This window comes from Miscanthus floridulus, chromosome 13 (genome assembly GCF_019320115.1).
Source record: "Miscanthus floridulus cultivar M001 chromosome 13, ASM1932011v1, whole genome shotgun sequence".
NCBI classification, from domain to species: Eukaryota; Viridiplantae; Streptophyta; class Magnoliopsida; order Poales; family Poaceae; genus Miscanthus; species Miscanthus floridulus.
Genome location: NC_089592.1, coordinates 9,973,082 through 10,042,518, shown reverse-complemented (window position 1 = coordinate 10,042,518; position 69,437 = coordinate 9,973,082). Strand labels below are relative to the sequence as shown.

The 69,437-nt window shown below is 46.9% G+C and overlaps 7 protein-coding genes across 11 annotated transcripts in view; 3 read left to right on the top strand and 4 right to left on the bottom strand.

Moving 5' to 3' along the window:
- The window catches only part of LOC136500543 (lysine histidine transporter-like 1), a 2,520-nt gene extending 78 nt beyond the window's left edge, over positions 1-2,442 (top strand). Inside the window, exons 1-6 of one of the 4 annotated variants that reach the window (XR_010770057.1) lie at positions 1-185; positions 948-1,171; positions 1,277-1,457; positions 1,569-1,660; positions 1,799-1,867; positions 1,986-2,442. The exon at positions 1-185 is cut by the window's left edge and continues 78 nt beyond it. Coding sequence is in view for 2 of the 4 variants with exons in the window: in XM_066495918.1 (XP_066352015.1) it covers positions 1,202-1,457; positions 1,569-1,660; positions 1,799-1,867; positions 1,986-2,108 (540 nt within the window). In the remaining 2 variants the exon portion in view is untranslated. Of the gene's footprint in view, positions 1,458-1,568; positions 1,661-1,798; positions 1,868-1,985 lie in introns of all 4 variants that reach the window. The other 3 variants (XR_010770058.1, XM_066495919.1, XM_066495918.1) reach the window with 3 other exon arrangements.
- A 748-nt stretch (positions 2,443-3,190) lies between these two features.
- On the bottom strand, positions 3,191-9,501 carry LOC136500541 (transcription factor GTE9-like). Its single transcript, XM_066495915.1, has 10 exons — positions 7,575-9,501; positions 7,420-7,498; positions 7,188-7,343; positions 5,556-5,626; positions 5,364-5,403; positions 4,666-4,734; positions 4,451-4,572; positions 4,293-4,359; positions 4,089-4,231; positions 3,191-4,003 (listed from the first exon to the last, which is right to left on the bottom strand). The coding sequence occupies exons 1-10, from the start codon at positions 8,952-8,954 to the stop codon at positions 3,767-3,769; spliced, it is 2,364 nt and encodes a 787-aa protein (XP_066352012.1). The 5' UTR covers positions 8,955-9,501; the 3' UTR covers positions 3,191-3,766.
- Positions 9,502-12,226: 2,725 nt separating this feature from the next.
- On the top strand, positions 12,227-14,969 carry LOC136500519 (uncharacterized). The gene is made up of 5 exons (XM_066495887.1): positions 12,227-12,501; positions 12,615-12,771; positions 13,886-13,936; positions 14,295-14,387; positions 14,621-14,969. Exons 1-5 carry the CDS (start codon positions 12,362-12,364, stop codon positions 14,690-14,692), a joined length of 513 nt encoding a protein of 170 aa, XP_066351984.1. The 5' UTR covers positions 12,227-12,361; the 3' UTR covers positions 14,693-14,969.
- A 215-nt stretch (positions 14,970-15,184) lies between these two features.
- On the bottom strand, positions 15,185-34,736 carry LOC136499431 (uncharacterized). Its single transcript, XM_066495088.1, has 4 exons — positions 34,731-34,736; positions 34,010-34,452; positions 33,708-33,893; positions 15,185-17,442 (listed from the first exon to the last, which is right to left on the bottom strand). Exons 1-4 carry the CDS (start codon positions 34,734-34,736, stop codon positions 17,412-17,414), a joined length of 666 nt encoding a protein of 221 aa, XP_066351185.1. The 3' UTR covers positions 15,185-17,411.
- Positions 34,737-43,047: 8,311 nt separating this feature from the next.
- LOC136500829 (protein CHLOROPLAST J-LIKE DOMAIN 1, chloroplastic-like) lies at positions 43,048-47,272 on the bottom strand. 2 transcript variants are annotated; one of them, XM_066496284.1, is made up of 10 exons: positions 47,030-47,272; positions 46,815-46,926; positions 46,627-46,731; positions 46,453-46,530; positions 45,908-45,963; positions 45,444-45,501; positions 44,717-44,842; positions 44,171-44,310; positions 44,018-44,089; positions 43,048-43,523 (listed from the first exon to the last, which is right to left on the bottom strand). In XM_066496284.1, the coding sequence occupies exons 1-9, from the start codon at positions 47,170-47,172 to the stop codon at positions 44,065-44,067; spliced, it is 843 nt and encodes a 280-aa protein (XP_066352381.1). In that variant the 5' UTR covers positions 47,173-47,272; the 3' UTR covers positions 43,048-43,523; positions 44,018-44,064. The 2 variants fall into 2 exon arrangements, with proteins under 2 accessions (XP_066352381.1, XP_066352380.1); XM_066496283.1 differs by having other exon boundaries at positions 44,215-44,310.
- A 149-nt stretch (positions 47,273-47,421) lies between these two features.
- LOC136500895 (pre-mRNA-splicing factor SLU7-like) lies at positions 47,422-51,525 on the top strand. The gene is made up of 9 exons (XM_066496363.1): positions 47,422-47,576; positions 47,861-48,024; positions 48,129-48,241; positions 48,446-48,856; positions 48,980-49,115; positions 49,228-49,527; positions 50,300-50,516; positions 50,979-51,082; positions 51,161-51,525. The coding sequence occupies exons 1-9, from the start codon at positions 47,561-47,563 to the stop codon at positions 51,314-51,316; spliced, it is 1,617 nt and encodes a 538-aa protein (XP_066352460.1). The 5' UTR covers positions 47,422-47,560; the 3' UTR covers positions 51,317-51,525.
- A 131-nt stretch (positions 51,526-51,656) lies between these two features.
- Positions 51,657-53,004, bottom strand: LOC136500896 (uncharacterized). Its single transcript, XM_066496365.1, has one exon. The coding sequence runs from the start codon at positions 52,791-52,793 to the stop codon at positions 52,116-52,118; it is 678 nt and encodes a 225-aa protein (XP_066352462.1). The 5' UTR covers positions 52,794-53,004; the 3' UTR covers positions 51,657-52,115.
- Between the last annotated feature and the right edge of the window lie 16,433 nt (positions 53,005-69,437).

Sequence of the window (69,437 nt, the reverse complement as noted above, 5' to 3'; positions counted from 1 at the left end):
GAAGAAGAGACGAGCTTGTCCCTGCCGCCGCCTCCGCTACCTCCCTCTCCATTATCGCTCAAGACTCTGCTGGCCTCCTCTGGCTCTCTCTCTCTCTCTCTCTCTCTGCCATGGCATCCACCGGTGAGGCACTCTCGCCGCCGGCCATGGAGATGCAACCATTGGACAGCTATTCTCCGGCCAAGGCACGCCCACCACACCATACACCATCTTCTTCACTCCAATTTCTTCATCATGTTTGCCGGCCGGCCATATCAGCTTCTTCTTCCTTTCTCCTCCTTGCAATAATCAGTGTCCCATTTTTATTGTTATTATTATTTTACTACTTTCTTCCATTCTTTCATTTTGGCAATATATATATCTAGCTTTCGAAACCGTTTCAAACATGAAATTATTAAAATTTCAGATCCTTAAAAGAAAGGATTAAAGCTTAGAGAATACTTATTACTGTCGTTTTACAACGGAATGATTGGATTTTAATGTCAGATTTGTGCCAAGATTTCTGATTTGGACGTAGTGAATACGAGAGGTAAGAAAAATTCAAGCGTTTTATAGCCTCCTAAAACCTGAAGTTTTGTTTATGCCTTTATTACATTTAGTTTGTACTGAAACTTCAGATACTTTACATATGAATTACAATCACATACCGGGTGTAATTTTTGGCAATGAAGGGGGGTAACAACATTTTGGGTGCTATAGTACGAAGTTAAATCAGTTTCGTCAAAATAGTACAAAATCAAATCAAACCCTTTTTGCAAATACAAAAGTTATTAAACCCAATCTGAACCCAAATTTGATGTCTGAAAAATCAAATCTTGGGAGCTTCTTGGACAGTCGGGTGTTGTTTAGACGCAAGAATTTTGGAACAAAGGAAGATCATTCAAGCTTGAGATTTGCTTGTGTCTCTGGCTCTCGTCTGCTGATCCACCAAACTTCAAACTCTGCAGCTTGCCACGGTTGCTCTTGCACCCAAAGGGAGGCGTACGGCGTCAGACGCGCCGCAGGAAGGGGAAGGCCGGTGGAGCGCGCAGGAGAAGCCGACGACCGATGACTGGCTTCCCGTCAACGCGAGGAGGAACGCCAAGTGGTGGTACGCCGCCTTCCGCAATGTCACCGCCATGGTCGGCGCCGGCGTGCTCACCCTCCCCTACGCCATGTCCGAGCTTGGCTGGTCCGTCTCGTCATCAATCATTCCATCCATATGGGCTGTCATGTCATGGATACAGCTTTGATAGCTCGTCTTCCTTTGTTCTGGCCGATCGATCACCACTCGCAGGGACGTCGGCGTCACGGTGCTGGTCTTGTCGTGGATCATCACGGTGTACACGCTGTGGCAGATGGTGGAGATGGTGGAGACGCCATGCCGGTGTTCGACATGATCGAGACCGTGCTGGTGAAGAAGTACTGGTTCAGGCCAGAATTCAGGCTCCGTCTCGTTGCCCGGACTGTCTATGTTGGTAATGCAATGCCTGAAACTCTGAACTGAAAAATCTGATAAACTGACTGCACAGTGCACACATGCACCAGACTGACATGAGATGCAATGCAACAACCTGACACCTGTGCAGCGCTCACAATGTTCGTAGCCATCACCTTCCCCTTCTTCAGCGAACTGCTCAGTTTCTTCGGTGGATTCGCCTACGCGCCGACAAGCTACTTCGTAAGCTCCCAATCCTAATCACCCATTTACCATTTTGTTTTTTCTGCTACTGTAGTTTCATTTCATCAGGATGTACAATGAGTCAGGTTCAGAGTTCTTGCATCAGAGAGCTGACAAAATCTCCCTTGTTTGTGCCAGCTTCCCTGCATCATGTGGCTCATCATCTACAAGCCCAGAAGGTTCAGCCTCTCATGGTTCACCAACTGGGTAAGGATAAGAAGGATGCAATGCAACTGACAATCCAAGAGTATTTTTCTCTCTTCAGCATCAGAATGTGTCTGCTTGACATCTACTTTCTTTCCCCTGTGTTGAACATGTTCTTCAGATATGCATTGTTATTGGGGTGCTGTTGATGGTGCTGTCACCGATTGGAGGACTCCGGCAGATAATTCTGAAAATAAAGACATACAAATTCTACCAAGATTACCCTGGTTTAAGCCATAATTAACAGGCGCCATCGTCAGCCAAAACAAGTTTCTGAATCTGAAGCCATGAAATTCCATTTTTCTCGGAGAAAGATACATGTACAGTCATGAGTCATGATGATCCGTGACCTGCTGTGGTTCTGTTAATTTTGTCTTGAACTACGAGATGGTTTTTTATTATCATATCCATATATGTATGTTGTATTTGTCAATATTCTAGGGGAAATGTTTGTCTGTGTTCACTTTGGGCTTTGATAGAGTAGCTTCTAGTTGGGACCTTGAGAAAGATGCCTGGGCCTTGCATGCTCTAGGCTCTTTATGTTGGCCTTCTCATTTCCACCACGAGTAAAATTTCCATTCTTTCTTGATAACACTACGTATTCTAATGTCCTTCGAATGATCCTTCGTAACATATTACTCCCTCTATCTAAATAAAATTATAGTTCACTTTAGCTCTATCCCAAGTCAAACTTCTATAACTTCATTTTAGTCAAGTTTCTTAAAAGAACATCAAATAAACACATTACCAAAACATATTTTATGGAGAAGTTAAAGAAACTAATTTGATGGATATGGTCGATCAAAGTTGGAAGTCTACTTAATTGGAAGAGGGAACATATAAGGGGACTAGGAGAAAAAAAATAGTTTAACTTTCACACCAATTCACTAGCTAATACTAGGAGAACGATTATCAAATTCTAGTCGGACAATTGGACAAATGGATTCAAGGCCACATGGAAGAAAGTCAACTACCCTCCTCGCTACAACATTTATCTACGCGCCTTATCCACTCTACAGCCTTACATAATTCTACACTAATGCCAGCAGAAACATTGGCGTCAACCGTCAAAGACCCATGCATGTGACCTACGATAATACTATTATAAACAGGTTGGTAACCATCACTACTGAAAGATCGTGTACATACATGACAAGCTACATATCAGAACTTCTGTGTCAAAGTAATAAGCAACAGGATCCCAAAGCCGTCCTGTTCTGCAACACTACTACTGTCCTTGCAACGAACGAACAGCGTTTTCCCCTCACACATTTTAACATAAGCATCAGCATAAACCAAAATTTCAGCAAAAAGAACAGGGCCGCAATATGAAAGAGCAGCATCTCATGAAAACTTTACTCCGGAAAAAAGTGAAGTGGTCGGTGAAGAACAGGCACTGCATAAATTAAAGGCAATGTTTTCCATCTATCAGGCTAACTTTTGTACAGTTTCCGATATTCCGATATTACATTCACAACACGGAAATGGCTCTAAAACTACCCCTCAAAAACGGCTCGCACCTGCTCAAGAGCCAAGAACCATCACCATCCCCCAACCCCCTCTCTCCTTTTCATCCCCTTTAATGGCCTCATCATATATGCAATAAACTCGCCATTCCATTTTATGGATATGGAAAGTCCAGAGAGATTCTCGATCCAAACGATAGGCATGCTCCATGCACTCGCATGCAGCACCACGAACTTCCAACAAGTTTGAGGCTCGCTACATCATTTGCCAACTTGGCTCCAAAACTTGGGCAGTTACAAAAATGAATACCAGACCTTCAAGTTCGATGCGACACGATCTTTCGTCAGGTCACTTTGTATACCAAAGAAAAGCTATGCAGATCAGTCACGCCAACAGGTCCTCCTGTAACGTATCAAAAATGGTCCAGAAACATAGTTAATCTATTTCTCCCTCTTCAACGTCTGCCACTGGTTCATCTGTGAAATCACCATCCTCATCATCTTCATCATTTTTCATGTACAACCCGAGCTTTTCTAGGGTGTTGCTTCCCATTTGAAACCCAGGACTTGTTTCACCAACCAAGTTTGGTATCTGTTCACCTGTGACACTTCCGAGCATTTCAAGATCTTTCAAAAAATGACTCCCTTCATTGATGTCAACAGTTTTCTCCATCTGCGAGCCAACATTGCTTACACTTCAAGTATGGTAACAGCAGAACATATGATGTTGCACGTGGGGAGAATACAGTAGATATTACCTCTTGCAAAGCTTTGCGAGCTGCTTCTCTCTCAAGTTCTCTTTGCCGTTTAGCTTCTGCAGCAGCCTCAGCAGCAGCTGCTGCTTCAGCCCTCTTGCGAACATCCTCTGCAGCTTTAGCCTCAGCTTGCAATCGAGCTCTCTCTGTAACAGAAGTTCTGTCACGCAACTGTTGTCAGCTAAAAATGATTCTATTGCATCTCACCTTCTCTTTGTACCCTCTCAAGTTCCTCCCTTTCACGTCGAAGCTTCTCAGGATCCTTTTTTGTAGTCTGATATTATTACCAATCAGGTGAGCTTACAGTGAATAACACAAAACGCCCAGACAATAATGCTCTCAAGGAATCATTTTCACATACACACCTGATCAAGGGCCTTTTCACGAGCCTTAAGAATCGTATCGGCAAAGCGGCTTCTCAGAAGGGCAGCTCGGATTTGCTTGTCAGGGTTGTCAGGGGAGACCTGCTTCTCAGATACATTTCCCCCTAAAATTTTCATACATACACCTGTAAGAGAACCCATTTTCTCTACCACAGAAGATTGGGTATTCACCGGCCATCATGAAAATTCATGCTTACCCTCACCATCAGCAGAAACAGATATAGGGTTTGTACTTTGCTCTGGTAAATTTAATGTGTTCAGTGAATCTGCAAATTAAATCAAGAGTGTGTAAGAATGAAGTGGTTTTATATTCCTGGGTTGCAAAGCCCAGGAAATGTTATCTGCAAACATTTAGAGGTGTAGTGTCAACTGTCCTTTCTTTTCAGTAAAACAAGTTATGTATAGGAATTGTATAGAAAGAAAAGGTCCAGTTCAAAGGCAATAAGGGAATGATCCTACTCAAAATACATGCCCAATTATCAACCTCTGAATATCACACCCAATAATTGACTCATGAAAACGAACTCTGGACCTGCCACTGCTAATAGATTGCTATTCATCAGATTAAAACAAATAAAATTTGGATGGGCAGTTCAACCAATTGGTTCAGTAAATCTCAGGCCAAGTGTAACCTGAATCACTGTCTAGGATATAAAAATCAAATCCATCAGCTCACACAACACAAGACAATAATTGCACTAATTATCTCATCTAGAAAAAAAAGTGTTAAATACTTTTTTTTTAAAAGGTATGGGCTTTGGACATGTATGTATCATTGCATCATTATTCTCGTTGAGTTTTGTGTTGGGTTCCATAAGGTTATGTTAGTAGGCGGAAAACAGGAGGGTTTGATTGAGATTCCAAAATATTGATACACCTATGAAGCAAAACTTACCCTTTTCCTTATCCAAGCCATCCACAGGTAGAATTTTTTCCTGCATGTAGACAAGAGAAGAGAGAGAGAGAGAGACAATAACCATTGAGATAGTGTCTTAAAATATCCTTCGCATCAACAGAAAGAGATAAATTTGATTGAAACTTCTGCTACTCTGAAAAGGATTCAGATTAAAAAGAGATATATAAGAACCTTTGACCCGCTGTTTTGTTGAGGAGCTTTGGCATCTGTATCACTTCCAGAAGAGCTACTTGAATCTGAGTCTTCGGAGGTAAAAACAGAAATATCATCAGTGCATTCGACATGACAACTCAGGCAAGTTAAGGGCACAACAAAGAGAAACAGTATGCAGCAGATGCACATGTTGTCTCCATTCTTGTTCTATAACCCTTTACATTAAGCAAGACTAAAAGGAAGTATATAACCACGAATATATATTATTTGCATTTTGATTTTTTTTATGGCTTGGCTTGGTTGGCTACATAGAATCCAATTTTTAGATTTGTACTTGAAACTAAATCATCAAATTATAATACAGCCCATCAAGATAAAGCCATACAGATAAAATGTCACTTTTCAAATATGAACAGTAAGGGTCCTGATAATTAATTGAATGGATCCAAAGAGAACCTTCTAAAAGAACACTGGTTTTTTTTTCCATCAGTGGTATAATTCACTCCAAACTAAAGACAAATGTTTCATCTTTCTGAATCATAACCAAAGAATTCCCACAATTGTTGTAGTAGAATGCATAGAACAGTCCAGAAATACAGAAGAATAATCACAACAACAACAACATAGCCTTTCAGTCCCAAGCAAGTTGGGGTAGGCTAGAGTTGAAACCCACCAAGAGCCCCAAGTCACGGTTTAGGCACTAAGGATAATCAAATGTGTTGATTTATCAACTGACCTTGCTAATAAACAAATGATTCATGAACCCATATCAATAGCAGAAGCTAGATCCTATTATTCAGTGAAATACTTGGGAAAAAACGTTTCTTTATGGACTTCATAACAGTTGGCAGCATTAATAGTTAAAGTTTCTGTAACTGGTTACAACTATTGCATTCTCTAATAAATTTGAGCTACTGTGCAAGGATAAAGATATGCAGGTGAGAAGGAAGGTAGGCCATCATCACAAAGAAGCATTTCAGTTTCTATTCCCTTATAATTCATGGATTTATGAAATTATTTTAACCCCAATGTAGCTCAGAATCACAATAAGTAATATCATGAGGGGCCATAACTAAATGTTGCATTGTCCCATATAATGTTGTGCCATCATGATCTGGTGTTGCCCGCTATTAAAAAGTGCACAATATAAAAAGGTGCAGGCCAAAGAATAAACCAAACCATGCTCCTGTAAGCCTATAGCTTTTGTTTCCATTGAACTGGTTGGTGTAAATTTCTTATGGAACAGTACAATATGTCCTACCCTGAGCTCAACTTCTACACAAGCATGTTGGCTGGCTCCTTTCATAAGCATGTCAATGAAGTCCAGAATCTAACATGGGATTACTTCCAATAACATGTAGCATTTATTGGATAACTATTTTATGGAACTAGAAAAGAATAGTCAGCTGAGAAAAAAATGAGAGGAGTAATACTGCCGGTCTCAATTCAATATGTCAAAAGTAAATCTATCATTTTCTCAACTATGACTGCTTAATTAACGAGCCTTATGGATGACATAGTCAATAAGATTGCTAATTTGCATCATGCAGCAGAAAGCTAGCAGCATATTGTGCCCAAAGTACATTGATGGGTCCAGTACCATAGTGGTCCCAATAGGAAATTTGGGGTGAAACTTGTGAAATTACGTACCACTAGAGGATGATTCTGAGCCACTACTAGAACTGCTAGATGTACTATGCTTGCTGCTTCTGTCTGCCGTTTCATCCTCAAGTACCACAGGAGGAAGAGTCGAAACTGGAGGGTCATTCTCCCCAATATCAACATCCTCGTCAATGAGCTCATTGCCTGAAAAACATGCATATAATATTTTAGTTTACATGAAAAATTAGTATCATAAATGAGCAATGGATGAGAAACAGACCTTCATCGTTACACATTGATGGATTGATGAGTTCAACGTTACACACTGATGGATTGATGAGTTCATATTGACTCCGAGACTGTTGAGCAGAGCATAAAACAGTTATTTACGAAATGAAACAATGAAATAGCAATCTCTAATACAGCAGCACCCACCTCAACCTCATGAGGCTCCTCTTCTGTAAGGTTTCTTGACGGATTAACCCTGTCATAGTCATCAAGTAGCTTCTGTAATTCAAAAAGTGTATCATCTCCAAGAGCATCCATATCAAGCTCTAATTCCTCTTCGTCAGCATCACAATCATCAGCGTGACTCCTTATGAACTCAACTACATGATCTGGAATGAATGCACCATATGATTGTAATCTTGCACTTAAATCGTATTTCTGCTCACTCGTCATCACTCTCTTTCCGGCTGGAACAATATCCTCTACCAAAGGAGCATCTTGTACCAAAGGAGAGGTTTTCCTCTTCTTTGGTAGCAAAACTGGATTGTCCGCTGAATCTTCTTCCCGAAAGATGTCTTGCTTAGGTACACTTTTCTTTGAGGGTTTTTTCTTGGTGGGGTCTTCTTTCTCAATGGCAACTCTCTTAGTTGAATTCTTTTTTGTGGGCTCCCTCACAGGAGGCTTCTCAACTGGCTGAGGAGGCCTCTCATCTGGTTGAGGAGGTTTCTCATCTCGTGGAGGCTTCTCATCTGGTTTAGGGAGCTTCTTCTCAATAAGCCTCCATCGAGTTTCAAAGTTCTTGCTCAAAGTTTTGGCCATTAAATGAACATCATTATTGACTGGGTTATAATTCATAGCGTTGCTGAAAGTGAGCCTCACATCTGCAGCGAATTCCCGAGGTGTAGAGTACATGCCTGCCTTCATCTTTTTCTGGATCGTACCCAAATCCATGGGCTGCTTGACTATTTGAAAATAGTCAGGGATGTTCAACTTCACAATGTCAACCGGGACAAGAAACGGGCCTGCCCATCCATGGCTCGTAAGGGACTTGAGAAGGTTGGCACATTGTTTAAACGATGATGTGTAGTTAACAGAGCTGGCAACAGGTGCAGCGACGGCCGCAGCCACCGGTGGCGGCGCTGCCCTGTCCGTTTGCACCGAATCGCTCCGCTTGAGCTTCTCAACCTTTTTCTTGGGCTGCACATCGCCTGCGGGCGCCGACGCAGCCGCCGCACCATTCATGCTCACCGCAGGCCCTCTCGAAAACAGCCTACTCTGGAGGTCCCTCACCTGCGCGAGCTCGTGGCGGAGCCTCATCTCCAGGTCCTTCTTGTCCAGAGCCGTCATCCTGGGCAGCGAGAACACCTCCCGGGGCACGCTGAACCCCGAGGCTCCTTCCCCCTCCTCGGAATTCACGCTGACGCACTTCCTCTTGGGCGGAAGAGCGCAGGAGCTCCCCGAGTCGATCCTCGCGGGGCTAGCCCCGAGCCCCTTGGACTCCCCGACTGTCTCCGCCACCCCGTGCCGGTAGTCGGGCACGAAGCCGAGCGGGTGGCCCTTGGAGAACCTATGCGTCTTCCCCATCATTGTTGGCTGCAGGGGGGGGGCGGAGACGCGCTGCGCCGGTAGCAATGCGCCGCCTTGGCCGCGGAATTCTGCCCGCAATTCCGGGGAAAGACCTAACCCTAACCCCCCCGAGGCGAGAGGCGAGGAGAGGGGGGGCTAGCTTATTCCGCGGTCGCCGGGGGAGCAGGAGGCGACCCCCCTACCAGAACCCTTGATTCGAGGGGCGAGGCAGCTCGGGTGCACGCTCCCGCGCCGAGGGGATCGAGCGGACTCACCGAGCACCACCAGCACCGCCCGCCGCCGGCTCGCCCGCCGCCGCACCCCGACACACCAGCCGGCGGCGCCGCCGCGAGATCTCGTGGCCTTCCGCAGGCACCAGCACCGGCGCCGCCGTCCGTGGCGCGAACCCCTTCCTCCCTCCTCCCGCTGCGCGGAGGCGGAGGCGGAGGCGGAGGCGGACGCGGACGCGGCGAGAGGGGAGGGCAGGCGAGGCGGCTGGAGCCTGGAGACTAGGGGTTTCTCTCTCCTCCGCCCCTCTCTCTCTCTCCCTCGCTGGTGTGCCGCTCCGCGAGCCTTTGGGACTTTGTCTCGCGGGGCCCGGCTGTAAGCGGCCGGGGTGCAGGGGAGCCGCGCCCGTGACTGCTCGGTGGGGCCGCTCGTGCCGCGGGGCCCCGGAGCAGGGACGGAGACGCGGCGGGCGTGGCGCATCGGGGCCGTTGGGTTTTTGGAACGGACGGCGATGGCGGCGGTTGCGTGTCCGCGCGCCTCCGCTGGGGGGCCTAGGGCTTCGCTTCGCTTGTTAGAAGCACGTGCGGATTCTAACACGCCAGCTGCTGCGCTCTGCGTCCCCCATGTGGAAAAATGGCGTCATGCATGTGTACGAAAGGAGACGGTAAAGATCATGCAGGTATGGTGTAGGAGTAACGTTTATGGCAAATCTGATGTCTAAATGTCTGTCGCAAATGCCAAAAGACCGTGTGATTTTATTGATGGATGAAAGAGAGAGGAAGGCAAAGCTTTGGCTTTTACTCTGTTACTACTCTAACCTGGGTGTTGTTTAGTTCCCTTCCATTTTGCAAAATTTTTCAAGATTTCCCATCACATCAAATTTTTGAATGCATTAAATATAAATAAAAAATAAAATTAATTACACAGTTTAGACGAAATTCACGATACGAATCTTTTAAACCTAATTAGACTATAATTAAACACTAATTGTCAAATAACAACGAAAATGCCACAGTACCATTTCTCAAAAATTTTCGTGAACTAAACAGGGCCCTGGTGCAATGATGAGCATCATTCCAGTTGTGGTCATACAGATGGGACATAAAAAGAGCAAATGAATCGTATAGATAGATTAGTATCATACGTTGAAAAGTGCCAAAGTAGAAAAGGTCAGCGCAATGACATCTGCTATTGGGAGCTTGCTATCACGGAGAGCACTTGGCTGTGTCTACTACAGGGCATGCATGCAAGATTTTCGGGTGTTTTTAATCTTAAATTACATACAGAACACACCCTACCTCGACGAACGTATCTGAGAGATCTTTTAACTGTATGTCATGTTTGCTTTTCTTATAATTCATACTTTTCAGCTTGTTTTCAGCCGTAACAGTGTTTTTCTCTCACAACAAATCAGCCGAAACAGTGTTTCAGCTTATTTTTTCAGCGAAGTGAACGGGGCCGTACAATATAAATTTGGACAATAATATTTGCACATACACACACTCTAAATAAATAGTAAAGCTAGCGGATCTCAAGCCCACATACACACGCCTGAGCAAAAGGGGCACGTCGCCTACCACTAAAAGTGAAGAGTAGCGCCATAAATTTCTAAAATACATCTAAAAAGGCACATCGCCGATCACTAAAAGTGAAGAATAGTGTTGTTAATTAAATCCTAAAATACATCTAAAGAAGCATGTCGCTTACTATTGAAATAATAGCGTCATTAAATTAAAGCCTGTGAAATAAATCTAAAAAATGTGAGTATTTGCGCCAAGTCGATGACTTAACTTGGATGGATAGATCCACCACAAAAAACTAATCAGCTGGACTACACTCAGTTACAAGATTTTGAGTTTGTTCAATAAAATAAAACGGTACAAACATGTGTTTAATTCAAAACAACAAAATCTATCATGTTCTATTTTAAGACATCAACATTTTAAGAATCATTGGTCAGCTTCAAAATTCTAGCAGACAAGATATAGTGAGTCTAAAAATTAATGGGGCGAAAATAATTCTGGGCGTGGGCCAAAGGAGCATCTACCTCTAGGCCCTTGAAAGGAATGGGCTCTCCCAAGCACAAAATATGTAGTACTACCACTGTATAGCCTAAAGGTCTAAAAACTCAAGAAGGCAATAGTCTGCCACCGATAATTGACGTCGTGTAAGTCACGACGCCTCGTCTTACTGGGACTTTAGCGATGCTGTGACTCGCTGATTGTCCCGATCCGCCGACAACCGTCATCTGAGACATGACTCCGTGCAAGGGAGTGAGTTAACGATAACATTGTGCTGGGCCACACAAGGCTAAAGTAAGCACCATATGTTCCATTTTTCTCACTTAATTTGTAAATTCGTAATTGAGAACCCACTTGTTAGGCAACATACCGGATACTGAATAGCCATATATGAGCTGATCTAGTTGTAATTATGTAGATTGTCTAATAGATCATTTATTGGCCTAAAGACTATTCCTCGGTCATTTATTTTACACTTAGTCTCATCAGCCACAACAAGTCGTGATTGTTATTAGTGTTTATTATTATACTAAGGGCTTCTTCGTTTTATTTTGGTTCTAACCTCAAAAAACTCGGTGCCGGGGCTGAGCATAACCTTTTAGCTAGCACATGTAAACTTCTACTCTATGGGGATAGGTGTTCTTCTGTACCTTAAACTTATTAGCACCAACTTTAACGAATGGCTTAAGACATGTTTTCTTGAACTTATGAATTGAATTTCTCTTTTATATGGGAACATCCAAGGTTAAATCCTGTCAAATGAGCACCCCCAAGAGCGTTTTCTGAGAGACTAAAACCAAAAACAAACTAAAAACAGTGAATGGAGTCTTATAATTTGATGAAACCGAGTGAGTAGCAAGAGTATTTGCATCCTTTGTTCGGGCTCTGAGGTCGGATGAGGGAGGGGTTCTGGGTATCCATAGCAGTTCACACAGTCGCACCGCACCCCGCCTTGCGTGAGTCCGCTGCCACGAAACCACAAGCCCACCACGGTACAAGTGGCCAACACCACCAAACGGCAAACGGCAACGGGGCAGTTGGAGTTGGGAGCCGACGCGGTCGGTGTGATCCAGTCGTCCTCGCCCCCCGGCGAGCGCGCCCCTGCCGAGCCTTCCCCTTCCCGGGAGGAACGGGAACCTTCCACTCCCAGAGCCGGGCGTGACCCACCGTGAGCGAGCCATGGCGGAGCCCATCGTCTCCGCCGCCCCGCCGCCGGGCGCGCCCTCGTTCTCCTACCTGGCCGTGTTCTCCAACTGCCCGCTCGTCGCCGCCGTGCTCGCCTTCGCCATCGCGCAGTCCATCAAGGTCCTCACCACCTGGTACGCCCCGCCCTCCCCTCCACGCGGGCTCGGCCGCTGCCCGGATCTGAGCTCTCTCCCTGACGGGATCTGCATCTGCCGCCCGCCCGCGCCCGCGCGCGTGTGCCGTGCAGGTACAAGGAGAACCGGTGGGACGCGAAGCAGTTGGTGGGCTCCGGCGGGATGCCGTCGTCGCACTCGGCCACCGTCACCGCGCTCGCCGTCGCCGTCGGCCTGCACGAGGGCTTCGCCAGCTCGCTCTTCGCCACCGCCGCCGTCTTCGCCTCCGTGGTTGGTTCCCCTCCCCGCCCCCTCTTCTCTCTTTCGACACCCAAAACGCGTTGACCATCTTCGGTGGGCGGTGGATCTGATAGGTAGCCTTATGATCTTGGGACGCGTTGTGGTGAACTAGTGATCAGGGGGAGTAAATGAGTGTCCTTTGCACTTAAAAACTTCGGCTTGGTTGCTTTACTAGCTCGCTTCACTTCAAGCCTGGGGCTCAGTTGTTGAAGGTACATTTTGTGGTGTAGATTGTGGACAGAAGTACAAGTACAGTACATACGAGGAAAAGACTTTAGGAAATTGATGGGAGTTTGTGCCTGTTTAGTTCCTAAAATTTTGCAAATTTTTTTAAGATTCCTCGTCACATCGAATCTTTGGACGCATGCATGAAGTATTAAATAAAAAAAACTAATTACACAGTTTAGATGAAATTCACGAGACGAATCTTTTAAGCCTAATTAGACTATGATTGGACAATAATTGCCAAATAACAACGAAAGTGCTACAGTACCATTTCCCAAAAAAATTCGCCACCTAAACGAGGCCTTCGTAAGGATACTAAAGATGAGGAAGAGACTGTAGGACATTTAGTGTCAAGTTGTTGTTCAAGTTTCAGACTTTCAGTTGATACCTACATCTACAGAACAATAAATTCGGTTGGGCTTATTGTGGAAATCTCACAGCTAAGATGTACTGTCAGATCAATATTCAGAGATGCTGTACTTTGTTTTGTGCGCTTAGTTCATAGTACCTTCAAAGCTCACCTAGTACCTGACTTTGTTTGCAAATTTAATGAAACCTGCAGAACGAAGGATAACAGCTAACCTGTGGAAAATTTTCCATAATTGTACATATATGTGTGTCCAAAACCAGCCATGCAAAAAATGCAAAATGATGGCATACAGTACCATAACACCTACTCCTAGGCATGTGTCATGTGCTTTAACTCCCACAATCCGTCCCCACTTGTCTCATCTTTTCATTTTGGCATCTCGAAATACTGATTAGTTCTTGTGACTTTTTTCTTCATCGTTTTCTGAAATGCAACATCCTGCACTCTGAGTTTACTATATGCATCACTGCTCATTTTACCAACTCGATTAATTCTTTCAATACTTTGCAGGTGATGTATGATGCTTTTGGTGTTAGGCTACATGCAGGGAAGCAAGCAGAGGTATTACCACCTTTCTATGTTATATAACCCCTGACAAGAAAAATAATTTATGAAGGCAAAAAAGTTGTGACCCAATGAAAAAGGAGTTCCCTTTTGAAATCATGTGAACTACTTTCTAAGTGGTAAATAGTGACCAACCACTAAAACTGGGCTCTCTTATTCAGGCAGAATGGTTAACACCTAGCTTGTACGAGTAGTGTTGCTCAATCATTATATGAAACCTCATTGATTGTGTGAACGAAAATTAAAAAAAATCTAGACTAGACCTGAGAAGTAAAATACTAAAATGGTCTTTCAATTGATAAGCATTATGTTGCTCACCTGCTGCAGTTCAGATCTAACTATTATAAAATGCCAGGTCTTGAATCAAATTGTGTATGAGCTTCCATCAGAACATCCACTGGCTGAAACAAGACCACTGCGAGAGCTGCTAGGGCACACACCTCAACAGGTTTGGTCTTTTGCTCCTAGATTGTGATGTTGGGGAGTTCATATGATGTACTAAACCTCAGCTGAAGTAAATTTTGTTAACCAACCGATTGCTCCTCGAATCATATTTGCATCATACTAAAATCAAGTGCACCGTCCAGATCATTTCACTAGAAAATCAGTCATACATGCGGATATTTGGTATTCTTACTCTCACATGCCACACATATTATTAATTCCAAGTTTTGTCACCAGGTATTTGCTGGCGGAGTGCTTGGATTTGCAGTAGCCACATTTACAGCGATGATAGCTGGGCTTGGGAGTTGACTCCGCATTTAAAGAAATGATCCATATTTGCATTGAAGTTCTGGAATCCAAATTGGACACATGTTTCCAGCCAGCTTATGATAGATAATGCATTGTGTCTCACCTGCGTGTTCAGAGTAAAAAAAAAAGATAATGCATTGTGTATAGGTGTATTTAATATGCAAAACCACTGTCAATTTGTTGAAGAAAACCTCGTGCCATTCTTTTGTAGCTAATCGATGAGTGAACTATATGTTGTATTCATTTTTTGTCCAAAGTATTTGGAGTGATTGAAGTATGTCGTGATAAAGCATCTGAGGACATTTCTGCTCAAAACTCTAGTGATTGATTTCAATTTTTAGTAGACAACAACGAAAATCCTTTTGTAGCTGTGCTCTTCAGCCAAAACCGACCGAGAAGGCCCTGTTCGCTTCTCTTATAATCCGTTTTTTTCAGTTTGTTTTTTTAGCTGAAAGAGTGTTTTTTTCTCATAATAAATCAACTATGAACAATGTTTCGGTTTGTTTTTTTAGCCAAGCGAATGGGGCCGAAGTATCGATGTGCCACTGATCTTGTTTTTGGTTGATTGTGTTGAAATTTCGTATTTGATTGCCAAACCTTATATAGTTATATTCTACTATACTAGTACAAAACAGCTGCCAATTGCTACGAACGTGCCCAGCCAGGCAGCCACCGCTCTGCCTCCCTCTCCTACACGCGCTGGCCACCGTCTCCACTCCTACCGCTGCCTGCACCGGCCACCTTTCTCCTTGGCAAAGATCGCATGATGCACCATCCTTCTACTGCAAGGGATTTCCCTGCATCAGCTTTTCCGTCGGTCGTGTGTCCGTCTGCGCACAGGACGGATGGACGATGCCGTCAGCGCCCAGGCCAACGAACCCTGCTCCTCCTGCCCACCACCTGTTCAGTCAAAAGCCTCAGCCCAGAGCCCATTCTGTATTGCAACGCAACTGAAGCTCGTCTCTGGCGTCTACAATGGTACAACCGTGCCAAGGTGAGCAACGCAACTGAAGCTCAGTGCTATCATATATATGCATATAGCCTATTCGATAAATGTCTGAATGGTGTGGAGACTTTTCTTTTTGTCAAAAGATCCTCTGTAAATTGGGTTCAAAATCTAGCCTTGCCGAAGTCAATATGCCTAATTTTGTTCAACTGTACAATCGGCAAGCAACAAATGTAATGTCAATTTCGTTCCCAACTTCTCGCAACTATTATTCACTAGATTTTACCATGTAGCATAGTTGGGCTGAGAGTCCTTAATCTATTTGTTATTGCCTCTTGCACAGGACGTCTTCAAGGATTCCTCTTTTAATATGGTGTGTCTTGGTCAGAAAATATCATTTGACTTTATAAGTGAAAGAGAGTGAGGTAAGCTCTGCATTCCTTGAAGCCAAATGTCAATACGTGATCCACTTATAGTTGCTTCTTTTATCTCTTTGCTGGGTTTTGCAGATCCAAATTGGTAGGCATGCCTAGAATACACAGTAACTAACTATGTTGGGCTTCATCTGGCTGAGAAATCAAGCTGGAGAACCATTTTCTCTGAAATAAATTTGCAGATCGTTGTGTTTACTTTATCCCATCATTCAGGTTCTTCTTATTCTATCACTTTCATTTCCCTGCTGTGTTTCACTTCCATCATTCAGATCTCCTATCTGAATGCACTTCCAGTGGCTGTGGCTTGTGCAGTTCACAACATACTGATCCACCATGTTTGCACTTTTTGCTTATTGGATTGGAAAGCATTACTCTAGCTTCACTCTTGCCCTACACTTCAAATGACTAATGTGATATATGTTGTCTATAGATGCCATTGTTTTCTCTAATAGATAATGTGGGCCACCCATGTCCATAGTCGTGTTAATAGGCCAATTTCATGGATTATAACCCGGCCAAGGAAAGAAACTGCATCTATCCAAAAGCCATTCAAGCAGTAACGAATTTGAACTACCTGTTAACTACACAAGATTCCATAGTATGGCCTAGATTTCCTCATACAATTACCCTAACCAAACACCTACAATCTTATCCTATCAAAAGGATTAATAAATGGCCCCAACTTCACCCTTAGACTCTTTCCATGGACTATGTACTATGGCTCTATCAAAAGACCATGGAACACAAAAGTAGAAATTCAAGTCTTTGGTATCCCAGGCCATTTATGCAGCAATGCCACTGTAACATCACTGTTATCAAAACTCTTCACTACAGAGAAAATCGTATTCACAGTTTTACACCTAGTGAATACCCATAATGTGTCCACGCATGCACTCCAATGTTGCTGCTATTCCAAAAACTGCCACTTTGGGAATGAAAAGGACCACAATTAGAAGAAACGGCTGTTCATAGCTAGACAATTTGGTACAAGACAAGAGAAATCACTGAACCTGAACAAACAAATGGAAGTCCAGACCTTCCAAACAATCTGTCTTGAGAAAGCAATGAAGCTATGGATGAAGAGCAATTCACACCTGATGGTATTTAGCACTTCCACTAATTTAATTACTTGATATTATATATAAAACATAGTTCGTGCTCATACTATTATTATTAAATAAAAAGAGGAGTCCACCTAGGAGAGTGAAATGCTACCAGATTATATTATGGAAAATTCTATAGAGCTAGGTAGAATCAACCTATGCCTTCACTTTACATCCAACTCAATCCTCATACTTGATGTCCATAACTATTCCGTGCTTACATATTTCATTTCCAATCAGATGAAGTCGGCATGGTTGGAATCCATCCTTCATGTACAACATTTTAAATTCACTAACAACTCCAAAAATCAAATAAACTTATAGTTTTAGTTACCTCCTACATAATTCAATAACCATATTCTTTCCATGCATATTACTATCATAACTATACAACAATGTTTGTCCACACAAAGATATTTCACAGGTTGTAGCCACCACACAGAGTCCATGTGTCGCTATGAGATCTCTGGTAAATTCCTATTTCAACACAAACATTACAAGCTATTTTCCCATCCCATTTACAAAGATCTAATATCATATACTAAATTTAGAGAGCCATCCACCACGCAGAGCTTCACATCCATCAGCAGTGGTCTTTTCTGGTCATGAGCAATAGTCCTAGAAACAAAGGATTCTGCGAGCTTTGCCTGTAAAGCTCTGTTCTACCCATGTGTAATTAGCTCTGAAAACTCGATGTGCATGAGTCTCCATTTTTGTATGATACAACATCCCAGGCTCCATCCTATGTATGTACATTCAGCTAACAATATTTACTACCTGCTGTGCCTACTCTTGTATAATATTTCATGTAAGACATAGTAAGTAGTTGTGTCATTTTTATTATAACTACATATTGCTTTGTTTCATGATCCGCCGCACGCGCCAGGCCGCCAGCTATTAGTCCTAACTAGTAGTGTGCCCGTGCTAACGCTACGGCAATATTTCAAGCATGCACATGAAAACAAGAAAAAGAAGATATATGTTTCCATAGTCAAGAATAAAATGGGATATTTAAGTTTCACACAAAATAAATGACACGGAGTTGCTATTACAGCAGAAACATCATATTCCAAGGGGATTTCACATTTGTGACAGGCCATTTTCAAGAACTGCTACTGCCTGATATGCCTCTCATCTCTGTGATGGCTTCCAACTCAGGTATGTAAAAGCCCAGCAGGTCCCAAGGCTCACCAGGCTCTTGAGTGGCAGCGGCGCCGGCATGCCGAGAAGCAGGACACTTGCTCGGTGGCTATCAAGGAGCTTGTCGGGGACCAATACTAGGATACCCGAAGAGGAGGAGCTAATAACCATCAACATTGATTCATCCGAGCAGTCAAGAGCGCGACTACAGCACCAACCGACCAGGTGCGCGGACTTCGCCTCGTCCGCCCTCTGGGGGAAGGCTCCGCCTCGCCCGACCTCCAGGGGTCGCGCGCTCCGCGTCGCCCGACCCCTGGGACGGTCTCCGTCTCGCCCAACCCCGAGGCCGCGGTCTCCTCTCCCCGAACCCTAGGGCGGGCTCCACCTAGCTCGGCCCTGAGGCCGCGGGCTCCGCCTCGCCCGACCTCAAGGCCGCAGGCTCCGCCTCGCTCGACCCTTAGGGAGAGCTCCGTCTCGCCCGGCCTCCAGGTGCGCGGGCTCTGCCTCGCCCGACCTCTGGGTGCAGGCTCTACCTCGCCTAGCCTCTAGGTGAGCGGGCTCCGCCTCGCCCGGCCTCCAGGCGTGTGGGCTCCATCTCGCCTGACCTCTGGGTGTAGGCTCCGCGTCGCCCGACCTCTAGGTGCGCGGGCTCCGCCTCGCCCGACCTCTGGGTGCAGGCTCCGTTTCGCCCGACCCCTCGGGCGCAGCTCCTGATGGAAGCTCATGCCGCTGCCAACCACTACAGGCCAAAAAGTACAATCCAAGGGCAAACTTTTGGCATTGTGCAGGGAGCGGGCACATCTCAATACGACCCGTGCCCGCAACATATCATTCCAGAGAACTCACATCACCAACAGTGACGGACGCATGGTCACTATGCTGCCTACTCCCTATACGGCCGCTGACCAGCATGCTGGTTCGTCGCGTCGCCCGCCGGGGCGAAATGGGACATCACGACCTACTAACAACGCCAAGGCGTGGCATCAGTGGCGGACAGACGCTCGGCGTGGAGCCATCCCTATCACCATGTGCAGTGTCGGTGGGACCCACACAAAGGAAAATGAAGGCCCATCGGTCCTAGAAGCCTTCCTCTCCTAGCCTCTTCTCCCTCTTTCTATCTGTGTAACCTTCTCCTCCCCTTCGTCTATAAAAGGGGAAGCAGGATGTCTCAGGAAAGGCAGTTCACCACTCTACATAGCTACAGACATCAAAACACGCACCCTAACACGCCTTTGGAGCACACGCACATCAGAGACTTGGGACGTGTCCCTCTCTCGCTCATTTGTAACCCCTACTACAAATTTTCAGTGCTAGTAACATGATCAGCAACAACGAACTGGGCGTAGGGACATTCTGCCCGAACCAGTATAAACCTCGTGTCCTCTAAGCACACCATCCGAGCCAGACACACAATATTAGAAATTTACTAGTCGGTGGCAACTCGAAACACCGACAATTGGCGCATCAGGTAAGGGCCTTTTTGCGCGTCTCGACATCCACACCAGGCTTCGGATTGCTAGTCACAACGTCAGCTAGGTCCTGAGCGCACACGTGCGCTTTGGGGACCTGGACTTCATCATCACGATAGAGGGAGAGCTGGCGTAGGCTCTCGCCATCGCCCAACCTCTCTGCTCCATTGGCCTTGATGCGATCGCTGAGGCGCTTGAGGAGCTGCAGTTGCACGCACCAGAGGCCCACGCCCATAGGGGCGACAAGCTCCTCGGCTTCGACTACGGGAGGTTAGAGCGTCAGCTCGGCGCCTTTCTAGGACCCCGACCATCCCAGGAGGACCTGTGCCACCTCACCTTCTCGTTCGCCAACATCATGGCGCAGCTTGCCGGAGGAGAGCCGCACTCTCCGGAATACCTCATCCGCAGCGTCCTAACAGCGCTCCCATTCGGTCTGCGCAACGCAGCAGAGACCGTTGGCCACTTTATGTCGCAACACACTCCTCGGTCCCCTACGAACGACAAGTTCATGGGGATGATCGAATATGTCAAGGAATCTTTCCATGACCTCCTCATAGGAGAGTCGGAGTCGCCCTCCAGCTCTGACCCCGGCAGGGGGAGCCACCACCCCTCTCGTGAATGTTTCATGGTAGGTACCCTCGAGGGACATGTCGAAAGTGTCCACGAGGAAGAGGCTACCCCAACGAACGACCTCCATGATGAAGTCGAGGGGATGCGGGGGGCCCACCCCACCTGTGGGTGGAGCAGATGAAGGTTCAGCACCAAGAGCTCGAGGACGCACGACTCCAGCTCAAGCAGGAACGCGTGGAGCTCGAGCGAGAGATCGAGCGCCATGGAGACGGTGGGCGTGCACATGCCATGGCCCGCGATGTGAACCGGAGGATCATCAAGGATGATGAAGCCCTCCCACACTTCACCTGGGCGAGCTAGAACAATGTTGTTGTGGCAGCCTTACTCTGAGGACTTCTGGGGCCTACGACGCCCGAAGACCGTTGGGCACATTGCGAGATTCGCACGCTGCTCGAGCATGCGGCAGCGTAGCAGGTCGAGAGCTCATTGTCTCAGCAATATGAGCTCAACGCCAGCCAGCGCACGCCCTCAGAGCGACCCAACAAGGACACGTCAGTCCACCAGGCACCGTAAGGCAGCAGGCCACGCATGGCGCGTTCTAGTGCATGAGCGTCTCGGTCGCAACCAAGACGCGCGCGACACCCTCGACGCCTGTAGGCGTACCCATGGCGATGTGGGGGAGGGGGCTAGCCACAGCTACCACCCTCGTCGTGGTGAACGCTACGACAGCAGCGAGGACCGAAGCCCGAGCCCCGGCCTGCCGAGACCTCAGGCCTTCTACCGACACATCCTCAACGCCGCCTTCCCACCACGGTATCGACCACCCACCAACATCCCGAAATACTCTAACAATTTCATTATCCGCAACCTTCCATTGTTCCTAGTCGATTCGGTGCGAACATGGTTGGAACACCTTCCGTCCAACACAATCCAAAGTCGGGCGGATCTAAAAGAGATCTTCGTGAGGAACTTTCAGGGCACATACAAGCGTCCTGGGAACCCATGGGATCTCAAGAACTACTGACAGAAGGTCTGAGAAACCCTTTGTGGGTACATCCGGCGCTTCTCCCGGCAATGCAACGAGCTACCCAACGTCGTCGATGCCAACGTCATAGGAGCTTTCCTGTTTAGGACCACCTGCGAGTCCCTAGTTCATAAGCTGGGACATAAGGGCCCGCGAACCACTAAGGAGCTTCTCGACATCGCCACCATCCACGCCTCCAGCGAGGAGGCAGTCGGAGCGATCTTCGACCGTCTCAAAGGTAAGGCAAAGCGGGATGAGGATGCTGGTGAAGGCGCCTCCAACTGTCCTAGTAAGAAGAAGAACATGCAGCAGCGTGAGAGCTCGCTCTTGGCCACCACCGACCATAGAAGGGATCGAAAGCTCGCCGTGGGTAACCCGGACCACTTTGAGAAGCTGCTCGAAGGGCTATGCCCGAACCACGCTTTCCCCATCAAGCATCTATACAAGGACTACGGACTCATGAAGCGGTTCTTGTCCAAAGGCTTCAACAGGGGGAGCATGGGAAGAACGCCAATCCGACTACGGACGACGCCGAGGGGACCGACGATAGCTTTCTGACGCTGGATGGTTGCCTCATGATCTTCGGATGGTCAGCGGCTTATGACTCCAAGCGCCGCTAGAAGCTCGTGCGCCGTGAGGTCTATATGGCCGAGCCAGCCGCGCCTACCTTTCTCCAATGGTCGGAGTCCGCCATAACCTTTGATTAGACCGACCATCCGGAGAGCATCCCACAACCAGGGAGATATCTGCTCGTGGTCGACCGGATCATCGACACGAAGCAGCTCACCAAGGTACTGATGGATGGAGGCAGCGGCCTCAACATCATGTATGCCGAAACTCTCGATGCCATGGGCATCGACTGATCGCGCATCTGACCAACTAAAGCGCCTTTCCATGGCATCATGCCTGGAAAGCAGGCCGTGCCACTTGGGCAGAACAATCTGCCCGTCACCTTTAGGGATCTGACCAATTACAGTATGGAGACCTTTACCTTCGAGGTGGTCGGGTTCCACGGAACCTACCATGCCATCCTGGGACGTCCATGCTACGCAAAGTTCATGGCCATCCCTAAAGCTGAAGATGCCGAGACCATGCGGGGTCATCACCATCGGCACCTCCTTCCAATGCGCCTACGAGTATGAGGTCGAGTGCTGTGAACACGCCGCAGCAATCGTCACCTCCAAGGAGCTTGCTGCCATCAGGAAGGAGGTCGCCGAGGAAGCACCCAACCCCAAGCGGTCGGCCGGGTCTTTCGAGGCGATGGAGGGCGCTAAGGAGGTCCTCATAGACCCCAGCGGCTCCAAGAGCAAAGTGGTGCGCATTGGCACCACGCTTTCCTCCGAATAGGAAAGCGCACTCGTCGACTTCCTCTACACTAATATAGGCATCTTTGCGTGGAAACCCTCGGACATGATAGGCATTCTGAGAGAAGTCACCGAGCATGCCTTGAAGATCAGGCTAGGCTCCAAGCCAGTGAAGCAGCGCCTACGTCGCTTCGACGAGGGGAAACACAGGGCCATCGACGAGGAGATCGTGAAGCTTTTGGTGGTCGGGTTCATCAAGGAAGTGTACCACCCTGAGTGGTTAGCCAATCCCATTCTTGTATGAAAGAAGAGTGGGAAATAGAGAATGTGTGTTGACTACACGGGTCTCAACAAAGCGTGTCCAAAGGATCTTTTTTCTTTACCATGCATAGACCAAGTAGTCGACTCTACCTCAGGGTGCGAAACCCTTTGCTTCCTTGATGCGTACTTCGGGTACCATCAAATCACGATGAAATAGTCCGACCAGCTCGTGACATCTTTTATCACCCCGTTTGGATCGTTCTGCTATGTCACAATGTTGTTTGGTCTGAAGAACACAGGGGCTACATACCAGCGTTGTATGCTCAAGTGTTTCAGGGACCACATCGGGCAAACCATTGAGGCCTACGTGGATGACATCATGGTCAAGTCCAAACGGGCTGACCAGGTCATAGCCGACCTTGAGCAGACCTTCGCAAGACTCTGAGCAAATGGCATTAAGCTCAACCTTGAAAAGTGCATTTTTGGGGTCCCGAGGTAGAGTCGATGCCCATGGCATCGAGAGTTTCGTCGTCTTGCGGTTTCATCGATGCCACGCTCGGTTTCATCGTCTCCGAGCGTGGCATCGAAGCCAACCCGGAGAAGATCTCGGCCATCACAAGGATGGGCCCGATATAGAACATGAAGGGGGTATAGCGAGTTACAGGGTGCCTTACCACGCTCAGTCGCTTCATCTCGTGCCTCGGCGAATGAGGTCTCCCCCTCTATCGGCTTCTGAAGAAGGCTGACCGTTTCAAATGGACACCCGAGGCCTAGGAGGCGCTTGACATGGTCAAGCAGCTTTTGATGAAGGCCCCGATCCTGGTTCCTTTGACCGACAAAGAACCGCTTCCGCTATACATTGCGGCCACCACGCAAGTGGTCAGCGCTGCCCTAGTGGTGGAGCGAGAAGAAGAGGGGCATACCCTCAAAGTACAGCACCCTGTGTACTTCATTAGAGAGGTTTTGTCTGACTCTAAGACCCGCTACCCCCAAATCCAGAAGCTCCTATATGCCATCCTCATCGCTAAGAGGAAGCTGTGCCACTACTTCGAGTCACATCCGGTGATGGTCGTGACATCCTTCCCCCTCGGCGAGGTCATCCAAAACCAGGATGCCACAGGAAGAATCACGAAGTGGGCACTCGAGCTAATGGGTCAAGGCATTTCGTATGCCTCCTAGACGACCATCAAGTCCCAAGTGCTGGCTGATTTCGTTGCAGAGTGGACCGAGGTCCAAATGCCGCCAGCAGTCATCGACCAGGAGTACTGGACGATGTACTTCGATGGATCACTGATGAAGAAAGCCACCGGCGTGGGGCTAGTCTTTGTTTCACCCCTTGGGGTGTGCATGAGGTACATGGTTCGCATCTATTTCCCTTCCTCCAACAACATGGCCAAATATGAGGCGCTTATCAACGGTCTATGCATCGCCATCGAGTTGGGTATCCGACGCCTTGACGTTCGGGGCGAATCCTAGCTGGTCATCGATCAAGTCATGAAGGAGTCAAGCTACCACAACGCCAAGATGGCTGCATACTGCCAAGAAGTCCACCAGCTAGAGGACAAGTTCAACGGCCTTGAGCTCAATCACATCCCAAGGCGTCTCAACGAGGCGACCGACGCACTGGCGAAAGCGTTGTCCGACCGAGAGCCGGTCCCAATGGGTGTCTTCGCTAGTGATCAGCACAAGCCCTCAGTTCGCTACGAGGAGCTAGAACAAGCTGGTGGCGGGCCACCCGCCCTAGGCTCTACAGCAAACTAGTCGTCGGCTCTGTCTGACCCTGAGGTCATGGAGCATGATGAGGATCTAGCGACAGAGCCTGACCCTCTGGTCGACTGGAGGATGCCTTACCTCGACTACCTCCTCCTTGAGGCGCTGTAGGTGGACAAGACGGAGGCTCAATGGATCGCACGTCGTGCCAAGTCCTTTGTCCTTGTTGAGGGCGAACTCTACAAGCGAAGCCACACCAGGATCCTATAGTGCTGCATCCCCACTAAACAGGGGAAGCGGTTGCTGAGCGATATCCACGGTGGGTTCTGTGGTCACCACGCCGCGCCTAGAACCCTCGTCGAAAACACATTCTGACAAGGCTTCTACTGGCCGACCGCAGTCGCCGACACCGAACAGATCGTGCGCACCTACGAAGGCTACCAATACTACGCTCGACAGACCCACCTGCCGGCACAAGCGCTCCAAACAATCCCCATCATGTGGTCGTTCGTGGTTTGGGGGCTGAATCTGGTCGGACCTCTCAAAAGGACGCCTGGGGGCTATACACACTTGCTTGTCACCATAGACAAGTTTACAAAGTGGATAGAGGCTCGACCGATCTTCGTAATCAAGTCTGAGCAAGCCGTGTTGTTCTTCCTTGACATCGTCCATCGTTTTGGGTCTCGAACTCCATCATCATGGACAACGGCATGCAGTTCACCAGAAAGAAGTTCCTCCAATTCTACGATGAATACCACATCCGGGTCGATTGGGCCGCCGTGGTGCACTCTCACATGAACGGTCAAGTCGAGCGTGCGAACGACATGGTCCTACAAGGCCTCAAGCCTTGGATCTTCAACCGGTTGATCAAGTTTGGCAGACGATGGGTCACGGAGCTTCCCGTGGTGCTCTAGAGCCTAAGGACAACCCCCAGCCGGGCCATCGGCTACACATCATTTTTCATGGTCTATGGTTCCGAAGCTATCCTCCCGACTGACCTCGACTATGGAGCGCCTAGGGTCAGGGCGTACGACAAACAAGGAGCCAAGGCATCCCTTGAGGATGCCATGGACCAACTGGATGAAGCACATGACGTCGCCCTCCTCCGCTCGGCCAAGTACCAGCAAACGTTGCGCTGGTACCATAGTTGTTGAGTGCGGGGTCGAACCTTCAACGTCGAAGCTCTGGCACTCCGCCTCATCCAGAGCAGCAAGGACCGCCACAAGCTCTCTCTGCTATGGGAGGGACCGTACGTCATCATGGAGGTGCTTCGACCAGGCGCCTATAAACTCAAGACCGTCAATGGCGAAGTCTTCGTTAATGCCTGGAACATCGAGCAGCTATGTCGCTTTTACCCTTAATAAACGCACACTTTCTCTAATATGTTTCGCTATTAAACTCCCCAACCTTTAGTGACACCCAACCCCAGCAACGACGGGGGGTCAGGCCTCACCCGGGGGCTAATAAGAGCGTACCTATCCGCTAAACATTATCTACACCCGACCCTCTCTCACGTTAAGGCCCAGAAGCGAGGTTTGCGGAAACAAACGCTAAGTAGAACTGGTCGGACTATGAGAGACCTACGCCTCGGTGGCTACGGCGCCTTAGCTCACCAGCGTGATAAGAGTTTTTCCGTACCCGGGGCTTTTTGGCCTTAGTCGCGGAAAGTGTCGGTGCGCGTCTAAGAGTTTATCCACCTAGCCAACTTTCTCTATGCCCGACCCCCTCTCACATTAAGACCTAGGAGCTAGGGTTGCGGAAACAAACTCTGAGTATAACTGGTCGGACTGCGAGAAACCTACGCCCCAGCAGCTACGGCACCTTCTCTCACCAGTGTGATCAGAATTTGCTCACCCGCACCCCGAGCTTTATGGCCTTAGTGACGGAAAGGGTCAGAACGCATTAACCTTTTTATATGGAAAAGGGAGAAGGGCTCAAAATCTATTAGGCTATAACAAAATTTAAGAGCTTGTCCATTTATTACAAGTTCATCGCCTGGCTTATCTGCCTAACTAAATTCTGGCGCATGATGTTCTCATCCTCTATCTCCGCAGGTAAGTCCTATCCCAGCGGGTCGTATAAGTCGATCGAACGGCCTGGCCACTGTCGAGGGACGGGTAGGGAGCAGCAGGATGCCCCATGTAGGTTATGCCAACCCCGTCATGAACGACGGACCTAGATTCCGCTCAAACATATCCAGTAAGAGCTCCTCGAACCCATCACTCGCGCCATTGAGGTAAGTCATGTGCCCAAGTCGATCGAATGATTCGGGTCGCTGCCGAGGGACGGGTCACCCTTACTTTACGCACGTTTTCTCGTATTAATCTCGTTATTGATCCCCCGACCCTAGCAACGGCAGGGGGTCGGGCCTCACTCAGGGGCTGGCAGGAGTGTCTGTTCGGTAGATATTCTGTATGCTCGACCCCTTTCTCATGCTAAAACCTAGAGGCAAGGTGTGCGGAAATAAACTCTGAGTAAAACTGGTCGGACTACAAGAAACCTATGCCCTAGCGGCTACGGCATTTTTGCTCACTAGCGTGATCAGAGTTTCTGTTCCCGCATCTCGAGCTTTAGCCTCTGCCTTCCTAGGAAGGGTTTGGAGAGGCCCACCTATGGAATCTCCATCGAGGAGAGGCCGGTAGGTCGCCCAAAGTCGATTGGATAGCTCCGACCGCTGTCGAGAGACGGGTAGGGAGCAGCGGGATATCCCATGCAGGTTACGCTGGAGCTGTCACGAATGATGGACCCAGACCCCACACGAACATATCTGGTAAGAGCTTTCCAAACCCGTCACTCGAGCCATCGAGGTAACTTTACCAACCCTCACTTTTCTTTTCCATTGCCTGATCATTCATTCATCCATTCTCATGCATGCATTCATACATTCATTCATGGGCTTTCGCCCGACTCGCTTAGAAGCGGACAGGGTCATCTCAACCTTTTGTTCGAACCTAACCTCGAGCCAAGCCCACAGAATCTCCATCGAGGAGAGGCCAGCGGGCCACCTGAGTCGCTCTCCGAAGCGACATGGGCATCTACTGGGAGGTGGGTTAAGAAGCAGTGGAATACCACATGAGGGCTATGCCGACCCCGTCAGCAAATGATGGACCTGGATTCCACTCGAACATGCCCGTTAGCGAGCTCGCCGAGCGCAACACTCAAGCCTTCAAGTCAAGTGTCGTTACCTCAGCCCCTCTGGTTGCGGAAACCACGGACGGGATGACACATAAAACTCGACCGACCCCTACCGAGACCAATGAGGCTCGAGGGCTCGAGCCGCTCGACCCTAACTTGTTAACCCAACTGACCAGGGTTCGAAGGCCGACCTGCGAAAGGCTCGAGGCCGCCTCGCGTCGACCAGAGCCAGGGGAGAAAACATAGATGAGCCCTAGCAGCCTTCGCCCGACCCGCTTAGAAGCGGACAGGGTCATCTCAACCTTCTCGTTCAATCCTAACCTCGAGCTAAGCCCACAGAATCTCAATCGAGAAGAGGCCAGCGGCCCACCTGAGTCACTCTTTGAAGTGACACGGGCATCTACCGAGAGGTGGGTTAAGAAGCAGTGGAATGCCACATAAGGGCTATGCCGACCCCGTCAGCAAACGCCGAACTCGGATTCCACTCGAACAAGCCCGTTAGTGAGCTCTCCGAGCGCGACACTCGAGCCTTCGAGTCAAGTGTCGTTACCTCAGCCCCTCCGACTGCGGAAACCACATATGGGATGACACATAAAACTCGGCCGACCCCTACCGAGCCCAACGAGGCTCGAGGGCTCGAGCCGCCCGACCCTAACTCGGGAATCCAACTGACTAGGGTTCAAAGGTCGACCCACGAAGGGCTCGAGGCCACCTCGCGTTGACCAGAGCTAGGGGAGAAAACATAGATGAGCCCCAGCGGCATTCGCCTAGCCCGCTTAGAAGCGGACAGGGTCATCTCAACCTTCTCGTTCGATCCTGGCCTCGAGCCAAGCCCACAGAATCTCCATCAAGGAGAGGCCAGCGGGCCACCTGAGTCGGTCTCCGGAACGACCCGAGCATCTAATGGGAGGCAGGTTAAGGAGCAGTGGAATGCCACATGAGGGCTATGCCAACCCTGTCATGAACAACGGACCTAGATTTCACTCGAACATGCCCGTTAGCGAGCTCACTGAGCGCGTCACTCGAGCCATCGAGGCAAGTGACGTTAGCTCAACTCCTCCGATTACGGAAACCTTGGACGAGGCGACAATCACAAAGACGAGCCAACCCTCGACCGGACCCCTGTTATGCGCGGGGGCTCGAGGAAAGTTGGACTCACAAGCAGACCGAACGCGCGGTCATAGACCGATGGCTCGGATCCTAGGGAGGGGGTACGCATGAAAACAAGAGACGCTTTCTCCTACTAGTTTCGCTACCATCTCCTCGATCTTTAGTGACACCTGACCCTAGCAACGACAAGGGGCCGGGTCTTACTCGGGGGTGATAAGGGTATATATACACCCTTTCCAAAACAGTCACCGCGCCTGACCTCTTCCTCACGTTAAACCTAATGGCAAGGTCTGCGGAAATGAACGACTAAGTAAGGCTGGTCAGACTGCAAGAAACCTGTGCCTCGACGGCTACGATGTTTTTTGCTCACCAGCCTGATTAGAGTTTCCCTCCTATAGCTTGAGCTCTACGGTCTTAACAAACAGAAGGGTCGAAACGCATTAACCCCTTTTTCACACAAAAAGGGAGAAAAAATAGATTCGATCAAATGACACAAAATGATAAGTTTGTTCAGATAGTACAGAGGGGTCGGGGCTCGTCCGCTTGTTACAAAAATGATCGCCCGACCTATCTAGCTAACTAACCCCTCTAGGGGAGAACTATGCCTCCGATCTTGTCCGCTAGGTCCTACGAAAGGGGAGCCACCGCCGCTTCCATCTCTTCTAGCTCGTGGATTTCATAGCCAGGTGCGAAGCCATGACTCATCGTCTCTAGATTGATGCTATCCCCATAGTGAGAACGAGCAATCACAAAGGATTGATTGACCCTGGCTCGAAGGGCATTCCTCTCGAGCTGGCGCACACGAGCCATGATCTCGATGGCACGGGCCGTGAGCGAGCTGGTCCCCTCCGACTGCACCACCTCAAGGTCGTCGTAGACCACTCCAAGGGTGGCACTCAGGATACCGAGCTCATCGCTCTCCGCCTGAAGATTCCTCCTCGCCTCAGCAAGGTCCACTGCCAGCCAATAGAAACGCTATCGGCCTCCAACTTCTGGATCACCGCGCTTTTGAGCTAGGCCTGGAGGGAGCCGACCTTCTGTTGTGTGTCGTCGCGCTCTTGGCAGGCCTGGTCACGCTCTCGAAAAGTCTGGTCATGCTCTCGTAAAGTCTGGAGCGAGACATAGATTATTTTCACAAACATTTTATCTTGTTTTCTATACTGTTCGTGTACTATTCTAATGATAGGAATGTTTGCTTTGCATGAATGCTTTTGGAATGTTGTATGTTGTCGTGTTGGTCGCTTTTAGACGGTGAGGAGAATGTTGGAGATCAAGAATTCTTCGACGACCAGCAGGACCAGCAAGAATTTGTGAACCAAGGCAAGTATAGCATGGGCCTACCTTGATGTCCTATTTCACTTTAATCAATTACTCATTTGCATGTGTCTAATTTGATACCCGTAAGGACATCCTAGTGATTGTTTATCCTGTTCCTTGTCTCCTATGGGTTAATTGCATATGGGTAGATTGCTAGTGCTCTAAACTGAACTTGATCTACATGTTGAAGAATGATTCTATGAAACTAAGAGTTTAACATGATTTATAACAACTGTTCCATAGGGTGAAGGTGCAAACAACCTTTGATCATGTTGCTCCCAGCCCTCCATAAGGACTTATCTGTCGGCAAAAGCTAGGACTGACAGTGCAACCGGGAGAGTCATATGACTCTGACTTTAGCTCAATAATAGGACCTTTTCTAGCTAGTTAGAGGTTACCTTTTTGGCGCAAATGGGGCTTGCCACGTTGGGTATAGGGCTGCCTCTGTTCCTATGAGTATAGCCACGATGGATATGTGCCATAGGAAAGGGGGGTTCCTACATCTGCCTACCAAGGAAACCTAGCGGCCCTAACTTGTTAGAGAAACCTATGAAATGGCTTCATAGTGTACCCTGCCCGCTCACCTTGGCAGTGACATGGGAGTAATTAACCCGGACATATGGGGATCACGACTCACGGTGAATGTGCACCACCTCTACAGAGGGTAACAAACTGTTATAACAGCCGTGCTCACGGTTACGAGCGGTCCAGAAAACTCACAGAATAACTGATTACTTCTTGTTGATCATTTAATTTGTTCTATGATGATATATGATACACTTGACCCTGATATCTGTTCATATGGGGTTAAATGGGAGCTTAAGCATAATTTGATAATACCTGAGAATAAAAGCTTGACCTACTAAAAATGCTAACTGTAGTAAACCAGTGTCAACCTTTTTGAGCTTCATAACCCCATGTGAACTTGTTAAGTACGGGATGTACTTACGCTTGTTTGTTTTCTTTATTTGGATAAAAATCCCGGATGGATAACAGATGACAACGGGTATGAAGATTTTCCTGAGGATTTTTAGGCTTGTGGTCAACCAGTTGACCTTCCCTGTGATGAAGCCTCTCGAGAGAGTTACCTTTTATTTTCCGCTGTGATGTATAAGACTAAGTTATGTTATAACTCTGATGTATGAGACGATGATACTTTATGTAATTTGTCAGCTTGTGTGTGTGATTAATTTCTGGGCACACACGAGTTTTGTGCATTTAATTTTATCCTTAAAATTGGGTGTGACAAGCGGTGGACAGGCGCCTGGCGTGGAGCCGTCCCTGTCACCATCTGCAGTGTCGACGGGACCCGCACAAAGGAAAAGGAAGGCTCGGCGGTCCTAGAAGCCTTCCTCTCCTGGCCTCTTCTCCCTCTTTCTCTTTGTGTAACCTTCTCCTCCCTTTCGCCTATAAAAGGGGAAGCAGGGCGTCTTAGGAAGGGCAGTTCACCACTCTACACGGCTACAGACATTAAAACACACGTCCTAACACGCCTTAGGAGCACACGCACATCAGAAACTTGGGACATATCTCTCTCGCTCGTTTGTAACCCCTACTACAAATTTTCAGTGCTAGTAACACGAGTAGCAGCAACGAACTGGACGTAGGGACATTATGCCCAAACCAGTATAAATCTTGTGTCCTCTAAGCACACTATCCAAGCCGGACGCGCAATATTAGAAATTTACTAGTCGATGACAACTCGAAACACTGACAGAGCTGGTAAAAGCTGATCTTTGAACTAACTATACGGTAATCACAGCTAAGTGATATCGATGAGCAAAATGTTCAGAACCATAAATGGCATCGATAAGATATATTATGAGTAAAACGGCCAATTACAAGAAGCTTCAAAAGTGTAATAGTAGCATAACCCAAACTGATGTCATGTAAAAACTGAAAAAGAAGAAAAAAAAAACATAGAGATGAAAAGTTCAAGTTAGCCGTCTTCATATTAAAATCGTACAGCTCCACACATAATCCAATCATTAGAATAACATCAAATTCCATTTTCATTGACATAAATAGAAGTCAAAATGCAAATCATGATCTTGCTGTTTCTCTATTGTAGCAACTTGCCTATTTGCAGATGGGTAATAGTGATTGGCTGTACCAGCGGTGGAAGCAGTCCTCGGCGGCGCGGCGCGGCACGGAGAAGCCAGCGTGCGTGCTGGTGTCGGAGGACGTGAGCGTCTTGCAGAACATGTGTGGCGTCCGTGCGAGCGGCTTCATGGCGGCCCCATCCTCGCTGTCGCAACCCACGTCCTCGTCTTCCCGAACCCGCCCCGCGCCCGCCTCTCCGCGTCGCCGCCGATGTGCTCGAGGTGGCCCTACGGTAGGTACAAGACGGCGCTGCCCTTGCGCGGCAGCGGCGCGATGGGTCCCACGCACGCGCGCCACAGCTCCAAGCACACGACGCCACCGGCCCTGGTGGCCACAGGTGGCGCCTCGGCCTCTGCCTCATCCTCCTCCACGGTGTTGAGGTCAATGTCCGCCATGGCTCCAGTCGGCCGCAGCAGCTGGCTCCACGGAAGGAGCAGACGATGGCAGCAAAGCGCCGGTGCCGCGAGGGATGGAGCTGAGAAAGCGAGGGAGGAGTATCCGAGTAGGGTAGAAGGGTCACAAGAGGGCTAAATATACATGTATTTTGATTAACAAAGTGAAGAAATATGCCAAATGTCATCTAAAATAAGAAGCCAATGTTTCAAGGGTCATTTTAACGAAGTCAACGATTGAAGTCCTATAATTACGAAGCGCATTGTTTGGTGTCTTATAATTGCAATTTTCTCTGAGCAACCAAGGACAAAACTATTTTTTATATTCTAGCTATTTATTAGGTGCCTATTTGGATGAGCTAATTTGGGCTAGCTAATTACTCCATCTATCAAGGAAAACATGCAACTATGGGTTACGTCTAGAAAAAAGTAGTTCATATTTAATCAAGTTTTTAGTTAATAGTATTTATATTTATGGCTCAAAATTAATTTATTATGAAAATATATTTCGTAATTAATCTAATGATATTTATTTAATATCATAAATATTGATACTTTTAAATATAATTCGTCAAATTTAAGATACTAGAACGTGACACGCTACTAGAATTACGTGTTGAAGGGAGTATTAGCCATCTATTTATTAGCTTTACTTTTAGCTGATTTAAAATTAGCAGTCCGTTTATTTGGTCGTATTCGATTTATAAGTCATGGCTTATCAGCCAACGGACAATATTTTTTTCTCACACCAAATCAAGCAATAGTATTTTCAATTGTGACTTTATAAGCCAAACAAATGAAACGAATCGGGCTCTCGTCAATCTTAACAGGCCTTATGTCTAGACTAGATCGGCGGCTAGAGCGACGAGAGCCCAGAGGCCAGAGGATGCTCATCAACCTGTCGTATGATAGAGTAACAAGAATAAGGGACGTATGGACAAGGGAAACTAAAGATGTATATCCGATCAAACCTTGTCGTAGTCCATCTCGTATTTACCTTGGTCTTCTTGTTGAGGGTCGACATTCTCTCTGCTCGCAAACACCGCCGTGGTATCCTCCGGCGGCAGCGGTGAGCGGCTGCCTCCCGGTTCCGGCAGCGGTGCGCTGGCCCATTCCAGGACGCTGCGCGTCCGCCGGGTCGTTGTTCTCCTTGTGGTGGTGCAGCAGCATCCCCGGGCGCACCCTAATTCGACATGGGTGGAGGTGGTCAAGTCAGGTGGAGACGTGGAGTGGAGTGGAGAGGCCTCTCGAAGCTCAGATCGATTTGGATGTATATTTAGGTACCGGCGGGTTCCTCACCTCGCTGCGAAGGTCATCGTGCAGGTCTCGCCGTCGGGGACGCGGCAGGCGAGGAGATCGACGGCGGCTGCTGCTCGTCGGGATGTATGGCGGCGAGGGCTGGGGTTAGAGGAAGCGGGCGGCGCTAGGGTTTCGAAGGCGGCTCGGCACAATGGGGACCTCCATTTATAGGCGCGGGTGAACCTCGTTGCGCGTGCGAGCCCGGAGAAACGAGTGGCAGCAGCGGCGGCGGCGTCCGCTTCGTGCGGACGGAGGTTGGGGACGACGTCCACCTTCGCTGACGCGTGGGCCCCTGTGGTCTGTGGCTCAGGGCGCGGGTGGGCAGCGTGGCTGACGGGCGCTGCTGCCGCTGGTAGCCGGGCCGCGCTGCTGGGCTTGGCCCAAGGGCTGGAACAGGCCGGGGCGGGCTGCGGGAGGTGGAAGCGGCTCTGGGCCTTAGCAGGCTGGAAAGAGGGAGCGGGCTAGAAGCAAGGGAGAAAAAAGGGGCTGGAAAAAGGCTTTTCTTTTTATGAAAAAGATTCAAAGCACTTTTCAAACCATTTTGAATCTATTTTTGAATTGGTTTTGAAACATAATTTTTGAAGACTTATTTTCCAAAAACAAAATAGTTCTTAATCATGGTCGGATCAAGTTTTAGAAATTCATTTTTCACACAATAAAATCAATGCAAAGGCATAAATGCAACCAACACACTTCCATTAATTTGTAAAAGCTTTACAACCCTCATTTTCTCACTTTAAATTGTTAATAAACTAGTGAAAGGCGCGCGCCATTGCGGGCATTCGTAGGGATAGGTAAGTTCACAGTCGAAAATATATATTGAAACATTCGATGTACAACCGAGTAAACAGTCAAGTAGACAGGTATGTAGTTGGTAACATTACACAGCCAAATATAGATTAAGAACAGCTGTAGATAGAGTAAATAGTTTGTGAACCTATCTGAAATTTTAACAACTGATAAAACTCAATGTAAGGAAACTGGAGATACACAACCAATTTTCTGAACCAAACTGTTATTTCGCAATCCAAGCCCTGATGCTAACATGCAAGTATTTGATATGGAGAAAAAAAATTGGTTAATCTGCACTTTCATTTGATCCTCCTGGTCTCAGTTGGGAAACAATGAATCATACGATCCGATCCTTTGATGGACTCCTTTCGGGAAGTATGCACATGGAACACATCCTCTGTCCTGCCAGATTATCTTTCTCAGAACCTAGTTAAGGCTATTGGAACCCATGTACCTAATGATCTGCTATTAAAATCGAGTGCACTCAAATCAAGACATCTCAAAAATAACCTTCCGATCAATTGTGTGCATGTATGCTTGCAAGAGAAGGTTGAGCGAAATTGGAATTTGGATAGAAATAAACGGAGGGAGGCAAATTAAGGGGTACCTGTTACTCATAATGTTCAGGAATGATGGTTGCCTTGTCCAGGAGGGATTTACGTATGATTCATGAACTGCACTTGACCCCAGCCAGATCTGAACACCTAGCAATGGGAGAAGCCCGTAGTGACTCCTTCAGTAAAAACCTGGATTGTCAGTGGCAACACAGAAAGGAAAATGGACGCCAACCTCTTAGAGAATCTACTGGTAAGGGAACTTTCACTCTTCTCACACTTTTCATGATCAGACACCGCTGGTTCAATGGCACGATTCTTGTCCGCGGATAAAGATGTTGAACTTGGTTGGCTTGGGTACATTTTATCCAACGATATAGGATTCTTTCTTTGCAGCATGCCCTTGGCTTTTGCGTTTATTCAAAAATAACTGCATTCATAATTCCCTCATAATAGTTTGAAGAGAAAGATGCGTACAGATTAAGAAGTCACAAAAAAGGGGAGAATGGAAGAAAAAAAGCGTCATACCTGGCCATAATTATCACTGGACATAGCTTGGAACAGTATGTGGGCAATTATTACGGGAAGCAACTGGAATGCAATCTGTTGTCCACGTATTCTGCCAGCTCATCTTCCAGACCTAGAAACAAATGACACATAACAAATGAATCACAGTTTGTATCAGTGGAAAATAGTTACAGATTCTATGACTGTTTTATTCTAATTAATATTCGACACGAATAGCACGCATTTCCCAATATAAATCCACTAACCCATGACATTTGCCTAAAGTCTTCCAATGCACCTTTTGGCACTGTCAAACATGCAAGGTTAAGAACGGTAATGATAGCAAGAGTGGAAAAAGAAACCTAGAACATGGTATGTCATGATTTTCTTTGGTCTCTAAATGAACATCAATGACATGGAGAACAATATAGTGATTGACCCACATCTGGTGACAACTAAAATCGATTTTTTAGAGTTGGGCTATGTTACGACATCCACATTTCATGTAACATATGAGGGGCATGAAGGCACTGTACCTTGGAAACTACCACACTATGCCTAAGCTCTGTGCAAATTTGGTGGGGCATGCGTGTGGGCTGCTGTTTCCAATTCAAAACATGAGCAAAGAAGTAACATTAGCTGAACGCATATGAATAAGATAAATATCGATGACATGAATATAGCAGGATCTATCTGGTCCAAAAAAGCATGGATGGCTATAGCAGTACGTACCTGGTCCGAAAAAGCAAGGGACAAAAGCAAAGAAGGTGACATTAGCTGAAGACATCTGAGGGGAGTAAAAATTTCACAGCACTGATCTCAGCAAACAGCAGGCGTAAATAGATGGGAAAATAGAAAAGGTCGACATAAATGAGAGGAAGCCTAAATGACCTACAAGGTAGCAACAGGCGACATGCATATGAAGGAATCCAACATGGAGTGGAGACACAAATACTGTTAATAATGCAAGTACGCAACAAAATGAAGAAATACCAACCTGTGCAGGAAGGAAGCAAAAAATATTCAGAAAAAAATATAAGCAGTATGAGTACAAATTAACCATAGATTGGAGACACTAAAAATAGAGCATGATCAGCAGGCTAAATCATTTTGTGAAACCTGGTTGGTGGTTGACTGAAAGAATTCAAAGGAGAATACGTAGCATATTTTTTTAGTCTGATAGCTTGCATGGAAGTCTCTAAATAACCAATTTCAGATTTGAGCCACGATCTAAAATAAAGGAAACTAATTAAAAAAATAGATGTGAAGCATGTATTTTACCTTCGTAGGCTTACACCTTGAGGCCAAGTGATCGAAGCGATCCAGGCAATGATGATTCACTTCTTTAGCATTTGAATGGAATTAGAGTTTTCGTAGTCTTTGACAGGGAAAATGAAAGTACGTTCTCAAGTGATATATTGTGCACTCACAGATTGCATAAATCTGTTAGTTTGTGATAGAGCGCAGGTCTAAGCATTGGGGTAATAATCATGTTAGACTCCAACAGGTGATAATATTTTTTATCATAACCTGCTGATGCAATGCAACTTATACGCAACAATCTTATGTGATGACCATAAAGGAAATTACCTATCAGCTGGAAAAATTGTCTGAACAGAGATCCTTTTCAAGCATTACATATAGCTTCTTCTGAGTTTCTGTACATAATAGAAACAAATATGCAGAGGATAATAATCATATTAGAGTACAGTAACTTTTAGTTGGTAAAAGTCTTCGTATGGATTAATTGCTGAAATTACATTCTCACTAATACCAACATTTAAGAATAAGAAAAATAACAGAGAACTTGCAAATGTCTCTTAACAATCAGATGCCACCAATAATGAAAATTAACTATTGACAAAAATACACCATGAATAATTCCTGTTCATATGAACTGATCGAGTTTTATTCTCTGCATCAAATTCTGACTCCCCTAGAAAAGAGGACTGGAGATAATGAGACTGTACCACCAGGAGAAGCTAGAATAGCTCGTTGCAAAAATATGCTGCGTGCCCATTAGATATGTTAAAAATGTAACTATTTTTAGCAAACAATAGACATGGTTATGGTAAATAACATAATGAGAGTGAAGGAAAATAAATAGAGGGAAAATATAAAAGTGCACAAAAATGTCAGCTATTTGTTCTTTTCAAGGCATTATAACATTGAGTATTCTAAATTGGTGCTTTGGATGTATGGAAGTGAGGTTTGACATTATAGATCATGTTGGATGTATGCGGTAATTTTTGGCCAGAGCTAATTTGGAAGAACACTAAAATTGGATGTTTGGAACTATTTATTGGCCCTGGGTTCATTTTTATGTGCTACATTGTTGTATTTGTAAGCTTTCTTTCTACAAATACTGAAACAAATAGGGAAAAAGTTCATCAAAATCCATATATCTCTTCTCTAGGGATACTCTTCACCAACTTCAAGTAATCAAAACGAAATTTGAGTAAACAACTTGCAGAAAACACTGCATTTCTTTGAATTTTGAACCTTTTCAAACACCAAAAACAATCAGAAGGGGAAGGTACCAATGTTAATTGGCAGATCCTAAACTAAAGTACATATTTTTCTGTTAAAAGTGTCAAGCAGAGTATATTACCAAATGCTAATTGGTAGATCCTAAACTATCTTACCTTTCAAATTAGCACACGATATCCTAAGCACCGGTGAATCTTAGAAAAACATAGCACTCAGTATAGGGAAAAAATAATTTTCAAAGAATATTATAGATCAATATAATCAAATCAAGTTTAGAATGATCTACCTCCAGCTGCCTCCAGATAGACATCTCTCTAGCACCATGAAGCACTGCATTATGGAATTTGGCCTTGAGATCTACCAGGCATGCTGTAAAAACCTGAGCTCTGTACAGTAAGCATCTTAGATGGTGGGCACCTGGAGTGTGTCAATAGGAAACCAAGGATTTGAATCATTCTAAGGAAAAAGGAGACAAGCATAAACAAAATGGACGCTAAAATAGAGGTAATTTTCATAAGGCTTGCAGTGTTTTTAGTTAGAACCAGAGTCCTATATAAACAATTATGCATCAGTGGCTAAACTGCTAAAGTGATATAGTATAGACCATGTATTGCAACAAAACTAATCTCTATTTATGTCCTGGTGTGCCATGTAAGACGGGATACAATTTTTACGACCACTGAAAGGTACACGTAACAAATCAGATTTAGTAGGACATATTTTCTATATTAAAAAAGCAGTGGATATATTTTCTGGTGTATGAACGTAAAATGGAACTTTGGATGCAGACTGAGATGTAAAAAAACAAAGAAATGTAGAATTAGTATCCTGGAGTTGTCAGCGACCATGGTATTTCATAGTAAATAAATTACCATTATTATTGATAGTCTGACTCTAATAAACTATCACAAATGATGATTTCTCTTAATCGTAATTTACACACTTTGCAAATCTACACATCTTTAGCCATCGTCTACAGCTATGCTGTACAACAATCAAGGGAGAACCTTGCTTGACCTACAGACAACTGCTGAATATGCAAACAAAAAACACAAGGAGATGATATACAATCAAAATTTCCGTAGAATTACCGAAGACAAATTCGGTCTTACCTCCAACCTGACCAATAAGCACTTGCCTCTCTAATCTGGCACTGAACGCCAATGTTGCTGGTCCCTTTTCAAACCGATTAATTAATTTCTTCAAAAATGTATACCTGGAGGAAATACATGTTTGTGACAATGGGTAGCGGGAAAAAATGAAGGAGAAAAAGTTTTCAGGTGCAGCAGAGGTTGTGCAATGCACATGGAAGCAAGCGACCAGACTAAAACTTGGCAACCTTGGCTAGTTGACTGTACAGGTATAAAACAATGAAAGTAAGAGTAAGATATTGAGCATTATGTGTCTTAGATCTCTTTTCATTCGGGAAAATAATTGTCTCCGCCCCTAAGTCTGCAAGTTAAGTTGTTAGCTGATAAAAGAAGTAGGAAATAATTATTTAGTGCAGTTATCGTATAAGATCGTACAGTTGTTGGCAAAAAAAAAATTTGAGGTCAACTGCAGTTATCATAGATCCATCAGCTATGATCTTACAGACCATATAATAACCAAATAATATAAAGGCAGCTGCACTATAACAGTTCAAAACAAAAGGAGCACCTAACAGGCATGTAAAAACGGGTACTAACCTGAGAAGAAGCATAGCGTGTGCACCAGGTGATGCAAGGTATTTCTAAAAAAGGTGATCAGTAAATCTAGCTGCGAAAAAATAGAAGAAAATAACAGGCATTAGCAAATCTTTCTAGCAGAAAAGGAAATGGCAGAATTCAGTAAACGAAAGCACGGATCTAAAGAGCAGGCATTAGGACCTGGTTGCCGTCGCTACTGTCGTCGGCGACATGTAGCACATGCAGCTAGGGTTTCCTGTAGCACATGAAGAGGCCGGAGCAGAGGAAGGAGGCAGCTCAGGGACAGCCAAGGCGGCGGCCACCGGCTGGGCCGGTCGCGTCGCGCCGTGGCCAGAGACGACCACCACAGGGGCGCACGCGCGGCACCGCGGTGCAGCCCGGGAGCGCCTCGCACCCCCAGTGCCTTGTCCCGTGAGCCTGCGGCGCTGGGGCACCTGGCACGCCACGATGCGAGGGGAGAGGAGGAGGAGGACTGCAGCCGCCGCGTCCGCACCGGTGGTCGCCGCGTCCGGATCGAGAGGGAGAGGGAGAGAGCGCTGGGGAGAGAGAGGGCGACGGGGAGAGAGAGGAGAGCGACGGGAAGAGAGGAGATTTTTCCAGATGGGTTGAGAAGGAGAAGCTGAAGCTGGAGTATATATTTGATTGAGTAGATTTGGATGGGAAGCCGGAGCAGGTAAAGAGAAGCTAAGTAAAAGCCAGCTAAGGTAAGGAGAAGCAGGAGGAGCAGCTTTGCACGAAAGCAGATTCAACGAATTTAGGCCACAAGATGGGAAATCGAACGGCCACAAAATTTCAGGACGACGTGGACGGTGGTTCCTTTGGAGGAGCAGGCCAGGCTTGTTTAGGTAATAATAATAATAATAAATAAATAAATCTTAGAAAACTTTAGAAAAATTATTAAATCCTATAGTTTATTTAGTGCCACTTCTGAGCAGTGCAAATTCTAACTCTTGGCTCCCCCCTAGGTACTGTGCTAACTCCCCTCCAACGACAACACTTCATTGGCGATCACTGCTACTGATCGTTTCTTCCCCTCCTCTCGAATAGGGTTGCTATCAGACCACCAAGTCCACATCCCCACCACGCTATCATCTGAATGCACCTTTTTAGCCCCATCATGTATCTGGTCGCCTCTTGCGCCGAGTTAATCTTCGCCAAGAAAGCTCGCTGTTCTTCTAAGGCCAACCTTGTCCACAATTCCTCCACTTGATGGCATTTGAAAAACAGGTGACCCCCATCCTCGCCCTTCGCATTGCATACCACGCACCTGTTGTCTATGTCCATGCCCCTCAGCCCCTGTGCTCCAAGTTCGACCTGGGAGGATGACTATTGTGGGCGCCCCACCACAGGAAGTGTTTGGTTTTTTCTTGCGCTTCCTAAGGGGGTGTTTTGCTCCCCTCGTAAACTTTAGTCGTTATCACATCTGATGTTTGGACGCATACATGAAATATTAAATATAGGCTATTTATGAAACTAAATGCACAAATCGAGACTATTTTGCGAGACGAATTTTTTAAGCCTAATTAGTTAATGATTTGACAACATGGTGCTACAGTGAACATGTGCTAATGACGAATTAATTAGGCTTAATAAATTCGTTTCGTAGATTACCGACGGATCGTATAATCTGTTTTTTTATTAGTATCCGAACAACCCATACGACACCTCTATATAACACCCCTAAATTTTAGTCGCTCAATCCAAACGAAGCCCCCTATCGCGCTGCTGGTTGTACACAAAGATTCTTCGACAGACCTTGTATGCGCTCTTAACTGAAAATAGCCCTTTCGAATCATAATGTCATGCTACAGTATTTTTCCCAGGAGGATGATGCTATGGTCATTTGAGAGCCTTCGTACACGGCCGGACGGCGGCGTTGGTCTCGGCGTCGGCCAGCATGGACTGCATGTAGACCAGCTGGCGCTCCAGCTTGCGGCGGTCGCCGTTGACGTCCCACATATGACAGACGCTCTGCACGGGCACGCCGGCCGCCTTGGCGTGACATGCGACAGACGCTCTGCACAGGCACGCCGGCCGCCTTGCCGACCACGCCGCGCACCACGGGGAGAAGGAGCGAGTCCGCCATGTTTGGTTGCGAGAAGCAACAGCTAGCTGATGCAAGAAAGAAACAAAGCAGCAGCTTTGCTTGGAGCAAATTGCACTTGGGATTTTTAGTCGTCAACCTCAACCATCACTCCATCAGTTCATATTTAAGTTGCCTGGCTTGCGTTATCGAGTATGTTCGCTTCTCTTATGAGCCGTACTATTTCAGCGAACAAACAATGTTTTTTTTCACAACAAAGAGTGTTTTTCTCTCAAAATAAATCAACGAACAATACTTTTATGGACTATTTGGTTCCTGCAGGAACTCCTAAAATTCCTGTCACATCGAATGTTTAAACACATATATGGAGCATTAAATATAGACTAATTACGAAACTAATTGCATAACTTGCGAGACAAATCTTTTAAACCTAATTAGTCCATGATTTAACAACATGGTGCTACAGTAAACATGTGCTAATGACAGATTAATTAGACTTTAAAAAATCGTTTCATAAATTAGCCTCCATCTATGTAATTGATTTTATAATTAATCTATATTTAATGCTCCCTATTAGTATCTAAACATTCAATGTGACATGAATTTTAGGAGCGACTAAAGAACCAAACACCCTCTTAGTCATGGCTTTTCAGCAAAACAAACAGGATCATCATTATCCTATAAGTCATACTATTTCAACGAACAAACAGTGTTTTTCTCTCACAACAAATCAGCGAACCATACTTTTAGCCCTGCCTTAAGAAGTTAAGAGCCAACCATACTTTTAGCCCTGCCTTAAGAAGTTAAGAGCCATCATCGTCCGGCTCCGGCCAGGCATTTATACAAGCACCCGGCGTGCATGGCTACAGGACAGGAGAGCACATTTCACCTGGAGTCAACTGACTGCTCGTTACTGCAGCTATTCATCATTCATGGATGTCCCACAAAAGAGAGCTCCGGAGAGGCAGCTTAACACAGAAGCAGCTAGTACTCCCATTCACTCATTGATTAAAAAAATTGCTGTTACCATGTTGTCTAAGCATGGCCAAGAAGTGAATCAGATGGTTACTAAGATCATCTGATTAAAAATGTCATACATAACACTGCTGTTGAAATATTCACGCGAAACGTTTTTCATTGGCCATCTGCATTGTGCTACCGAATCCATAACTGGCCACATATGATCCTGCACTAGAAACTCTGCCTCAAAGGTGACAGATGATGGTGGAAGTATGCTACAAAATTTGTGGATTCTTGGCTATCCCTTGATGCACAAGGCACCACCAGTCCACAAGTCGATCTCCAACTGAAACTCAAGGCATGTCCTAACATCTCATGATCGTCTAAGGCAGGCCATAATTGCTCGTCGTGTGTGTTTATCGGTAGTATGAAGCTGTGATGTACAGAAGAACGGAGGCAGCCACAGTAACAATCAGCTCCTGGGGCAAAGCATCGGCCAGTTAATTACCCTCCTCACAGAACACAACAAGAATAGCGTGAAGGGTTTGTTACATTGAAGGCATCCAGTAAGACTGCAATAAAGATGATATATAACATGTAACAAAGGATCAAAGGACCGCTCGTTCCATGAACTATATCCACCCAGCATCACTTTCAACACAAATCATATCCCTCCTAACAGACACATACCATGACTTACTGCTACGCACCCTATGTGTTCAATTGTGTAAGCTGTGTAGTTTACACATCAAAACGGGCACAAATATAATTCAAGCATTAGGTTTTAACAAACTCTATTTCTTCTTAATGCAATGACACAGTTCTCCTGTGTGTTTGAGGGGAAAAAAGTAGGACTTATACCCTATATACATTATACTGAAGCTCTCAATAATCACATTTTCTAACCATGTCAACAGATAGATCTGCAGGCACTCTGATTTTAAAAGGGGAATCGGGCTAACAGTCATCATACCTGGTAGTAATAAACAATACGGGGAGTATACTGCATTGAAAGCTCAATCAAGTTAATAGCTGCTGTATAGCCCTGAAAATATTAGGAGAGGACAATTAAACCAAAATGCAATCAAACATATCACAACCAGAGACATAAAACTGGAGGACCTACTCAGAAAATTTTAGCAGAGTTGCATCAGATACGAATCCACGTACCAGGGATGCAGTGAACACACATCCAAATATCAAACCCAAAGCACGGACTACTCTTTTTGCCATTCTTATCCCTCGTCCTTCAACCTCACCATATTCCTGTTACAAACACCAGATGCTGACTTACTAATCATTTCAAAAAAACCTAAATGGCAGCCCAGGTACCATCATCAATAAGAACCATCCTATGTAATTTTGCATAAGCTTTTAGTAGGGCACATAATTAGTTACCAGAAGAAAAATAATGAACTGAGTTCAGATTAACTTTATATTTGCATGCCCATCATCAAAGAGATAAGACATACGAAAATGAAATGCGGGCCACACAACGCCATGCTATGTGAATACATATTATTTATGCGTCAATAGAATCACCATAATGAGAAGAGAAAACTTAGATAAGCAAAAACTGATTGATAGCAACATCATCAGATGACAACCATAAAAATTGTACAAACTGTAAGCTCGATAGATGACAAACATGGAGCATCAGAAACAGTCTCACATTGTATATTGGAGTTATTGCTGGTTCAGTAGCTCTTAGCTTCTGTACTATTCTGTAGAAGAAAGCAAAACATAGGAACTGCAAAGGCTTCCAGTCTGCATTGCCCATAATAGCTATCCAAACAACCTGGATGTAAAGTGTAGATAAATATCTTTTCGAGGAATTCAACATAGTGATAAGGATACGTGCAAAGCCTAATTTGGGATAGAACAAAAGGTTAAAAACTACTCCATCCAGTCCATCATACATATTATTCAAGGTACGAGCCTATGAGTATATTGCATACACAATTCCAAAAAGATAAATGCCTTTCATATTTTAACATGTTCGCCCTCTTAAAATGAACTATGGAAAAAATATGGACGTGGTGAAAACAGTGCGCTGTAGTCACTTGGCCCAAATCCACTACGCAAAATTGATATTTGTTTTGGACTCGAGTTAGTAATTTTTTAACAACTTTACATATTAAATATGAGTAATAAAGCATGAAATCCAAACTTAAATGCTCGGAACTTATGATTTAAGCTTCCAAACATGTTTCAAGCTTTCATTTTTTTAACAAAAAAGTTTCAAGCTGATATCTTAAATGGTAGCTTTTCTGACAAGAATAATCATGTGAAACCACAGTGGATAGCCAAGATACTAGACATAGAAGTGAATAACCATAAACAATGAGCATGTTAGCAATAGCTGGGATATTTTTATGAATTGAGAGAAGAGTACATACAAATGCTGCTGATATCGCCATATTTATGCGCATGTCCTTCACTGTTGATCTGGAGAATCTGCAAGATAAGTTGAACACCCATTAACCGCTTCACACTGTGTTTCTGTTTAGTAGTCTTAACTCATAATAAGCATTCAGATGTAGATTTCTGTAAACAAATGTTTCTGATAGACCATATACACATAGAATAAGAACACTGGTTCATAAATCATAACCATCAACAGAAAAACAGGGAAGGCAAATACTCCTACAAAACAGTTAGTAGGCAGCCTACCAGAAATGCTAACCCCATTCCATCATGTTTCAATATGAAAAAAGGCTAACTCATATCAGATTATAGTGACTACATTCATAGAAAAAGTCACCAGTTCCTAAAACATGCTTCACACAATCATACCCACTAAAATTCTGAGTTGACTATTGACTTATGAAATGAAGCCTAAGTTAACTTGAGTAAAAAGTACCTTGGTCCCCAAGGCACCATTGGTTGATTGTCAGCATACTTGATATCCTTGGACACCTGATAGTGGGAACAAGATTAGAAAACAAATGAATAGAATCACCATAAGGGGGTAACTGAATGAATTAGATAGTTTCACCAGTGCATTTTAGAAAAAGCAACCATAGATGCTTGAATCACATAAGCTCACTGTACTATGTAAGTAGAGCCAATAACAAGTATGACCCTTCTTGATGATCTATGCAATAGATATTTTGATGCAAAGCTTATCTAATATTCACAACTATGACCTATAGTGCCATTAATAACATTGCTTAGCTAGCAAACCCAATTTAATGTGTAGCTCTGTAAGGCTCAATCAATGACCACAATTTATGTTGCATAACTCAGTAAGGCTCATTATTAATACAAGTCCATAGCGTAATAATTTTTACCTTCTAACTGATGATGAAGGAGCATATAACAAACACAATGTATGACTTGCAATTACACATCAGTGTTTTGAATCAAGGAGAATCATGTACATCCAAGAATGGCATAGCAACTGACCTGAACAGACCCGTATGTGACTCCCTTCTTCCGATACTGCAGCTGCTGCATCATGACAGTGTCGTAGGCCCTGTCCAACTATCATAACCCCAATAACCCAACCATTAGTGCAGTTAGCAAAAGCTAATGCCATATGCTAGCCTAGAGAAATCAGACAAGAACACTCTTCCCTACCTTGGCAAGGAACTCGTCGTCTCCAGTCTCCTCGGCGTCCTTGCGCTTCTTCTTGTAGGCCATCTTCATGTGGTCGAAGCTATCAAGCGGCCTGATGCCCAGAAGCTAACACCCAAAGACAAAAAGCACAAATCACAACACGAATCGAAAAGATAGAATCTTTGCCCCCCATTTCACTCAGGTTCTACCTCATACGGGTTCTCCTCGTCGCCGAACCCCGCGCTCCCGGCCGCCGCCGCCGCCGCGTCCGCTGCTACCACGACCGCGCCGCGGCGCCGCCTCACGGCTGACGCGACGAGCCTTCACTTCCCGCGGAAAAGAGGAATTCAGAAATTTCTCCACCCAAAACGTCCTAAAAAACCTCCTCCACAAGAAAAACATAGCTGGTCGGCGCAGGAATTACCGCAGCGACTGGGGCACGGGCCGGCCGGCGCGACGAGGGGGCGGGAGGAAGCCGCGGTGCGAGCGGGACGATGCGAGAGCGAATGCGGGCGCCGCCGCAGCGACGGTGGACGTCGCCGTCGCCGTCGCCGTCGCGGACGCCATTGGGGGTCTCAAAGCCTAGGGTTTTAGCGCAGTCTCACGCGACGGCGAGGAGAAGAAGCCGGAAGCCATGGGAGCCAAGGGCGAGGTCTATCTGGGTGGATCGCCGTGGAAGGTGGGTAAGGTGTCTTGGGCCAATAATGGGCCTTCTTATTATCTATGGGAGTAACTGGGCCCATTAAGCCCATGGAAACGAGGCGGGCTCGGGCTCGGGCTCTCAAAGAAAACCCAGTGGCGGCTCGCCATCATCACGTACAAAGGGCAATTCGTTTCGCTCTTATCTTCCTCGTTTCGTTATTTCGCCGCCGTTCGCCGTCGAACCGCCGCGCCGCCGCCGAGTCGAGCCGGCGAGGCGAAGGGAAGGAGAGCGGGGAGAAGAGGAGAGGACGCCATGGCGACCGCTTCAGGTGAGTAGAGCATCACGTAACCCTAACCCTAGTTTTCTGTGGGTTCGGTTCGATCCTCCCTAAACCGCGTGAATCGGTCCGTTGCCCTGGGCTGTTATCTCCCTATCCGGTTTGTTTCTCCCCGATTCGACGTGAATTAGGGTTTGTTCGGGGGCGGTGTACCTGGTGTTCTGCCTAATTTGGGGATCGGGGCTTCTGTGGGTGCTTGTGACCCGCGAATTTTTGGGGATTTTTACTGCTGTTTTGAATTAGCGACTTATGATGTCTTGTACCGTTTGCGGCAGTGACTTTCAAGTCACGGGAGGATCACCGGAAGCAGCTCGAGCTCGAGGAGGCGCGCAAGGCGGGGCTCGCGCCTGCCGAGGTCGATGAGGATGGAAACGAGATCAATCCCCATATCCCCCAGTATATGTCCTCAGCCCCATGGTATCTTAATGCTGAGAAGCCGGTAAGTCATTGCTTCCACTATTTAGCGTGTTGTTGCCTAAAGCTGTGAATGAGGATCTGGATGATTAGAGGGCTGATGACTCCTTGATGGTTTAATGAATTCAGAGTTTGAAGCATCAGCGGAAGTGGAAGTCAGATCCGAACTACACCAAGTCGTGGTATGATAGGGGTGCAAAGCTTTTCCAGGCCAACAAGTACAGGAAAGGCGCTTGCGAAAAGTAAGTGGTGTTTGTTTCACCATATTTCTTTTGAGGCCTTGCTCAACATGTACTTATTGCTTGTTATTAGTATGGCATCGTCTTGTTGCTTCTAGAGTTGAGGTCTAAGTTTTAGAGTTTGCAGTCCATTTAGTAGCCAATATGCATGAATAAATAGTCTGCCAGTGTAGATTTGCTAACAAACGGTTTTCCTTGATGTTTTAGCTGTGGAGCCATGACTCATGACAAGAAGTCTTGCATGGAGCGGCCTCGAAGTGTGGGAGCTAAATGGACAAGTGTCAACATAGCACCTGATGAGAAAGTTGAATCATTTGAGCTGGACTATGATGGAAAGCGTGATCGTTGGAATGGTTACGACCCATCAACCTACACTCGTGTTATCGCTGACTATGAAGCTAGAGACGAGGCTAGGAAAAAGTATCTGAAAGAGCAGCAGCTCAAGAAACTTGAGGAGAAGGATACTGAGAAGGATGATGAGAATGCGGGCAGTGAAGATGATGAAGAAGATGGCCTGAGGATAGATGAGGCCAAAGTTGATGAGAGTGCCCAGATGGACTTTGCTAAGGTAGAGAAGCGTGTGCGCACGACCGGTGGTGGAAGCACCGGTACTGTTAGGTATGTATTGTACTGCACTACTACTCAGAAAATAGATCATGTTCCTTCTAGTACTGGGGTTCCTGCTTCAAGGATTTATCAGCAACCAATTTAAACGCTGATGGTAACTTTTTGTCTCCACAGGAACTTGCGTATCAGAGAAGACACGGCAAAATATCTTTTGAATCTCGATGTCAACTCTGCATATTATGATCCAAAAACCCGCTCCATGAGGGAAGACCCCTTGCCAGATGCTGATCCAAATGATAAGTTCTATGTGGTAAGTAACTGACGACATATGACTTTAATGCTTTATACACAATTTTAAATGCGAAAACCCTCTGTTCTCTAGGCTCTTGGGTTCTGTTATCTGATGTGATATTATGGTGCAGGGTGACAACCAAAATCGTCTTAGTGGTCAAGCTCTGGAGTTCAAGCAACTCAATATCCATTCTTGGGAAGCTTTTGAAAAGGGTCAGGATATCCATATGCAAGCAGCCCCATCTCAAGCAGAACTTCTGTACAAGAGTTTCAAGATCAAGAAAGAAATGTTGAAGTCTGAACATAAGGATAAAATTATGGAGAAGTATGGGAATGCTGCGTCAGAAGATACAATTCCTCGGGAGCTGCTTCTTGGGCAAAGTGAGAGAGAGATTGAGTATGACCGTACTGGTCGAATAATCAAAGGACAGGTTGGTAAAAATACTGAGTGTTGTTAATTATGCCTGTCAACTTTCTGGTCTCTTGTTCTTATAACTGTTCCTGCTTCTTCTTCTTGTCAGATTCTATATATTTTGTGTCTGGTAGGGCTTTCTAGCTAATTGTGTCTGCATGTTATAACATCAGAGATGACGATAAGCTTCGCTTCTTTAGAAGGAATCATATTCACAGAGGCATTGTGGCCATTAGATACGATGAAAAGAATCTGAAATCTTGTGTCCAATCTTAATAATGTGAATCAATAAAAGTAGGGCCTACTCTAGCCTCCACAAGCGCATGTGCATTTTGTGAAGTTCTTGCAATTGAACTTGGAACTAGGACTGTGCTATAGGGGCTAGTCATAATATTGGTTGATTTTTTTTTGGCCTTGTTTCAAGTATGTTGGGATAGGCTAGAGATCAAACCCAACAAGGACCATAAAGAAAGATTATATGGAAGTAAAAGGTTATTAATAGTACCAACAATAGTAAAAGGAGAACGTTATCCTAGATCATGGTTCAGCTCATGTTTTCCTAGTTACCACACACTAGGAGCGCATGCAATCGCGAGTTAACTTTATGTTTGCATGCAATTAAAAAATACTAAGAACCGTATCCTCTTTCACTTTGAATGAATGGTTAGTCTGTGGCTTTAGACTGGAATGCCACCGATTCAGTGTAATTATTGGACTGTTGGCATTATTTCCATGTTTGGTATGGTCATGACTGCTAAATGCTAACGAGTAACCTTAATTTATATCTACAGGATGTATCTCTTCCCAAGAGCAAATACGAAGAGGATGTATTCATTAATAATCACACGACCGTGTGGGGTTCATGGTGGAAAGATCATCAATGGGGCTACAAGTGCTGCAAGCAGACTATCAAGAATAGTTACTGCACAGGTTTGGCTGGAATAGAAGCTGCTGAGGCATCAGCAGATCTAATGAAGGCCAATATGGCCCGCAAGGAGGCCGCAGAAGGTATTTTGTCGAGAAAATACTTCTTTTTATTTATTTATATCTGGACAACTTGCATTGGGTGTAGGATAATTGGTGCCATCGAGTAAACCTTTACCTGTTCAAAAATTCGCACCTGCCATTGATAAAATCATAATTGGTGCTAGCTTTTTATCAAGCATGACATCACACCTAAGTGCCAGTTTTATTTGCAACCAGTTAACTATTCTCCTAATTATGTGAACAGTGTATTGTTAAAGTTAGTGTGAGGTACTGAGGTCTCAGGTCTTGTTAGTTTCATACTTTCATGCTGGCTTCCTTCAAGATATAAGTTGAAGCAGACAATAAGATGCAAATATAGCTAGGTGCAATTTGTTTTTTGTTAATGAATAAACTTGTTTAAATGAGATGACTCACCACTTGATTTAATTACCCATGCGCGACCACCGTTATGCATTGCATTAACTTGAAAATTGTTCAATGCAGATGTACCTGTACAACATGAAGAAAAGCGATTAGCCACTTGGGGAACTGATGTGCCTCAGGATCTTGTTCTTGATCCGAAGAAGCTTGCAGAATCTCTAAAGAAGGTCAGTGTCTTGTATTTGACCTTTGGTATTTTTTTGTTCATATAATTTCCACGCTGAAGCTTGGTTTTAATCCTGTAGGAGAAAGCAAGGGTAAGGGGGAAAGAGGAGGAGAGGGATGAGAAGAAGAGGAAGTATAACGTGCACTTTGACGATCAGGTTACTGTAGAAGACATGGAGGCCTACCGTATGACGAAGATTCACCACGACGATCCTATGAGAGCTTTTCTCAAGTGAAGTGTGGTAAAATGTTCGCGCTGCTGTATCACATTGGTTGCACCCTGCCTTGCAGCGATGTTGTGTAATTGTAAGATGGCTATGCCTGTCCAGACCAGGATGGTGATGTGATCTAGTAGAATGTAAAACCTGGCTACACTTTTTACAAGCTGCGTGTTGAAAATGTATAATGCCACAATTTTCTGATAATCAGAATCCTTGCTTCCATAGTTTTGGTATTTGTGACGATTGATGTGCAAAACGAATGGCATCCCTATTTGTAAGCTGCCAAAATTTTAGTCCGTGAGGAACAGTTGACGAGAGCAGAATGAGTACGTGTGCATGAGTTTGTGTGGTTTCTTATTTCTTTTCATTTTGGGTGTGCTGTATGCTTTGTTGTTTTGTTGGTCACCAGTTCGCTCGAATCTTGGATAACTGGTGAGGCACCAGGGTCATCCAAAGCCCGAACAGTTCTATATTTTGTCACGCGGTTCAGGTGTAACCAGATCAACCTGTGGACATGGATACATATATATATATATATATTTACATCTTTTTTTTGTATGTACACATTATTATTACACAAGCGAGACGCCACCGATGAATGGAGCAATCCTGTATCTACATCTAGAACACGAAGGAAACCAACCTCTCAACCAAAGCCACTAACAGAGTTTACATTAGCACACCGTGACTGATCATCTATATCTACTAATCTAGGACCTAAATCTACTTCTTTTGACCAAATCACAAATCCAAACTAGCTTACACCTTTAACCAATCCCCTATGCTAATAATTAAGAAGGATGTCATGTCCATGTCATAGGCCTCTTGCGAGCATGGCCTGGAACTCCTCCGCCGAGCGCTGGCTCTGCAGCCGCATGTCCTCCCTGAACTTGCGGATGAAGAGCTCGGCCCTGAGGTCCACCTCCCCCATCCCCTTCACCACCCCGAGCACGCCTCCGCCGCCGACTCTTCCAGGGCTCCGCAGCAGCACGTTCCTCATCGCGCCGACGCCCGCCGCCATGGCGCGCGCCTGCTGCTGCTTGCCAGCGCTGGCAGTGGTGGCCTTGCTGCCCGCGGCACTGGCAGCGGCGGCGTGCGCGGGTGCTGCAGCCGCCGGCATCGCCAGCTTGTCCCGGGCGCTGGTGCTCGGCTCATCCTGCTGCACGACGCCGCGGAGGGCCTTGGCCGCTGGCAGCTGCAGCTGGTGGTGGCTGTAGAGGTCGTCGACGTAGACCGGCGCGAAGCTCCGTTGGTGGTGGTGGTGGCACCACCCGCTCTGCGAGTAGTGCACGGAGGACGCCGTGCGCCGACGTCGGCAAACGTCGACGCCCCCGATGACCGACCTCCGGAGCCTGGACCCAACGGCCGCCGCGATGCCGACGCACTTGGCGCGCCACGGCCTCCTGCCGCCGCCCGGCCGCCCCGACGACGAGGACGAGTAGTGGTAGGTGCCGCCCGTCGTCGTTGGCATGGCGGCGCCGAAGCAAGACATGGCCTGATGATCCGATGCCCGAAACCGTGATCCGCGACCGACCGGGAGAGTGTGGGAGCGTGTGTGCAGGAGGGGAGGGAAGGGAAGGGAGAGGGTTGCTTAGCTTTGTCTGTTGGAGGAAGCGGAGCTCAGTATGAGTGATAGACTTGTAGGCGGGGTTGGGCGTGAGAAGAACGGAGTGGGGAGCGCTTTCGGTGGTTGGGCGGGTAAGACTCACGCTACCTCCTCCTGCTTCTGGTTGGCATGCAGTGCCTATTTCATTTACCACTAGTTGCGTTAGCCATTGGGTACGTACACCGGCAGCGGCAGCTGGAATGGATGGATGCCACCAGGCACCAGCATCTTCTTCCTTCCCATCGCTGCCTTTCTTTTTTGCTCTGCTTGCTTGCAGCTGGATGCTTCTTTTCTTACCTGAGTGGGGTTGTGATTGTGATGATGACATCAATGTGGGCACGATTGGCGGTGCTTCCCGCCACTGGCTGCACCCCTCTGTTAGATCGGAGTAGGGTTTCTAGGTGGAGCGTACGGCTCAGGCGAACCTCGTACTGAGAGCCGCCGACCCCACCTCTATTTAATGCGCAGTGTGACGGGGGCCCGCCAGCCATAGATGGACTGGGCGCCCCTGATCAGGGCGCGAGGTCAAGGCCCAAGTGGTCGTTGGGCCACTATGGTTGGGAGATCAAACCAACATTCTCCCCCTTGATCTCAACTCATACTTTAACTTTAAACTTTGACTTTAATCATTTTCACTTTTATTTGTTCCATCACAGATTAGTGCACAGAGCATGCTTCATCGTCACGGTCAATCGCCGATAGACTTAACAGCTACAATACACATCTCTGTTCTGAAACAGATTCTTTAACTTTGGGCCCTTTGTTGTCCGGAAATCATAGGCTATACCATAAACCCATGTCGACTGTGTGTTCTCCAAACACACTGGGTGGTAAGCCTTTTGTACGCGGATCCGCAATCACTTGCTTGTTACTTATATGTTCAATACTTTTAGTATGATTCCGGACTTTCTCCTTCACAACGTACAACTTTAACGTCAATGTGTTTGGCAGCATACTTGACCCGTTGTTATAGGAGCGAACTACTTAAATGGTTATTGCTGTTGTATACCATTATCAATTCCGGGTGTAAGTTCTTTTAACCACTTCGCCTGTCCTTAAGCCTCATAACAAGCTATACCATGGTTATGCATCTTTGATGACACCATAACTGTTTCTTTGGAGCTTTTCCACAATAAAACTCCAACTGCGAGTGTTAGCTACTATGTGGGTTTCACTAAACATCTCGCCAAAATTTAACTTTTATACCCACAACTATTTGAGAGTACTTTATTCTTTCTTACTCACCATGAGGCCTATAAATCTTTGCACAATTGCAAAACATTCTCAACTCCATTCCAGTGATCTACATCTGGACTGGACTTCTGCCAAAAACATCCCGGATACATAAACTGTGTAAGGGTAAGATCTTGCTTATAAGCATTCAGTAAGCTTCCAACAGCTGAAGCATATAGGACGTCCATTTGATCGATCTCACATTTATTCTTGGAACACTGAAAGTTCCGAAAACTATTACCCTTGACTATAGGAACAGGCGCAGGTTTATTCACATATATACTTTATTTCTTTAGAATCTTCTCTAAGTATACACTTGAGATAGTTCTAATACCCCTTCTCCTTTTATCTTGGTAAGTTCCAATTCCTATAACGAATGATGCTTTACCAAGACCATTCTCATTGAAACTTGAGGACAAGAACTGCTTCTTCTCCAACAGTAGATTAACACCACTACTAGCGAGTAAGGTGCTACCCACATACAGGATTAGAAAAATAAATTTCCCATGTTTAAACTTTGCATAAATACAATTGTCATCTACATTCTCTTTAAAACCCAAACTTTCTTATTGCACTATCAAACTTCAAGAACCACTGTCTTGAAGCTTGCTTTAATTCATAAATGGATTTCTTTAGACAACATCCCTTTACGTTCTTTTCCTTCCATGACAAAACCTTTTGAGTTATGCCATGTAAACTTTTCCATACAAATCCCCGTTGAGGAATGTGTCTTTACATCCTTCTGATGTAACTGTAAATCGTAATGTGCCACTAATACTATTATGATTCTAAAAGAATCCTTGCATGCTCATTATAATCTATTCCTTCTCTTTATGTAAATCATTTCACCACAAGTGGCGCTTTATAGCTTTCCATATTCCCTTTGGATATCTTTCTATATTTCCTTTGGAGTCACATTTGTCTTATAGACCCATTATAGCATACTGTTTTGGCTCCATTAGGAATTTCTTCTAAGTCCCAAACATCGTTGGTTTTTATCGATTTCATTTCATGTTCCTTTGCTTCTTGCCATTTAGACGAGTGAACGCCTATCATGGCTTTTTCAAATGAGGTGGAATCACTCTCTATTTGAATTTCTTTCTTAACTTTTACTTCTTAGTCACCAGTAATATCTGATTTTCTTATTCTTTGAGACCTTCTAGGGCCTCATGGCACTTCTTTCATATGGGGCTATTGTTACTCTTCATTGCCAAAAGGCAATTGTTCTATAGCCTCCTGTATCACAAGATCCTTGTTTACTTATTCATCCTCTTTAAGAGCTAACATCTGGTGTTGTATATGTCATACAACATCAGCATGTATAAAGCAATTTGTTGCTCTAATAAACACTGTAGTGGATATGTAACCCCACTTCTATTCAAGCCTTAGGTATCTACATACCATGCTCCTCCAGATTACTCCATCTTCTGTAAAGATGGTGTATCTACAAATTTCTTATTTTGGGTTTAATCTGCTAAAAACTCATACGGCGCATTTAGCACCGCCTTGATAACTCTGAACTCGTTCAGTATGAATACTAGCCGACTATGCTATCTTCCTATCGGGACTGTCGACGAAATATGGTCGGCAGTCTACCTAGGGGTATGCCCAAGGTAGTAGATTGTCGGCAGATAGATGCGCAAGCCACAAACAAGACGGTGACGCAAGACAGACACGAGGTTTTATCTAGATTCGGCCGCCAAGAAGGCGTAATACCTACGTCCTGTGTCAGATTTGTATTGCTATATGTTAATGAGAGAGAGATGTTTTTTAGAGGGGTCCCCTGCCCACTTTATATAGTCCGGAGGGCAGGGTTACAGATCTGGAAACTAATCCTAGCCAGTTATAATTGCCATATGTGGCCGGATAAGGATTCCTATTCTAACCGACCAGGATCTTGCTTGGTCACCAAATCTATCTTGACTCCTTACGCGAGACTCTGAACGGGTTGGCCGGGCCACTCATCGTCTTTTGGTGGACCGAACCCACTGATCCGGGCCGGCCCAAGCCTAGCCGTAAGGGTATAGGGGTTAATACCCCCACAGCTAGTCCCCGAGCACCATGTATTATGCTGCGACACGCCATTTTAACCTTCTCCGACAAGTAAGGCTCGAGTCCTTGACATCTCTGACCACCGTCATCGCCGGAGAAATAGGTTGTCCGAAGAATGTATGCTGCTCTTAAGAAAAAAGAAAAAGATTTCCATCCTAGGAAGTGTGCCCACTTGTATTTCTGAAAAGAAATGTAAATGGTCTTGAAGTGTAGCGTCCTTGAACATCAGAGGCGTAGGGGTCGAAAAACAAACACATTCACCGCAAGGTGAAGTGTGCCCACTTAGTCCCCGAGCCTAGTAGTAGGTGACATAGGCACGTGGTGCCAGGGTCTAAAAAGAAATCCCAGTTAAGTTGAGAACCCAATTGCCGTACAGGCAATACGAGATGCACCGGCAGGTGCATCGTACCGATGTAGTCCCCGAGCTTGCGGTCTAAATAAATGTCTCTCAACTGTATGTGAGTACAAATCGCATATAGCCGAGGAGAACGATTCTCCGAGCAGTGGTCGGGACAGTCCCCGAGCACGATAGTAATCCTTACAATCAGTCAAAGCATAGGGGTTGATTAAATAAATACATTCATCATAAGGTGAAGTGTGCCCACTTAGTCCCCAAGCCTGGTAGTAGGTGACGCAGGCACGTGGTGCCAGGGTCTAAAAAAAAATTTCCACTGAAGTTAAGAATCCAATCGTCACGCAGGCGATATGAGATGCACCGGCAGGTGCATCGTACCGATGTAGTCCCCGAGCTTGCTGGAAGGCGAAGTATGAGCCTTGTAGCAAGGTCTAAATAAATGTCTCTCAACTGTATGTGAGTACAAATCACATGTAGCCGAGAAGAGCGATCTCCGAGCAGTGGTCGGGACAGTCCCCGAGCACATTAGTAGTCAGAACAGTCCCCGAGCACGACAGTGGTCGGAGCATTCCCCGAGCACGGCAGTAGTCTGGGCAGTCCCCGAGCACGGAAGTGGTCTGGGCAGTCCCCGAGCACGGCAGTGGTCTGGGCAGTCCCCGAGCATTGTAGTGGTCTGGGCAGTCTTCGATCACGGCAGTGGTCTGGTCCATCCTTGAGCACAAGACATGCAGCGAAAAAACGAACGCCGCTTGTATTATTATTTGGTGTATTTATTTATCTCTTTACTCTGTCTTGTCCAATCTGACACGTCTGGTCAAAAAAGCAGACAGGTATAGCACATCACTCTGTCTTCTTGCTCTTTCTTCCAAACAGTCGCTTGGCACCTGTATGGAGGTGCGTTAGTGTGGGCCCTCTCACACTACCAACAAAGAGGCGCGTACACTGGTAACGAAGGGGCGCGTTTATTGGCGTAGATCTCGAGGTTGTGAAAACAACCGTCTACGGCGCGTGCGCACGTCTCCCAAGATTCTCTGGCGAACGAAACGATGGAGCTCTTGGTTATTTATAGTATAGAACTGGTAAGTTACTTTTTACCAATCCCCATTGTCATTCACCGCCGCAACCTTCTTCTTCCTTTTGCCAAACCCTATTCCTCCGAAAATCATCACCAATCCTCCCTCCACCGCATCCACCCCTTTAGCAAGGGCAGATTAATGGCAAAGAGAGATGCCCAGAAGAAAGGCGGAGTCATGGCGAAGGAGTGGTGGAAGTCAAGGAGCAATGAGCAGACCATCGAAGACCTCGTCACCATGGGAGTGCTCCACAACAAGGCACTCGCGGGATGGCGTGCGCCGAAAGGAGAAAGCTTCCCCGATCCACAACCAGGTGAGATGGTGGTTTTCGAGGATTTCTTCAAGCGGGGTTTTGGGGTTCCAGTGCACCCTTTCCTTCAGGGGCTCTGCTTGTATTACGAGATTAGGATTTGCAATCTACATCCCAACTCGATTCTTCTTGTCTCCACCTTCATCCATCTTTGTGAAGCTTATGGTGGCTTCCAGCCCCATTTTGACCTCTTTCGCCATCTGTTCTGTCTACGGAAGAAAGGGAGCGGCGGCTCAAAGATAGCTAGAGGCGTATACCTCAATCTGCGTGACGGTATGAAGGCCCAGTACTTGCACTGCCCCTAGAACACCTCACTGGATGAATGGTACAAGAAGTGATTCTACATCCACGAAGAGCCAAACACGATCACCCTATGTGACGTGGGGTTGATTCCGGAGAAGAAGAACAGCTGGTCGGAGAAGCCCAAGCACTTGGAACAGATCGTTGAACTGCTCGGGATGATCCCGTGGGGGAAGCTGGATGGTCCAAGCGTGGTCGGAAACTTCATCAACCGAAGGATCTAGCCCTACCAGAAGAGGGTACACCCTGGGTATGAATACCAGGGGAGCGCAGATCCAACGAGGACCAGGAAGGAGCCGCTTGACAAGATCGAAGTCAAGGCCAGGATTGGGGAGCTATTCAACTTAGCTGATCCCAACTATGTCAGGTTGAGCGACATCGAGCATGCCTTCAAGCTGGCCCGACCTCCCCTAAAGGTAAATGATACTTCCTTGTACCTGTAGAGTTATGTTGTAACAAAATTTGACTATGTTGTCGCCTGTATGTTTCCCAGAGTAATGGTTGTGACCGGGCAGCAGTGTTCGTGTCTCCACCCCCTAGTGTGGATTGGCCGCAAGTTGCCGGCCTAACCACCCAGACCAGTGCCAGGACCGAAGACGTCCACTGGGCGGTACTCGAGGTTGGGGAGGAGGCAACGGCCAGGGCTGCTGGCAAGCGGCCAGCGGTCAACAAACGTCGTTAGGCCATCTTCCCCCTTTCAGACGACGAAACAGAGGATGCGGACATCTTCCGACTCATCCCCCGAAAGAGGAGAAGACAAATGGGGCCGACAGAGTAGGGTGGCTCCTCTATGCTAGCAGTGATCGCATCACCGACCACTACAACACAGAGGACAAGCGGGGGAAGTGTCGAGCACCAAACCCCGGCGCCAGTACCGGTCGTGGAAAAAGACCCGGTGGAACCCGCCGAGCACGTGGAGTAGGCGCGGTCGAAGAGACGCTCCTTCGCCACATCATTCCGTGCTTCCAAGCTATAAGTATCTATAACTTTGATGTAAGCTTATAATTTGTATTTAATACTATTGTCTTCTGAACTTTTCTCTGGTATATTAGGTTGGCGTCCACCAAAAATCCCGACTAGCTAGCCGGGTGTGGCACGGCTTCGCCAGTACTGGTGGAAAGAACTACTCAGCAGCCGGCTATGGAGGAACCTGTAGAAGAAATTCCACCGGAACCTCAGCAAACGAGCGGCCAGACGATAGTCCCCGAGCAACTAGTCGAGAAGACAGCCAAGCAAAGTACAAGTGCTCCGAGCAGTAACCCTGCTGAGGCGGATACCTTGGCGCCAAGGGAGCCAGACCAAGCCAAGGAGCAGCAACCGGAGTTGGCACAGAACACGCTTGCCGATGCTATGGCTCGTGGTAAAGCCATAGTGGTCGCGGAGACTACAGACTCCAGACCAGCGTCGCCCACTGAACAAGAGGCCGAAGAGGACGAAGTAGAAGAGATCCTAGGCCGACCCCAAGACAAGCGACAACATGTATATGTGTCGCACTGGCGGAACGACGAGTGGGTCATGCATGAAGAAATCCCAGAAGTCGAAGAGACCCTAAAGGTTGAACAAGCGGCAAAGCGTCTTGTGACAGAAGTCCAGGTATGTTTGGCTTGACCACTTGACCCTGCTATGTAGTCAAACTGTCTGACTTAGCATGTTTATATGCAGGACTTGATGAAGACCGCAAAGTACCGAAAGAGGTGCTTCGACCAGATTGAGGGAATTACGGTGAACAATAGAGAACTGGCGGCCGAGGTGGAATGCTTGCGCCGCCAACTTGAAGCCGCCGACCAGGAGAGGACAGAGCGAGAGGCACAGAACCAGAACCTGGTCGACCAGCTCAATAACAAAGAGCAGGAAAAATCAAGTAAGTTGTCATTTTATCACAGCAGGTGTATGACACGTGTTGTTGCGTTGTTGGTAGTGACAGCTGTAATGCAGGCTTAGAAGCTGAAGTAACCCGTCTCCAAGAGGAGAATAGCCGTGTGACCGCAGAGTGTGGTCGCCTGAAGGAGGACAACGAGAAACTAGCGTGCAACTAGTCCCAACTCCAGGACCGCACCACCAAAATGAAGGAGGAACTGAAAAGTAAGTATTCCAGATCACCTTTCTCATTCTATTGCCCGCCTTATCTTGTCTTGCTGTTACATTTGATGTCTTGTACGGTTTGCAGTTTTAAAAGTCAATGCCAAGAGGCATCTAGAAGCCGTGATGAAAGAGCGTGACAGCTAGAAAGCACAATGCCTCGAGGCCACCGAGGATCGGGACACATGGAAGAACCGGTGCCAGGAAGTGGCAACTGGCATTTTACCTGTCCTTAATCTTATCGACCCGACGCTCACAGAGGAAGAGCCAAGGACGCCCCAGCTCGGACTGGTCGAGAGATGTAGGAAAGCATGGGGATGGTTCCAAGAGTTTGTGAAGGAGGCAGGTGAGTACACGGGTGCTCATGTGCTAAGCATGGTGCGTGCCCACTACCCCCTAGTCGATCTCAAGCGTCTGAAGGCTGGATACCCAAAGGAGGTAGACCCAGACAAGGCGGAGGAGCTTCGGATGGCCCAGCTAGACCTGTCGTCAAAGATAATTGGCGACATTAACCTATGTGGAGGTGGGACAGCACCTGTATAGGGTACGCCATCGACAAGTCAGCTAGAAACACCATCAGTTGCAAGCCAACCGACGAAGCCTGCGGTCTCGACTAGCCAGGCATCGGCGGGGCCATCCCCTTCAGCTCGATTAGCACAAGAGTCCCCGAGACTCGAGTAGGATATTGGAAGCGGCGAGCAGTAGGTGCCACGTGCTCCGACCAGCCAATGTAATAGGCTTAGAGCTGTAGAAGGAGGACATAGTTGTGTTATTGTAAACTTGGACCTCTTCAGGGCAAGCTTGTAATAACATAACTGTATATCCTTATAAGCTTGTTTGCTTTGTATAAAACGTGTTTAAGCTTGAAACTTATGTTGGTGTAACTAAGTGAGAACATGTTAACGTTCTGTTTAGTTGTACCATTTTGCTCGACACATCATCCCGAAAAGTTTGTGCGGCCCTAGTTTGCCATGTGGTCGGAGTGTGAGGTGCGTGACCTGTGCACACGTAGACACGGACAAGTCAAAACAAGGGGGACCTGCCGATCACCCGTTACGTAGAGAGCGGATCCCATGCACGTGTTGGGAGGAACCAGAGACAGGGCCTGCTTCGAAAACTGTAGAAGGAGTGGTGGTCGGCTTTTACTGGCTAAGTTAGAATAACCATAAAATTCGAAGTGACATATTAGAGTGGTCGGAGAAATCATAATAGCTTTATTGAAGTAAATCGAAAGTACAAGAGGAATACATATCTTAGTAGTTAAGCATATAAACATCTAAGCTTGTTGATGTGCCACGAGTTTGGTACGTCCGTACCGTCCAGGTGAGCTAACCTGTAAGACGTTGGGCGTGTGACTTCCTTGATCATGAAGGGCCCCTCCCATGGGGTTGCGAGTTTATGGACACCAGCCTGGTTCGTCTTCCACTTCAGGACCAGGTCCCCGACCACAAAGAACCGCTCTTTAATGTTCTTGTTGTAGTACCTGCGCAAAACAGCAAGGTATTTGGCTATACGTATGCAAGAATCGAGCCGCTTCTCTTCTGCGCTATTCACTTCTAGCTCCCATACTTCATTGGCCTTGCCTTCGTCGAAGTTCTCTACCCGTGCTGATCGGAAAGCTATATCTGCAGGGAGGACTGCCTCAGCGTCGTAAACCATAAAGTATGGCGAGACGCCGGTGTTACGACTGGGCTGAGTTCTGAGGCCCCAGACCATGGCTGGTAACTCTTTGAGCCATCTTCCGAGAGCTTTGTCATTTTCTCTATACATCCTTTTCTTCAACGCGTCCAAGATCATGCCATTTGCCCGCTCGACTTGTCCATTAGCTCTAGGGTGTGCCACCGAGACGTATTTTACTACTATGCTCCTTTCATCGCAGAAGTCCCAAAAAGCGTTCCCAGTGAACTGAGTTCCCAGATCAGTGATGATGCTGTTGGGTATGCCGAAACGATGGATGACCTAGTCGAGGAACGTGACAGCCTTCTCTGAGGATGCCTACCAAAGGCATGTATTCTATCCACTTAGAAAATTTGTCGATCAGCACAAAGATGCATGTAAATTTCCCTGGAGCCGGTTTGAAGGACCCGATCATATCCAGTCCCCAGCATGCGAAAGGCCAGGAAGCTGGTATTGTTTGGATCTCATGTGCTGGTACATGGATTCTCTTGGTGAAGAACTGACAACCCTCACAGTGGCGGACTAGCTTCTCTGCGTCGGCTACTGCTAACGGCCAATAGAACCCTACTTGGAAAGCCTTACCGACCAGCGTTCTTGAGGCCGCGTGGTTGCCGCAGGAGCCAGAGTGGATTTGGTCCAGGAGATGTTCACCATCCTCCTAGGTTATACACTTCATCAAGATTTACTCCTTTGCGTTCTTATGCCATAGCTTGCCATCGACGAGCAGGTACTGCTTACTGCGACGCATCAGGCGCTCGTTTTCTATCCGATCAGTGTAACCGCTACCATCTGTTAGGTACTTGATGAAAGGTATTCTCTAGTTGGGCTCATGAGTGGTCGGAGGCGGCTCGGCGGTGCTTGACGTCGGAACCATAGCCACCAATTGCTGATCCGGAGGCTTGTCTGTCGTGGAATCTTCCTCTTCGATCGAAGGCGCGAGCAGGTCTTGGACGAATACGCCATGTGGGATTTTTGCTCGGGATGATCCTAACTTTGACAGTGCATCCGCTGCTTGATTATTGTCCCGGACCACGTGTATGTACTCAATGCCATAGAACCTGCCTTCTAGCTTTTTGATCGATTTGCAGTATGCATCCATCTTTTTGCTGGTCGTGTCCCAGTCCTTGTTGAGTTGGTTGATGACCAGAGCAGAGTCTCCATAGACATAGAGACATTTAATGCCAAGCTCAACCGCAATGCGCAAACCATGTAGGCATGCTTCGTACTCGGCGGCATTATTAGATGCTGGGAAATAAATCCTGAGGACGTAGCGGAGCTGCTCCTTGGATGATGACACAAAAAGGACTCCTACTCCCGCACCGTCAATGTTAAGAGAGCCATCGAAGTACATCGTCCAATACTCGTCGAATCCCGGAGAGGCAGGCGTGCTTAAGTCTGTCCACTCGACGATGAAATCGATGAGTGCCTAAGACTTGATTGTAGTACGGCTTGCAAATTCCAAGGAGAAGGGGCATAGCTCCATTGCCCATTTGATGATGTGCCCGTTCGCATCCTTGTTGCTAATGATGTCTCGTAGCGGGTACTCAGTCATGACCACCACACGATATCCGTCGAAGTAATGTTTCAACTTTTGGGATGTTATCAGTATGGCGTAGATCAACTTCTGAATCTGTGGATACCTGGTCTTGGACTTATTGAGTACCTCACTGATGAAATAGATTGGTCGTTGTACCTTGTAGACATGGCTGGGCTCGTCGCGCTCGACCACCATGGCCGTGGAGACTACTCGATTAGTAGCCGCAATGTAAAGCAGGAGTGTTTCGTCTTCTCTTAGAGCAGTGAGGACCGGAGGTGACGTAAGGTATTGTTTTAGCTGTGTAAAGGCAACGTCTGCTTCCTCCGACCACTCAAACTTTTCGGATGCTTTGAGTAGTTTGAAGAACGGTAATCCTTTTTTGCCTAATCTTGATATGAAATGGCTGAGGGCGGCCATGCATCCGGTAAGCTTCTGAACATCCTTCATCTTTTTGGGCGGCTTCATGTCCAAGACAGCTTTGACTTTCTCCGGGTTAGGGCGTATGCCGTCATGACTGACGACGTTGCCAAGTAGTATGCCAGAAGGAACACCAAAGATGCACTTCTTTGGGTTTAATTTCCACTGGAATGTGTTAAGGGCTGCAAAGGTGCGTTCCAGGTTGTCAACAAGGGTATGTGCTTCCTTGGTTTTGACAACTATATCATCAACATAAGCCTCGACGAGGTCGTCTTTTATCTCGTCTTTGAGGCAAGCTTGTATAGCGCGTTGGTAGGTAGCCTCGGCGTTCTTAAGCCCAAACGACATGGTCGTGTAGCAGTAGGCGCTGAAAGGCATGATAAAAGATGTCTTGATCTGGTCATCCTTTTTGAGAGCGATCTGGTGATAACCAGAGTAGCAATCGAGAAAGGAAAGGAGCTCGCAACCGGCGGTTGAATCTACGACCTCGTCTATGCGAGGTAAGCCGAAGGGGTCCTTAGGGCAGTGTTTGTTGAGATCAGTGTAATCAACGCACATTCTCCATTCATTATTCTTTTTGCGTACAAGAACCAGGTTGGCTAACCACTCTGGATGATACACTTCTTTGATAAATCTGGCTGCCAAAAGCCGTGTAACTTCTACCCTAATCGCCTCCTTTTTGTCGTGAGCGAACCGTCGTAGCTTCTGCTTGATAGGTTTGGCCTTGCCGTTGACATTCAAGGAGTGCTCGATCAAGTTTCGAGGTACACCGGGCATGTCAGCAGGTTTCCATGCGAACACATCCACGTTGCTCCTCAGGAACCTAACGAGCGCGTCTTCCTATTTGGGATCCTGGTTGGCCCCGATAACGGCCGTTCTGCTGGGATCACCGCCGACCAGCTGGATCACCTTGTGCTCCTTGGACTTGATGTTTTTGCGTGGAGCCTCGAGCTCTGGGATCTCCAGGTGGTTGGCCGAGGTCTTCTTGGCATCGAGCATGGTTTCGGCCATGCGAATAGAGAGGTCGTGAGCCTCTGCTATTTTGAAACTATCGTCCTCGTAGGTATAAGCTGCGTACACGTTGCCTCGGAGGGTTAGAACTCCTTTCTCGGTAGGCATCTTGAGCACCAAATACCTGTAATGAGGTATGGCCATGAACTTGGTGAGCGACGGTCGACCAAGAATAGCATGGTAGGTGCCGTCGAAGTCAGTGACCACAAAGTTGACGTAGTCGGTGCAGAAGTGGTCTGGGGTCCCAAACTGCATAGGTAGCGTGATCTGCCCGAGAGGTGTAGAGCTCTGTCCAGGGAGAACACCCTAGAACTGTGCCTCGTACGGCTTGAGATCCGCCTGAGCTATCTTCAGGGCGGGCAGACTGTTCTTGAATAGTATATCGATGGAGCTGCCACCGTCGATCAGTACTCTGTCGAACTAGACCTTGTTGATACAAGGATCGAGGACCAAGGGAAAACATCCTGGCTCAGGTATTGCGGCCCATTGGTCCTTTCTGCTGAAGGAGATTTCGCGGTGAGACCACGGAGAGAGCCGCGGATCGGCGAGGAAGTTGTCGGCGTTGGCCATGTTCAAGCAAGCACGGGCGAGCAGCTTGCGTTCTCGCTTGGTCTCGATGGACACTTTGCCTCCGATGATGGTGTGCACGTGATCAGTTGGCTTGATGTACTTGTGACGAGGGTCTACATCGTCGTCGTCGTTATCCTCGTTGCGCTGTTCTCCTACGTCGTTAGGCTTATCGGATGTATCCAGAGCCTATTGACGCGTGTAGATAGACTTGAGAACGCTGCAATTCTCCATGGTATGGTTTGACTTAGGATGGAGCTGGCAGGGCCCTTTCAATGCTTTGGCGTAGTCGTCTTCGTAATTACGACGTCCGCCACCCTTTTTAATGGTATTGACCTCGCCGTCGTCTTCCCGAGCACACTTGCTCCTGTAATCGTCATGGCGGCTGCGCCGCTGATTACGTTGGTCACGGTGGTCGCGAGAGTCGTTGCGCTGATTGCGGCGGTCAAAATTGTTGTTTTGACCACGGTTGCTGTGGTAGTCGTCGCGGTGTGGGTGGTGGTCGGAGCGTGGAACCCTTGCTGCTTCTTCAATAATTATCTTCTTAGCATCGTCGGCGTCCGCATATTTCTTAGCGGTGGCCAGGAGTGCTGTGACCGATTCAGGTCTCTTGCGGAGGAGCTTGTCCCTTAGGGCGTCGTGGAAGCAGAGGCCAGTGATGAAAGCCTCGATTGCCTCATTGTCGGAGATTGATGGGACCTTGATGCGCATCTCCGAGAAACGCCGGACGTACTCGCGCAGTGGCTCATCTTTCCGATCTCGAATCCATTGTAGATCATACTTGTTGCCCGGTTGTTCACAGGTAGCGATGAAGTTGTCGATGAAGGCTTGCTTGAGCTCCTGCCAAGAATCAAAGTAGTTCACCGGCAAGCTGACCGGCCATTGGTGACCTGTATGGCCAACAGCGACTGGGAAGTAGTTAGACATGACGTGCTCGTCAGCCATGGCTGATCTGCATGTAGTTTCGTAGAGCATGACCCATAATTCGGGGTTTTCCTTGCCGTCATACTTCTGAAGTTTCTCGAGCTTGAAATTCTTGGGCCATATGACTTGGCGAAGGTGTGGAGTAAACTGCTTCAAACCCGGCGGGCCGTGGGCGGTGTCATATTCCATACGACGATAACTTTCATGGGATGCTCGATCGTTGGCTCTCTAGTTGATGCGAGCACGCAGATCGCGTCCACCGAGGTAATGGCGGAGATCGTTATTGCCATCGCGGCGATCTCGATTGCCATCTGGATTAGCCCTGCGACCGTGGTTATCGCGGCGATTGTCGCGGTTGTCCCGGCGGTTATCATCCCGGACATCGCGGCGGTTGTCGTCCCGATGGTGGTTGTCATCCTGGCCACCATCATGGCCACCGTTTCCGCCTTGACGGTTGTCTGATGGGTCATTGTTGCGCGAGCCATGTTGGTTGAGTGGCTGTGAGCGACTTGGGTGCTGGCGGCTATGGCTTGACTCGACTGAGACGGATGGAGCCCGCGCTTGGTTTACAATCTCTACGGTCTGGGCCATGGCAGCCGTCAGATAGGCTTATATTTCATCACGAACCGCTTGGGTTTTCGGGGTGTTGGGTAGCCGTTGCATTGTCGCCATGGCGACGGCTACGTTGGCACTTGGAGTCCTGAAGACCTGTTTGTCCCCCACCCTACCGAAAGCATCGTTGAGGTCACGTGGCTGGACCCTTATGCGTCGTGCCTCCTGGTCTGCTTCGGCTTTGGTTTGTCGGTGATTAAACCGGTCGATATTACGTGCTTCGCGTGTAGTCCTTTCTTGTTCTGTTTCACCAACTGCTGGCGGTTTGTCATTGCTGACAACATGGATCAAATCCCCTCATCTTGGTGGGAAAGACGGGAATTGTGAGAACCCCGGGGCATGGTCTGGGATATCCAGATCATACTTGACACCTTCATCTTCGTGATGCTAAAGCTTGGTGTGGACAGATGCATTAGATGCGATGCCAGACGAGGAGCTAGAGTCGCCCTCTTGGACTGTGTGGATGGATCCTTCTTGATAATCTTCAATCCAGATCATGTTGACGAAGTTGCGTGGCTTTAGCCGAGGTCGGTGCATAAAACACAGATCCAAGCGGTGATGTAGGTTGTACGCGTAGCTGGAGGCAGCGTTTCACAGGCCGTAGGGCTGGACCTAGTGGTTCTCCATCGAGGCTTCATACTCGGAGAGCCGGAGACCCATCGCGAAGGCTGGCCGGCGACGAGCAGAGCGCCCTTCAGGAGTAGATGTGACCACGAGATCTGTACCAAGTCATGCAGGACGACTGGTCCGAGCCGATCGGATAGATCTGTTGTGGGAAGCGGTTACCTGCTCATTAGGTTGACTTTGAATCGTACTTACCAGAGCTAGGGTTTCAGCGAGTTTGGTGCCGACCCGATCGATGTAGTCGAGCAGGTCGGTGTTGTCGATCTACTTCCCTTTGTAGCGGGGAAGCGAATGATGAGTTGTCGGTGTGGCTGAAGGTGATGTAGGCGTGGTCGGAGCTAGATGTACCGTGCTTGGAGCCAGATCCATTGTGGTCGGAGCCATATCCACCGTGGTTGGAGCCGTATCCACCATGGTCGGAGCCGTATCCACCGTGGTCGGAGCCATGGCCGATGCAGGTGAAGCAGTGGTCGGCGCAGACTGAATCCACACCTCCTCCGGGGTCATGGCGATGAAGTCATTGGAGCCGGTGGTCCAGGTGATCTGGCCAACGGTGAACGTGAAGCCGTTCAGCGTAGCCATGGAGCCGGAGATGATGACCATCTTGTTTGCTTGGAGAGCAGTACACACACCCCCTACCTAGCGCGCCACTGTCGACGAAATATGGTCGGCAGTCTACCTAGGGGTATGCCCAAGGTAGTAGATTGTCGGCAGACAGATGCGCAAGCCACAAACAAGACGGTGACGCAAGACAGACACGAGGTTTTATCTAGGTTCGGCCGCCAAGAAGGCGTAATACCTACGTCCTGCGTCAGATTTGTATTGCTATATGTTAATGAGAGATAGATGTTTTTTAGAGGGGTCCCCTGCCCGCTTTATATAGTCCGAAGGGCAGGGTTACAGATCTAGAAACTAATCCTAGCCAGTTACAATTGCCATATGTGGCCGGATAAGGATTCCTATTCTAACCGACCAGGATCTTGCTTGGTCACCAAATCTGTCTTGACTCCTTACGTGGGACTCTGAACGGGTTGGCCAGGCCGCATGTCGTCTTTTGGTGGACCGAACCCACTGATCCGGGCCGGCCCAAGCCTAGCCGTAAGGGTATATGGGTTAATACCCCCACAGGGACTGTAAAAGGTCCAGGAATTTAGCTATTTCTTTACTTTAGGGGTATCATTATTATGACCGTCTTAATTCCTCAACGATCACATTCATCTTTTATAGATCACTTTTACCTTCAATGCATAGTATGATTGCATTATCTGAAGTATGGGGGAAGTATCTTTCTTAATTAATCTTAATTTCTCCCCCTCGAAATGTGGTATGAACTTTTCTACCATAATTTTGAAACATTCAGAACTCTTGTGAATGAGGAAACTTTGATTACTTACTTCATCCACATGATTACATCATGCAAACAAAATTCGTATGGGAGTACATTTTCCTCATTACACTTCAAAACTCAACATAGTCTATTATTATCAATACTTCTGCAAGTCACACTTGCATATCATTCTTATCTTTTTGTTCACATGCAACTTTCTTTTGTTCTTAAACTCATTGAGTACTTAATGACCATGACACAATCAGAGTGTACGGTCAATACTAGGATAGTATAAGAGCTATCACAAACTTCTCTCCATGTGCGGGATATTTCTTTAGAGCACATGAGTCATCACATCCTCCTCCCGCCATGCGGGATAAGTACTATGCCAAACTCTCCCGCCATGCAGGATTGGTTAACATATGTACTATG

Excerpts from the sequence above, each read along its gene's own strand:
- LOC136500541 (XM_066495915.1), bottom strand. The coding sequence starts at position 8,954 with ATGATGGGGAAGACGCATAGGTTCTCCAAGGGCCACCCGCTCGGCTTC. Across the intron at positions 7,499-7,574 it reads AGGAGCCTCATGAGGTTGAG|TCTCGGAGTCAATATGAACT; the intron begins GTGGGTGCTGCT and ends TCTGCTCAACAG. Across the intron at positions 4,004-4,088 it reads CTCGCAAAGCTTTGCAAGAG|ATGGAGAAAACTGTTGACAT; the intron begins GTAATATCTACT and ends GTTGGCTCGCAG.
- LOC136500829 (XM_066496283.1), bottom strand. The coding sequence starts at position 47,172 with ATGGCGTCCGCGACGGCGACGGCGACGGCGACGTCCACCGTCGCTGCG. Across the intron at positions 44,843-45,443 it reads TGGCGATATCAGCAGCATTT|GTTGTTTGGATAGCTATTAT; the intron begins GTATGTACTCTT and ends CTTTACATCCAG. Across the intron at positions 44,311-44,716 it reads CAATAACTCCAATATACAAT|GAATATGGTGAGGTTGAAGG; the intron begins GTGAGACTGTTT and ends TGTTTGTAACAG.
- LOC136500896 (XM_066496365.1), bottom strand. The coding sequence starts at position 52,793 with ATGTCTTGCTTCGGCGCCGCCATGCCAACGACGACGGGCGGCACCTAC.
- LOC136500895 (XM_066496363.1), top strand. Across the intron at positions 48,857-48,979 it reads GGAAGCACCGGTACTGTTAG|GAACTTGCGTATCAGAGAAG; the intron begins GTATGTATTGTA and ends TTGTCTCCACAG. Across the intron at positions 50,517-50,978 it reads CCGCAAGGAGGCCGCAGAAG|ATGTACCTGTACAACATGAA; the intron begins GTATTTTGTCGA and ends TGTTCAATGCAG.
- LOC136499431 (XM_066495088.1), bottom strand. Across the intron at positions 33,894-34,009 it reads ACGATGACCTTCGCAGCGAG|GGTGCGCCCGGGGATGCTGC; the intron begins GTGAGGAACCCG and ends ATGTCGAATTAG. Across the intron at positions 17,443-33,707 it reads CCCTCAACAAGAAGACCAAG|GATGGATTCCAACCATGCCG; the intron begins GTAAATACGAGA and ends TTGTACATGAAG.
- LOC136500519 (XM_066495887.1), top strand. The coding sequence starts at position 12,362 with ATGGCGGAGCCCATCGTCTCCGCCGCCCCGCCGCCGGGCGCGCCCTCG. Across the intron at positions 13,937-14,294 it reads ATGCAGGGAAGCAAGCAGAG|GTCTTGAATCAAATTGTGTA; the intron begins GTATTACCACCT and ends ATAAAATGCCAG. Across the intron at positions 14,388-14,620 it reads TAGGGCACACACCTCAACAG|GTATTTGCTGGCGGAGTGCT; the intron begins GTTTGGTCTTTT and ends TTTTGTCACCAG.